Source organism: Leptosomus discolor, chromosome 1 (genome assembly GCF_034619465.1).
Source record: "Leptosomus discolor isolate bLepDis1 chromosome 1, bLepDis1.hap2, whole genome shotgun sequence".
NCBI lineage: Eukaryota > Metazoa > Chordata > Aves > Leptosomiformes > Leptosomidae > Leptosomus > Leptosomus discolor.
The window spans coordinates 129,611,042-129,682,253 of NC_141391.1; the positions used below are offsets into that span (position 1 = coordinate 129,611,042).

A 71,212-nucleotide genomic window follows, 5' to 3' on the forward strand; every position below is an offset into this window, starting at 1 on the left:
GTGGGAGGAGAGGAGAAGTGCCTGGGGGGCTGAAGGGAGCACAGTGGTTCAGAGGCAGCACCCTCGTGTTGGGGAGCGAGCATCAACACTTTCCTCAAACTCTGCTCACCTTGACTCCAGAATTGAGGAGGGGCCGACAGCTGAGAGCTGATGGCAAAGGCAACAGCCTTCCTTGGTGCTGGGCAAGCTGGAACAAGGCTGCGGTTGCCACAGAGTGTGGCTGAACTGGCTGAGAGTGTGGGAAGGGTGCAGGGGACCCGTCCTGTGCACCGGGATACCTCCTTTGCATCTTAGCAGAGTAATAAAATGAGATAAGTGTGGTTGGGTGAACACCAGAAAGGTCCTGACATTTCAGAAATCCTTTGCTGTTTTGCTTTTAATCAATCTGTACTAAGCCTCAAATGCGAAAAGAAGTGCTTAGGGCAAAGGTGAATTTCATATTAAGAGTAAATTGCTTTGATGCTTGTCAATTTGCTGATATTTTTACAGCAAGGAAATGGTATTATTTCCCAGGCTCCTGGCAGGGACCTAAAGGTCACATCTCTCTTCCTTTCTCTCCAGCTGTTGTTCATACAATAAAAGCCACAAGCATAAAGACGTTGCTGCTTCTTTTTGGTACCCCCAGGTAAAGAAGTCTCAACAATCTAAGTTGTTTCATGTTCTTGGAGCTTTATTGTAAAGGTGGAACAAATATGGATCGTGAAAAGCTCATTGCCACATTGCATGAATATTATTATTTCACACATGTATTTATCTCCCTTCCCTTCCTACTCAGTAAGAGCCCACGTTCCTTCACAAACCAGCCCCGTTACTTCCGAGTGAGAACTTCTACCACACATTCACAATGAAGGTTCTCCAAATAAATGGCAAATACTTTTCATAAAACACATCTACACTACAGCAGTAGACTGCTGTAACGGAGAGAGGCATGTCCTCACTAGGCATTAGATCAAGCACAGCAAGATTTGTGCAGGACCAGAACAGAGCTCTAGTGGCACTTACATAACAGTCTCACGCCAAATTTATTTCTTTTTTTTTTTTTTTTCCAACTACTAGCAGGTATGTTACGCAGTATAATTAAGAATATTCCACAGTTGAGGTATGCCAGCATTTAGGGGTCCTGCATGAACTTACATAACTTAAGCAGCACGCACTACGTGGGTATGGCTTCCCAGACACAGGCCTAACACCGTTCAACAGAGGTGCACACCCACTGAGCACAGACTGTAACTCAGCTGTGCTCTCACGATGGAACTGGATCAGAGCTACGCTGCTGCGTGGAGAACGCCATAAACCCCAGAACTACCTCGCCCCCGTGAACCCACAGCAGCCTCTTGCCAAGCCTGCGGGGCCAGGGCGCTGCCTTGGTCTAACCGAGAGCCCAGGGGTAAGCCCTCTTTCCGCCTCTCCTTCCGAACGACGACGACCAGAGCTGCTGCGCCTCACGAGGCACATCCCCCGGCTCCGCCTAGCGCCCATCTCCCCAGAGCTGCGCCCGCTCGCTGGAAGCAGCCCAGCCGCCCGAGCCACCTCCGCGATGCCTCCCTGACACCCCCCCGCCCCCCCAAACCCCCTCTGTCCGCTCAGAACACCACCCCCCCCACACACGCACCCCTCAGACCCCCCGCAGCGCTGCCACACGCCCCTCTCTCCCCGCCAGCGGGCCACGGCAACCCTACGACCGCCTGCCTCCTTCCCGCCGCCACTGCTGCCGCGTGCACCGCCCCCCCCCCCCCCCCCCCCCCATTCAAATCAGGAAGGCGCGCATGCGCTAACGCCCGTAGCGGCAATACGCCGGCCTTTGCGTTTCCGCTTCCCTAGCGTGCGCCCGGGAAGGAGGGAGGCTGCGCGTGCGTCCCTGGGCGGAGCCGCTTCCCAGCTGCTCTTCTCGGCGCCTGCGCGCATGAGCGCCGCCTCGCGCCTCCCGCCCTTTCCTCCTCCTCCTCCTCCTCCTTCTCCTCCGCGAGGGCCCGGCCGTCGCTCCGCGCCCCGCCCCGCCCCGCCCCGCCCCGGGCCGGGGATGCGCTGCTCGGCGGCCGCTCGTGGGAGCCGTGGGGAACGGGATGGAGGTGGAGGAGGCGTTCCCGCTGGTGGGGCAGATGGGGCCCTACCAGGTGTATCTGTGCGTCCTGCTGGCCGTGCTCCTCCAGGTGAGACGCCGTCTCCCCTCCCGCCCCTTTCCCGAGGGTGGGGTGCAGCGCCCCGGCTCGCGTGGGAGCGCCCGTGGCGGGAGGTAGTGCCGGGAGGGGGGATGCCCCCTACCGTCACGGTGTGGGTGCTGTGGGCAGTTGCCGTCTCCAGTGGTTGGGTGGGCGTGCCGGTGTTGAGTGCCGCCTGGTGTGAAGGTTGGTGTTGGAGGCCGTCTGCTGGTGGCGGTAACCGGTCTTCTGCTTTGGGTTTAGGCTGCAGCGGTTTGCTGTGCTCCTGGGGCAAAGGTGACCTCTGTGCAAAGGCAGAGTGGGCTCCTGCGGAGTGAATTTGGGGCAAATGGCTGATGCTGTCTGCGCCGTGTTGCCTGTGGAGTTATGCCTTGTGTCGCTCGCTGAGCAAATGGAGGGTGTGCAGTTTGTTGGGTGAAGGGCTGGTTGAAGTTTCTGAGATTTCCATGAGCTAGCCCGGAAGACAGCAACTTCTGTCAGAGACTGCTGAGAATCCTACACAGCCTAGAGTTAATGGCCTAGGCTAGCGATTTCTAAGTTGTGCGTGCCTTGTTTGTGGTGGAAATGTTTGAAAAGCTGCAAGTGGTCACTGATACCTCTGTGTGCGGAAGATCTCATCTAATCAGCTGATAGGCTATGACTGCCTGTTGTACTTTGATTTGCCTTGGCTTAACCCTTAGAGTATAGGGGCAATGTCTCTGCATTAGGTGTTTGGACGAGGCTCTACATTTTGGGTAGTCAGGCTTCTATTCTCTGAAATACAAAAGTGTAACTCTGTTATGCTTCATGATAAAAATGGAGTCCAAAGTAACAGTGGAGTGCTATAATATCGTTCAGAGACTGCATGACCAAGTGATGTGCTCCGCAACCAGTTGTCTCTACCTCCAGCTTTGCTTCATCTTTGTGCCTATTCCTGTGGGGAGGGGAGATGAGGATAACATGTGCACCTTCACAGTCAGGCCTAGGCATAAAGTGTAGTTTGAATCTGACAGAAGTTTGGTTTACTCTGTGTTAACTCTTCAAAAACTTAATTGTATTGAATTCAGCTAGGCTATCAAATGCTGGGTTGATGCCACTGTGGAAACTTACCAGCTGCAGGAGGGAAGAGGAGAACTTAAGTGTCCTTCTGCCTCTGCTGACCAGTATTTTGTAGTCATGAACTTCCAGTCATGAGCTGTGAGACTGAAGATGTCTTCTCCTGGCAGCTAGGGGAACGACAGAAGTATTAAGAAGCTTTGAGATGACCAAAGAAAGTTCAGATGCCCTGTCCTGTTGGTTGGGAACTCTGTACTTGGTTGCAAAGCTATGATGATGAACAGCAAAAGCTTTGTTGTCTCTGTTTCCTTGTACTGTTTCTCTCTTTTTTTTTTTTTTTTCTTTTTTTCTTTTTTTTTTTCTTTAATGTAGCTGATGAATCCTTTAAAATTAGACATTGCTTAGAGCTTTTTCTGCTGGTGGACTGGCTAGAAAATTTGTATTCTCACTGAAGATTAAGGATTAAGGAAGCAGTAGGTTGGTGGTGTTTTTTTTTTTTTTTTTTTTCTTCCAGTGCTGGTCATGTTCTGGAATGAACTGCAACCATGACAAGTGCTCTATATTTCCAGAGTTTTAAGTAGTATGGGTCAGCTGTTCTGTAATGCTTTCATTTGTTTGTTTTCATTCTAATGGATTAACTTGCATTTCTCCTGGGAGAAGCAAACAGAAACATCTTTACAAGTCCCAGAACTAGTTCAGACTAACCCAAGGGGGAAAAAAAAAAAGGTAGCAGGTTTGCAGGTCTGTCTTTTCTTCTCATGTTATCTTTAATTCTTGAGCTTTACCAATGGGGTCATCCCCTGACTGATAGGTTTTCTTTGCTTCAGATCATGCAGGCACAAGAGTTTGTAAGGGATTCAGATGCAAAGTTTGTTGTCTTTCAGTCTGTGAATAGATTTGGATTTATACAACTGGTTTCTGCTTGGGTGGCTGATTGCTTTCCGTGTTCCATTATTGATGCCAAGTTACATAATGTGTCATTGGGCTGTGCAAGAGCAAGACTGAAGGCAGGTTCCATGACTAGTCTTGGTCTTTTGTCTGGTTTATCATCCATCTTTGAAGGATGGACCCAAAGGTAAGTAATGTGTCTGGTATGCGTGACACAGGTTTACATAATCACGGGCTCCTTTAGTGGATTAGATGCAGCATCTGGCTGCAGAATGAGAACAACTGTTAGTCTATGTCACTGGCTCTGCCATGGACTGATTATTCTGTTTTGCTTGTTTCCCTGCCCCTTCCCACATGCTCACTCCGTTGGATTGTATTTTCATATTGGCCTGTTATAAAAAATATTGCTACATTCTTAAAGGTAAGAGTACCACGTGGGTGAAAGCCATTTTTGTCTTTGCTGTATCAAGTCCCTTTGTCTCTGATGCTAATATACTAAGCTTAAGCTCTCTGCTTTCCCTGCCCTGTAAGATTCCCAGCAGGTGTTCTTGCTCTCCTTGTAGGCTTTTGTGCTTTTTCGTCTCTGCATGTTTCTAATCTCTTGAGTTTCATACTTCACAGGTATTTTCCCTTCATCTTAGTCTTTTTCTTCTCATATAAATTTTTACAGTAAACTAGTTCTACCATGTAGCCTTCTGATATGTCAGTGCATCTGGTCTCTGAAGTCTAATTACAGAGATAGTTTAGCTTACAGCACTTCTTTGAGGCAAGTTGTACCAAACACTTATGTCTGTATAGGTGAGACTTTCCACATGACAGCCAATTTTCATGTGGGCTTGAGTGAACTGGTACTTGACCTGTGGAATGAGCTTATTGACACTCTGGCAAAAAACCTCCAGGTTGCTTCAAGCTGGAAAAATGTTTTTCTATGTCATCAGTGTAAAACTAGATTAAGTGTAAGTTTTGTGGGCTGCTGCTTTAATCTTCTTCACACGTTTGTATTATTCCTCTGCTACATGCTGCTGTTAGTCATTAACTTGTTGAGCTGTTACTGTATTAAGGTATGCCTGCCTCATTCACTACCAGCTTAATAGGACTTTGGAAGATTTTTAGGAATGTTATGTAGCAGTGGTTGCTAACTGTATAATGGAGTGACAACAGCTAAAGTAGAGAAACGTTTTTTTTCCAAGATCTATGGAATTACCCAAAGACTGAACTTGTCTGAGGAATGTGGGCATAGGCTAATGATGTGAATTTGAGGCTGGATTAGTCTTGCATTTCCAGTGTATCTTTTAAGAGAGTAAGGGAGGAATAAAGGGAGCTGATAACTCTTAAAATATTTAGGACTTTACTTTGAACTAAAAGTAGTTGTTTGACACCTGTTGATTACTAGAAAGGTGCTCACTACCTTTTGGAGAAATTATATTGAAGCATTATTAAAGAATGCTGTCTCTTGGTGTTTGTTTAGTGTGTGTAGCATCGTTAGACAAAATCTCACATCTTGCTTAGATGCTTGAGACAGTATAAGTGTAGTAAAAAAAAAAAAAAAGTTTCTTGGTCTCTTGTGACTCAGCATAGGGTGTTGAAATAGTTTGCCTTTGCCGGTGAACCTGAGCTACAGGGTTGCCCAAGTCCAAACTGAACCTGCAGAAGTCTGAAAATGGAAGGGTCTTCCTACTAGATCTCCATTAAAAGGCTTTTTAAAACATGTTTGAAAGGCAGGTCTTGTTTGCAGAGCTGAAAAAGCCTTTGCTTAAAGTTGGGTAACGTGCATTGCACAGCAGTATGGATAGTCACCCAGGTTGGTGTTTCCCTCCATCTTAGGGGCTTATTACTTAACTGAAGGGAAGATGGAAAAACAGTTAAGATAGCAACATCAAATTCCTTGAATAATAGTTTGGTTTAAGGCAAAGGCATTCTTGATGCAGTGCAGCAGTAATGGGTAGGGCTGCTAACTTCTCTTTGCTGTGGGCAGCAGGATCCTCTATGACTTCTATCATTAGAATATCCCCGTGCAGAAAGCTGCTTTTTAATCAGCCCACCTGCACAAATGTTTTGAGGGAAAGCAGATGCTGGGACATGGGACTTCAATAAGGCGGACTCATCCCAAATCTTTAGAAACAGTTCAAAAGAAGTAGTGTCTGTCTTCAGATGGGATACAGATGTGATCCCGTACATAGCCTTGTTTAACTCTGTTTCTTGACGTTTCTTGTCCACCCTCATATACGTTCTACCTCTTCAATAGTGTGAGAGACCACTCTAGTTGTAATGATAGTAATGAAACCCTTTGTCAGTGAATCTTCTTTTAAGACTAATGTTTGCTTAAGTCGGTTAAGCTGTTCTTTGAACTAGCCAGAATTGGTCATATATTGGACAGCTTATTTACAGTCCTTGATGAGGTGTACTGTTGGGACTTTATCTGAATAGAAGATGTAAAACAAATCTGAAATGTAACACACAATTTAAAATGAAAGAAAGAGATGGGTATTACACAAATTGCATTACAATTGCTACTATAGGGTGCTGAAGGTGTTCCAGGGGATTCATGACAAGTATGCTGTTTACCCAAAGTTACTTGCACTGTAACTTAGACATAGCTCAACTACAAGTATCTGTAAGATATGTGAGCAAGGTGGCAGATATAAAAAATTTGCAGAATTGTTGTGTAATGTTCCTTCACTTTTATTACTTCACTGTTTGCCTTTTTTTTTTTTATGTCTATGGGAGAAGTAACACTTTTAAGTCCTTCTGATTCTCAGGAAAGCAGTTGCAGAACGTGTCAAACATGCAGCCGCTTAGGTGGAGAGGTGGTTTCAAATGTGGCATGAATACAAACATGAAAAGCTGGGGCCCACATTTTCCTTAGTGGTGGGGGTCCTTAACTCTCATATGTAACACAGAAGTCTAAATTCTAATAACTGCTTCATTGCCAATTAGTTTTAAACAGCTAACTTGCTATTATTTTTTCTAAAAATAATCCAGAGGGGAGTCATGAATACCTTATCAGTTGCCTACATCTCAAGCTTCCCTCAAAATTATTTTGTGTCTTAATCCAAACCAGTGCATTATCTATAAAGCTAAGCTTTAAATTTATGCTTGCATGTAGTGGAAAAGTATGGTCAGAGCAAGCTTGAGATACAGAAGAAACGTGAGCTGTGGCTTTGAGACCTTCCCTTCTTTAGCTGCATCTGAACTGCAAAGCACATGTAATTAAGCTTGTATTTTGGTTGTTCTAAGGGGATATTCACAATTTCTGGGTCTTCATGCCTTTCTAGTGATCACTACATTCACTCTGACACTGAAACCACATATTCTGTGTGTGACTCTGTATATAATCCATATAAACGCATCTAGTCAGCTTTTGCAATTTAACTTACAAGGCTGACTTCAGTTTCTGTGTGGTTTGGTCCTAGAAGATGCCTGATCAATGTGCTGATGTAAAGACCTTAACAGAATTATTGCTGATGGGCATAGCGAGTAGCACAGAGAAGGAGACATTCTGAAGGCCTCGCAACAGAGGGAAGGAAGCGGGTTGTTCTGCCTATTTAAAAACCAAACAACTCTTTTAAAAAAGTGAAGGCTATATGCTTTGTAAAGAGGGAGGTTGTAGAGCTGACTCACTCTGGGGCTCTTTAGCTGTGGCTGAATGCCTTGCTTTTGCAATGTCTTTTTAAGAACTGAGAATGAAAGGTGCCTGGGGAGGCACTGTGTCAATGGTGATGGGCATCTTTGTGTGGAGTGTAGCTAAAACATAGTGGGAGATGTTTTCGGATTATTGACCGTAAAGATGTTGTTACACAGAACATCTTGTGCAATGGGATGGTATTTGGATTCAGTGGGATCTGAAGCAATCCCATCTTCTGCTGTTAGTCAAGGTGGCTTTCAGCCTGGCAAACTGTTGAAACAATCCACCTAGCCAGTCTGTCCTCTGAGCACCCTCAGAAAGTGAGCCTGGGAGTTAACAGGCGTAATTCTGCTGGATGGCAATGACTATAGATTAAAAGTATTTGTATTATGTTGCATTATCTCTCTTTCCTTCTTCCCTGCCCATGTGTACACACAGTCTCTGACTTCCCATGTTTTGTAGGCAATAAATTGCCTGTATTTTTCCACTAGCAAGCTGCATTATTAAGGCTCTCCACACTGCTACTTCCTCCATTTTAGAGACTCTCACTTCCTTTTCTCTCAGGTGATAGAACTGGTAGGTGCGTAATTGAACTCAAGAATTGTTTCCGACTTGCGCGTGATTGTTGCTCTTTCTTTCCAACCCAAATAAAGTTTTGTGCTCTCAAATGTTTGTTGTTTTGTGTTGTGGTTTGTTGGTTTGTTTGTTTTGTTGTTTTGTTTTTTTTTTTAAATGGAGTAGTTAGTGTAACTATTTATATTTATAGCTAATGTAGTGCTTCATGTGCATTGTTTGCATTAAGGAAAATCTCTGCTTTTTACAAGTACCAGCCCTGTGGGACTGGAGTACCTATGGAGCAATAACATCTGTTTTCTAGGTCTTGTCTGTTTACAAGATGATCTCTGACTAAATTTGGGACTTAACCTGGTTAAACATTTTATTTGTGTTTTTCTGGTCATTTTCTTTATCCTGGTGGGCTTGAGGGGAAAGGGTTTTAAGAAATTGCCTTGGAAGCTTTTGAGACCCTCAGGTAAGGAAAGCTGAAGAGAGTGGTATGTATAGCGTATTCCAGCTTTCTGTTTGTGGTATGCCATTCCGTTATTGGTGTCTTAAAAATATATAGAGAAAGACCAGAACTCTTTAATCTCTTTCAATTTGCAGATCCCCTACAGGCTTCCCACTGAAGATATTAAAACCTTGTACAGCAAACTTAAGGCTGCTGGCAGCTTTGTGTTTCTTAATTATTTTTCCCAGAACTTTAAGAAGTAATTCAGGGACTTCTGAGCCCTGTAGGCTGTAAGTTGAAAATCACTGGTTTAGCAAGTTCCACCACAAAATTGGAAAAAACTGTTCTTTCGGGTCTGGAGCATTATGCTGCTCTGAAATAACAGTAAACCCAAGGCTCTTTTAATATAAAAAAAAAGGCACCAAAAAAAACCCAACCCAAAAACAAAACACAAAAAAACCCCACCCCACCAAAAAATCCCAAACCTGAACAACAAAACATGAGTACATCCAATTGCTTATCCTTGGGCAGGTCCTTAAAATGAATGAAAGCAGCTTATACAAATGTCAGCGATGTCTTTTAGTCTGGATACTTAAATAGCAGAAACTTCTGAAGTAATCAGTGTATGCTTTTATTGTATCTGTTTACAGAGTTAAATGCTTTATTCATTTGGTAGTGAGGGAGTCCAGGCACAGCTGAGAATGTGCTCTTCTGGTAGTCTTAGCAGAACTCCCTCTGTGAGACCAAGACGCTCACCCAGTGTTCTTTGGCAGTGTCCCTAACCAGTGTGTGAAGGTGGGGACTTTGATCTCTTACGATGCTGGCTGTGACTCAGTATGTCGATAGCCAAAGCAGGCTGGAAGATATGGAGGGAAAGTGGGACAAAATCAGATGCAGTCAAGAAAAATCATGCTTGTGGAAGCAGGACTAAACTCGGCTTGGTACTTGTCAGCCCACAATTCCTGCTTTCTTTTACCAGCAGTTGCTGAATTTTTCTTCATGTTATTCTCTAATGCCATCGAGATGGTTCAGCCCTGGACTGGTTTGTAGCATATTCATAAACTGGAATAGGAACTTCTGGCACTTCTATGCATTCTTCTCCTATAAGTTCTTTACATGAGAAGAGTAGAGTGACACTTCTGATGTGATGAAGCTATAGCTGGTGTTCAGCTGAGGAGTCTTGGCACATGACTGCACGTTAACGTAATTTAACTTTCTGGAATATTCCTGTTCAAGCAGAGGTAGTATTTATAGTGCTTTTTTCTAATTTTGGTTCTTCGTTCTTGTGTATTGCCCTGGTTCTCTAACTTAGCAGTGCGTGAGCATTCTTGGCAGAGAGAAACTGGAAGTTTACCTATGGGTATTTTAATAAGGCACCTAAGCTTTCTTTCTGCCTTTTGTTTTTAAAGGCAGAACAATAATTCTTCCAGCTTCCTTATTCATGTTCAGAGGCCTGTCAACCTATGATGTGAAGGTGACTTTATTTCCCTTGTTCAGGGTGATCCAGTCATAGTGGCGGCAGGTCCTGTCCCAGCCCTTTGAGATGCAGTATACAAATCCATGCTAGATAAGTCTGTTTGCCTTTCTTAAGTGTTGTTGCACGTAGTCCAGCATACTACAGAAATGCAAATACTTTAGGCCATACTGCCTGAAGCAGTTCTAGACTCATGTTTTCAGTCTACCAGCATGCAGTTGGCTGCTGTGCTGTTTAAACATAGAGGAAAACTCCCCTTAGTTTCTGTCACTTGGTGACAGAAATTAAACTTGATGCTTTGTAGGGCAAGGCTGTGACGTTTTTTTCAGGGTGATGTAGTTTGTAGCATGCCAGAAGCATTATAGCACCTGCTTCTCCCTTCTAGGTCTCTGGCAAATTCCAGGTCTCCTTAGTATCGTGCATTGCCTGTACCTCCTATGTTATTTTGAAGGAAAAAAAAAATGTTATTTATGGTAATTTTTAATGTTTCTGTGGTAGGTAACATGCTAGATGTTAATTAATTCAAGAGACTGGTGTAGCACAGTAAAGGAATCCTATTGAGCTCTTTTCAATCCTGGAAGTTTTCATCTGTCCTGGAGCAAACAATATAGATAATTGTCTTTCAAGATTTTGCTTCAGTACAGACAGCGGACTTCTTAATGGCAAACTGATTATCGGTATTTATAGCGCTGTGGAGAAATCCAGCTTTCAGGAAGTAATAGCAGCCTGTCTCTTGCTGTTAAATTTTCTTTGTTTATTCTGGTGTTTGGGAGAATGGGGTGGTGGAAGAGGTAGAAGAATCTAATGCTATTGGCACAATTAATGAAGTATGCATGTTCAGAGTTAAATTCACTCGTGATCTTGTGCGAAGAATATTGTTCTGTTCTTGAAGAACCCTTTCTGGAACTTTTTGTTGTTTTACTTTGTTTTAACTTTCCTTTGTCAGTGTCTGCAATCCGCCCTCTGTTTTGCTCTCCAGTTATAAACAGACCCTGACATACCCACTGCCTTTGGGTTCATTAGCAGTAATGAACTAGCAATAATTGTGTGGCCAGCAGGTCGAGGGAGATTGTGTCCCTCTACTCTGCCTTGTGAGACCCCACCTGGAGTGCTGCTTCCAGCACCGGAGCCCCCAACACAAGAAAGACATGGAGCTGTTGGAGCGAGTCAGGATGAGGGCTACCAAGATGGTCAGAGGGTTGGAACACTTTTCCTACAAGGACAGGCTGAGAGAGTTGGGCTTGTTCAGCCTGGAGAAGACAAGGCTCTGGGGAGACCTTATAGTGGCCTTCCAGTAGCTAAAGGGGGCCTACAGGAAAGGTGGGGAGGGACTTTTTACAAGGCCCTGCAGTGATAGGATGAGGGGTGGTGGTTGGAAGGTGGGAGAGGGCAGGTTTAGACTAGATACAAGGAAGAAGCTCTTCACCCTGAAGGTGGTGAGACACTGGAACAGATTGCCTAAAGAAGCTGTTGATGCACCATCCCTGGCAGTGTTCAAGGCCCGGTTGGATGGAGCCTTGAGCAACCTGGTCTAGTGGGAGGTGTCCCTGCCATGGCAGGGGGGTTGGAACTGGATGATCTTTGAGGTCTCTTTCAACCGAAACTATTCTGTGATTCTATGATATGATTCTGTGATAACTGAGAAATCTCAAATGGTATCAATTTACCTAGAAGTGCTGCATCTCTAGGATGGCACTAGTGTCAAAAGTACAGAGCTGAGAGAACTTCACTGAATTTTGCTGGTATAGATCACTTCTGCATGTTGGCAGAAAAAGGGTAGATTTGTTTTCTCGTGATAGGCTACAAAATAATTATTAAAGCAGCTTGAGTTGAGGAGGTGAGAGCTTAAGTGTGTGTCCTGCAGTTCTATCACCAATGCTATACCCAGCTTTGTCATCACTAGGTAGGCAGGAGTACAGGTACAAGGTGTGTGCAGTGTTTCCATGGCCCTGTCAGGCAAAGGTGTGTACACAGGAGTTGGCTGCCACTTGGACTGCCTGTGCAGAAAACGTGTACAATGAAGCTACTTGCTGTTGAGGATCAAATGTTGGCCTGTGCTGATGGGAAGCAAAGCAGGCCTTGTCTGTGCGTCTGCTGTTTGGTGGCACGAGGGAACTGGCTCGTGGACACACATGCTGACTCGCCAGTCTGAGCAGAAGGGGCGTCAAACCCTTACTGCTGCCGTTGCCCACCAAAATGATACTGAGCGTGAAACAGAATTGAGATGTGTGTGTTTGGATGTTTGGAACAGAGAAGGGGGATCTAAGGGGCTATTTTCCACAAACCTATAGGAAATGAGGCTCTGAGAGTTGTGGTTTGCTGTACAGTGTTAGATTTCAGTGTAGGTGTTAAAGAATTTCTAGAATAAAGTTATGTGTGGGTATGGACAGACTTTGGACTTTTTTCTGTGGATTCTGGAAGCCTACGTTTTAAGGTTGAAAAACTCTAAATTGGGTAGGTTTTCTCCGTTTCTCTACAGAAACCCTAAGTTCTTTCAAAATGTGTTGACTGTTGTTGGCATAGGTAATAATCAATAGTGGTTACATTCTTCAAGGGGAATATTTCCTGTCGGAGTGGCTGAAAGATTACATTGTGTTCTTCTGCAGATGATGTTTCTTCGCTTTGTAACTGCAACAGGCTTTCCTTCTGTCTTAGGATGTTCTCTTACTGTGCTACCGAGAGAGGAAAGATAGTCTTTGGTAGAAGAGTGTGTTGTCAGCAGCAGGTAATAATTTTGTAGCAGGAAGACATTTTAGGGCTCTTCTACATAAAAGAGTTATTGAGGGGAAAAAGTCATGTGAATTTAAAGGTAAATAACCCTTTTGAAATAACTTGGCACAGATGAGGTCATCAGACTTTCAAAAATAAGGTGGCCTTCCAGCTTTTCAGCTACTTGTTCAGGAGGAACGAGACTAATCCTAAAATGTAACAATCTCTTCATCATAGCCTTCTACCAGAGCAAGGTCATTCATTGTTCTTCCTTAATTTCAGTCTTTTTTCAAGGTGCAGTTTTAATGTTTCTGTATTTGAAAGGTCAGAAGTTTGTGGCTTACTCATTATTTTGTTCAGCACTGAATGCTTCAGCTGATTCTTGTCCAGAATGACCAGGCTGGCTGTGAATTGCCAATGAGCTGATTAAAAAGGTTGAAAGCACTTCTTGGCAGAATTTAGGTCTTGCTTTTGGTTTTCATTTGTGCTTTGTAACGGGTTAATTATGAGATCTGAAAGAGTTTCATAAATTATTTTTGTGTGTGTTTTCATTGTACACAGAAGAAACTATTTAAGTTCTTCCTCTCCCTCCCTTGCTAGTCTTATTAGAGGTTCTACATTTTTCTTGGAAGTAATTTATTATGAAAATGAACACCAAGAAAGCTGGCCAAGACATTCCAGGCATTTCTATTAATATTAACTTCAAAATGTTAATTTTAAGTTAATTTCAAAACCTGTTAATGAAATAGCTAACTAAAATTCCTTTTACATAGCAGAGAAGGTGAAAGTTTACAGGTTACTAAGGTGTTGCCTTTTAATAAATCCCTGTGCACCACAGACTTCTAATCTAGACAGACTATAAAATTTTAACCTACAGAGAATATAAACAAACAGGAGAAACTTAAACCAAACCAACAAAACTCTAAGCATTTCATCATCAGTCACTACGAGCTGCTGCTGCTTCCCCCTGTGCTTGGTATTCATCTTGATTAATACAGATCAGTGCAGGGAATCGGGTAGGGAACAGTTTAACACCCACATAGAGCCAGTTAAAATGCTTTATGAACAGAAGGTATACATTAAATGACATCAACTTGACTTGTCTTGGGTTATAGGACAAATGAAAAATGAAGGGCTTTGTTTGCCACAGTGTGTATAATGTAGCCATTTATGAAGTTGTTATATGGTATTTCTACTTGATTTGATAGTGTTTTATATTGATCACCAGTTATGTTACTTTTAAGTGCAAGCATTTAGTATTCTTAAGGGGGGAATCTCTGGATTCATTAACACAAACTCCTGCCTCTTACTTGAATGATAAAAACTATATTTTAAATTTCTTTAAGTTTAGAGTTTGCTTTGTCATGTTTTTAGAAAATGTTTCTGGTCTTTAGAATTGTAAATTAATTTTGAGTGTGTTTTGTGGGTTTTGTTTTGTTTTTGCAATGAAGTAAGACTGTTTACCATACCTGTTACCCAGAGTACAAGGCAGATGATCACTGGGATAAACAGTCTTGTGTCAGCAGTGACTCCAGTGAACTTGAATATAGAACAATACTATTTGATACCATCAAAACATGTCTCCATCTTCATACATTTTTCTGATTCAACAGGTCAAATGAAAGTGTTTCTATCTTTGTTATATCCTTGCTTGCTGCAGTCACTAGGATGCTCAAGGCTGGAATTTTTTATTGAAAAAATCTTTAGTGTTTCTTTGTGTACCTGCAATCACTTATTTTTTGATTTAGCTTTCTGTAGCTGGGGTTTCACCTCGTGCAAAAGTGAAAACCATTATGCTTGCTTTCTCTAAACCAAATGCCTTGAGGATTTCACTTCCTGAACTACTTCAAAAATATGTTTATTATTTCACAAGACAAAAGGAAGGATGATATCACTTTGCCCTGACACAGAGTTGTCTGAGCGAGTCAGAGTACAGGGATGCACCACAGATCATGACCTGTAATTCTTGTTTTTCAGTAGTTTCAAACTGTTCTTGAGAATACTGTATGCACACATCCCTAGCAACCTGGCCTCTCAGCTTTTTAACACCTCTTTCCCCTTGTAATCTTAGTCGTTGCCTTCTTTCCCAGATGAGGTCTTTTACTTTTCGTTGTTATCTATCTAGAGGTTGTTCTTTATCTTAAATAATAATATAGTTAACAAATTGTGGGTTTTCTTCCAAATTACTTTTGTTATTCAATATTTTTATATTTAAAATGGAATGAGCATTATTTTAAAAAAATATTTACCTCCTGCCACTATGGCAGCAGTTTATCATGTAGAATGTGGAAATGGGTGGAAAGAAAATGCTTTCAGGTGATAACTCAGGGGTGTCTGTGTTAATTTAGTAGTAATTCTCATTTAGATCTGGGTGTAACTCCGACTACTCAGCTGTTGTACAGGACAGAATAGGATTACCTGGTGTTGCTTGCCTCAGAATTAAGAGGTCCTCAGACTTCTTTTTTTGTGCCTATCTATGGTCTTCCCAGTTTTGAGAATTAATTATGTAGCAGCCTTCTGAGAGAACACACTTTCTGTGGGTATGTTCTTCCCAAGAACATAGAGAGGTGCTGGGAGCAGAGCATGGACTGTTTTCACGAGGTGGCTGAAGTGGGGCTTGAGGAATGGAGTGGTGTGGCTGAGGGTTTTTTGGTTTTGTTTTTTTTTTTTAACGAAGGAAGCAGTAGGCAGGAGAAGCAACAGGATTGATTTTTTTTTTTTTTTTTTTTTTTTTTTTTCCCCCAGGAGCTACTGTACTGAGTTACTGTTCCTCAGTGAGGGCTTGAGATGAGAGGCAGTTTTATTTGGAGAGTGGGGGGGTCTTTGCATTGTTACCAGCAACTGCTTTTGTCTCTCGGAAGACTTTATCATTTGTCTTCTATTGCAGAACTCATGGCACTTCTATGTTCAAACCGGGCTTTAAGATGGACTTGTAATGTAGCCTGTTAAAGCAGTGGTCTGAATGTTCTTCTGAGTAAGCAGCAGTGACCCAGCTTTAGACCAGGCTTGGAATGTCTGCGTTTCCAGCGGTTTTCTTTATTCTGTCCCAAACAAAGAGAGTGTTAATCACTGTATTTAGACCTTGTGTGTGTATAAATGTGCAGATATATGAAAAATGCATACCTATGTTCACATGTGTGCCTCTATATCTTTTTTTAAGAGCCAAACAGGTTCACAGAAAAGTAAAAAATAGGAAAGAATTAATTTTGGTAAAACTAGGAAAGATTAGTTATGAAACAGTGAGGAGGAGATGTATTCCAAGTATCAAATTAGAGGAATGAACAACACAGGTGGAAGGAGGGGATATAATAGAGCAATATACTTGCATTAAAGAATAGCTTTATTTTATCTCCTTAGTACTACTAACAACTTTTCATGCATCCAGGAGGTGTATTTGCTATGTGTGGGAGTTGGGGGACCTCTGACTGAGGGAAGGGTCTCAGGAGGAGAGCTTCTTTTCTCTCAAACAATCGACAGATAAAAAGTGCAAGAACCACTATGTTGAAGTTGTGGTTCTTTAGTGTGTGATATTTGGTAGACGGGGGCTATACATGGCATCTTGTGGTGGTAGAAGGTGAATATAAAATCAGAATATTTTTTAATACTGATTTGGTCCAGCTGCAGAGGAAGAATTGCTTGGATGTATTGTTAGCGTCTTTGATGTTTTTTGTCATTCATGCCAGCTCTATGTGGCCACTGAAGCCATCCTCATCGCACTGGTGGGTGCAACTCCTCCCTACCACTGGGATCTCCAAGAGCTCTCAGCTAATGAGAGCCATAGCAACCAGTCAGCGAGTGAGCAGAGAGCTTTTGGGGAATGGCTTCTGACCGCCAATGGCAGCGAGGTGCATAAGCACGTACACTTCAGCAGCAGCTTCACATCAATAGTCTCTGAGGTAAGTCTGAAATGTGTTTTGCTGTCTCATGTGTGAGCAGTAGATCTTACTGGGTTGGTTGCGGGGGGCTGGTTGTACTGCTTCTTTCTTCCATACTAATGCCTGTTTTGATTAGCAAATGAAACAGGTGCTACCTCCAGTTAGAGAACAGGTGATCTACTCAGGTCTTTGCTGGCAACAAAAACTAGCTTTATTTTGCTGTGCAAATCTTGACCAAAGTTCTGCTCCCAAACTTCCCACCTTTTCTGTGTGGAAGTTGTGTATTGGATCCTGTAGCCTGGCTCTACAACAGAGTTGGAATCGTACCGTTCATTGTACTAATGTGCTCAAAATCCTTCACGGACCCTGAGCTCTTTCTGTACACCTCTTGTGATTCCTTTGCTAAGGTCAAAGTGTGTAGTGCATCCATCCATCATGCAGTTAACAAGCAGTGGAGGAACTGGAGAGGAAGTGGCTTCTGCAGTCTTTGCAGCTTGAGGTATGAGGGAATACTTGGGCAGTGGGGAGTCAGGTGGACAAAGCAGCTTCCCTCATTCTGTCCCAAACTGAACTTAGCTTTAGTGGTGTGGCCTCTGTGCTTTATAAGTGTCATCTTTCATGGTCTAGCTGCAGTCCCTACGGAAATGATTCCAGACTTTGCACTGATGTGTGCAGCACCTGCCCTTCCTGGGGCCTTCAGTATCTGTTAATGTCAAATTGCTCTGTGCAAGAGCCTTATCTGAGTGCATCTGTTACAGGACCTGAACTTAGAGCTGTGCAGTTGAGGTCAGGTGTAGTACCACTTTGATAATTCATGTCTATTGTCCAGAGGTATTGGTGCTATCTGAATTAGTCCTGTACAGCACTTAACTTTACTGGGTATAAGTGTATTAATAAAACCCACCAGCTTTGGAATACTACCAAGCAGTTGGTGTACAACAGGCATTGCTTCTTATTTTAGTAATAAAGAGGATATGAGTAGCTATGCCACTATTTAAATTAAAGTCCTAATGGATGGTGGGGGTTTTTAAGCATTATTTGAAGCTCAGTAAGGTTTTCAAACTTCCTCTGGGCTCTTTCTTATTTGCTTTTTAATTTATCCAAGAATCTATTATTCTCTTAAACTTGACAAGTCAGACATGTTTGTGGACCCTAGCAGCGTTTTAGGACATAAATTTTATAAAGGTTCTTAGAAATTTTAGTTGCATAAATAACAAATGCAGGTAAAGAACGAAGTTTACTTGAAAAACACAGAACTAAAAAAAAAAAAAAAAAATCCCAAGACAACTTGAGAATATTCTGCTTTGTACTTCTTTAACATACTTGTCAGTAAAGGTCAATGTGTATAAAATGTTGTTACCTCTCTCATTTCCTGCTGTTTAATACAGTATTTTCAAAATTTGTTAGCTGAATGTATGGTAGGTGTACATTCATATGGTATATTTGGAAGTTGAGTTGTGCTAAATACAAGGATTTTAGTGAGATCGCGCTTATTTGGGGGACATCTCATCACTAATTTAATTAGTGATGTGTAAATAAGGAAGCTTTCTTTACATTTGAGGATGTTGTTTTTAGTGCTTATCTTGTGGCATCACTTACAACGTGATGATTGCAAATTTACCCTGAAAAATATTCTGATGTAAAAAGCTTGATTTTTATGTAACATGCTTTATGTAGAAGAGAAAAAAGCCTTGAGCCCTTTAAAGGGCTGCTTAGCTGTTGAGATTAATTTGCAGAAAAAAATTTGCTTTGCAACCAAATTATCCCTTAATCCCTGAATGATTCAGAAAGCATCTAATGTCACTGAGTTTCAGTGTTGGCAGCTTTTTTAATTTTCATACCAGAAGTTAGGGCATGGTTCTTGTAGCTGTTATGAAACAAACTGACCATGTTATTTCAAGATAAAATTGATCTCATATATTATTATTATTACACAAATGTATTTTTCTGGGAATTGTTTTTAAAATCTAGAGAAGCTTCAGAAGCTGATTTGTGGTCACATGGTTAGTTTTAGAGTTGAATTTTGTCAGTTTTGCTGCTTTATGGGCACATTACCTACTGTATCAGTAGCACCTCACCATTAAAATGACAATTCAAAATGAAGCATATACTGAGAGTAAGCAAGTTATTTTCTTGGAGTTTCTGAATGATTTTGTTTTGTTAGCTTCCTAATCTTGGTGAGGTTTAATTGCATGGCTCTGTTCTCATGGTGAGCTAGTTTATAACTGAGCTTTGAAATAATATAAGCTTTGTTAGAAAGGATATCTAATGGGATTTTGGTAGAGGAAGAGGAGATTATGATGAGGAGATTAGAGTGTTATTGCAGGGATAATGACATAATCACCAGCTTACCAGCATAGGAAGAAAAGTTGAGTGTCACTAAAAGGAAACATTATCTCAAGATGCAAGAGTAGGAAAAGAACAGAACACAACATGTAGAGTTTTTAGAATATGAAAGGAAATAACTTTGAACAGTGAGAACATGGCATATTTTCATTCTGCAGTTTTGTGGGGGAAAATTTCCTGTCAGGTTCAACCTGAGACATTAAGTCTGTAAGAATCAAACATAGAAAGATCAGGTTTGTGTTTGGAATTGAGAAGAACTGGAAATGACACAAAGTATTCTGTAAAAAAAGGTATGAGTATTTGCAATATCAGAAAACCTGTCTAATGCTACCAAAGTGTTTCTCAGTGACAAGACCATTTGTAAGGAGGAGCGTATGCAGGATTGTCTTTGGACATAAACCACAATTTTTATTTTTGCATAGTGTGCCTACGCACTGGGGTGACGTATGCCAAGAGGTAGGACTAAGCTAATAGATATATGTGAGAGAAGGCGATGAAAGGGAGAGTGGGGGAAGGCTGTAAAAATTACAATATTCTGAGGGTTCTGTCCTTGATTTCAGAATCAAAGACTGCATGTGATTTGGGGGAGCTGTGCAATTGGTTAGTACCACCTGGTAAGTCTGGGAGACAGCAGTCGTCTTTTGGTGACTATCCAATGACTGACTGAATGTGATACTCTAAAAGATTTATGCGAATTTTAATCTTCCTTAAAGTATGTGTCATCCCCCTCCAACTATTAGCTGTTGGTGAACTGCTGAGCTGCTGGGATTCTGGTTAATTCACCTTTTTTTGTTTCTTTCCCCTTCCACCCAGTGGTTTTTAATTGGCAACACATCGTACAAAGTCAGTGCTGCCAGTTCTTTCTACTTCAGTGGTGTGTTTGTTGGAGCAATCTCCTTTGGCCAGCTCTCAGATCGTTTTGGGAGGAAGAAAGTCTATCTCACAGGTAACCACTGCCACCTAACAAAATGAATGAATGAAGAGGTGTTGTGTCTCTGAAGATCAGTGGCAAGAGCCTAGTTTCTGCTGAGAGCTTGATAGGCAGCAGTGAATCATGTACTGTGACTCTCAGGTTTTTTTGTCCTTCCAGTATACTTCAGGAATATAAGTAGGGACAAGAGATTAATGTTTGAGTATTCAGTCACCATCTGAATATCCTGGAGGTGTTCTGGATTTAGGAGTCTTGCCCTAAGGGCTTACATGCATGCATGTCATGCTCGTGGGATCTCCACAGATTGCAATTAATATTTCTGGTAATTTGTTAGCAATGTTCTTATATGTATAACCTGCTAGGAATTTGATGCACCTTTTACATCCTGTCTGCATGATTTAGTTTTTATGTATTTGTGATTCTCATCATGTTTTAAAGCTCATAAGCTTTTTTACTGTCCCTGGATCAAACACCATTTGGAACTTCATGTTTTGTATATGTATTTATGAAGTTGTGTGGCAATGGGTGAGCATGTAGAATTAAAAAATGGATTATGTTTTTTAAAGGAACAACCTCATTCAGAGCAGATAAAGGTGGGCCTGCTATGCAGTGCAAATTCCCCATGTACTGTCCCCTGGTAATGTTTCTCTTCTCTAGTTTGTATAGACTACTTTCCAAGAGTGAGGGGAGATATTTGGTCATATATTTAATCTGTGACTTCTGTATGGGGATAAGTATCAAGCCATCTTAACTGGAGCCAGACAGTAGTTCTGAATATATGAAAAAATGTCTGCCGTGAACTGAATTTGAAGGTTTAGTACTGCAAATTCTCTATCAGAAACCACTCCTTTTGCGTGTGTGTCCCCTTACGATATTAACTTTAGGTACTTAAATTTCTGCCCAAACTTATGTTGTAGTTGTTGATTGTGATTACATAGGACAGATGCCACTGAACGTCAAGTAAAGATACTTATAAATGCTTCTGTTTCACTTTAGGTGCTCTCCTGAAATAAAACCTTTTTTTTGCCGTGTTTTCTAGGTTTTGCTCTTGACATCTTGTTTGCCATTGCGAATGGATTCTCACCCTCATATGAATTCTTTGCCATCTCTCGCTTCTTGGTAGGGATGATGAATGGTGGGATGTCACTGGTGGCCTTTGTCCTACTGAATGAGTGTGTGGGTACTGCCTACTGGGCATTAGCAGGTAAAGTTTGGGTGCCGGTGTCTGTCAGAATTTATAGATTTCAGTCTCGAACACCACTTGAGACACACCAAAGCTAACACCATAGCAGTTGTAAATTTAAGTCTGTTTGAGCATCTGTGTGACTGCAGTCCTTGAGTCCTGCTTTGTTTAATAGGAACCTTAGGCAAGCACGGTAGATGTCTTGGAGCTGTTCAGATTTCTGCATCACTCAAGTTGACAAAGGTCCAGTTGAAACACCCCCTGTGAATGTTAGACAGCTACATACTTGTCCAAGGTTCCTGATAGCTGAGCTCTATCTGTCAGAATTTTGAACTCTGCTAAACAGAGCTTAGTGTTTGCTAAATATCATTCTTTCATTCCTGGCAGTACTTGAAAAGAAATCAAAAGTGGGTTTTTTTGTAATGGGAAGATAAGACAATTGTTGTTTATATGTTTAAAAAAAAAAGTTGTCCTTTGTTCTAAATTTTAAGGTTGATTACCACAAAAGATAGACACCCTCGACTGTCTTGGAAGCTAGTGTTGAAGCTGTCCTTCAGACGTTATGTGTGTAAATTACACCATTATGGCTCTGGGGCCTGACTTACCCAGACTGTGACAAGTGCCAAAGAACTGCTCTGTTGATAGTGTTTTAAAACAGGATGTCTTACAAATTATAAGAGTTACGATTGATTACTATATATTCCTAAGAATACCAGCTTTCCAATGTTTTGTAGTATTTATTTTTACACATAGAAAGCTGAAGCATACTTATATTTGGAATTACAAGACTTAATTGTTTTTGGGGCTTTGGCTGAGGAGGATGTAGAAGAATGCTTTTTGAACTCGTATAGATCTTTGCAATTAGATGTAATACTTCTGCCCTGCATGGGTGACGGTCAGAATAGTCTTTGGTCAAATAGCTGTGGGTTTGCCTGTATCACTGAGTGAATTTTTCTTAATGAAATGTTAGTTTCTGTCTAATGTGTTGAGAGTTAGTAATGTTCCTTAAAGGAGTGGTAATGTTTTGTTTTGTTTTTAATTGTCTGTTAGGATCTATTGGTGGCTTGTTCTTTGCTGTGGGAATTGCCCAGTATGCTTTATTAGGATACTTCATTCGTTCCTGGAGGACTCTGGCTGTTGTGGTTAACCTGGAAGGAACAGTTGTCTTTCTCCTCTCTCTGTAAGTTATTTTTCAAACTGAGTTTCATCAAGAAAGATGTCAAAATTAAGAAACAAACAAACAAAACTGATGAACAAACCAAGCAACTAAGTCGAAGTGCCTTTCTAGGTTAGCATGGTAACCCTGCATTTCTCTCAGCCTTTACCACCCCGTGTTCTCTGCTTTCTTTAAATAGCAGTGCTGCAGTATTTGAAAATACAAGTGAACATTGTATTGTATACACATTATTACTGTAGTTGGGAATAGTCTCTAGAGTGGTCTAGAAGCACATCCTGTTCTTTAACTGGTATATGTTGTCTGGTATGCCAGAAGACACTATAAACATAAATATATATGTGTATATATATATATAAAAAGACACAGAAATGTTTTTGCATTTACATGATGACATGATGTTTCTCTTATAATTGTGCTTACACAGAAGGAACAGCATAAAAATTGCTTGCACATACAGTCTTAAAGGTGACTTGCAAAAGAACAAGTGAGCAGCTTCCTTTTATTTTTCAAATGAGATTAGGGAAGAATAGGAAGATGGCTTCTATATTAAGATAGCAAGGGTTTTCGTTTCTGGACTTCGGCACTGTATGTGCTCTTCTTGTACTTCCAGACAGCAAAATCTCCGTAACTAAAAAAAGGAAAAAAAAATCCCTTTTAGCTGCTGTTTAAACTTAAGGCTTTTTTCCTTCCAATATATATTCAGTAACTAACTTTTTGACTAAAGCTCTTTGCTAAAGAGTCAACGCACTCTTTCAAAAGAAGCATTGGAACTGAGGGAAAGGTTTAGAGGCTGTTCCTGAGGTGAAAGGCAGAGATGAGACTTGTGATATTTCAAAACTTAGTGGTGTTTGAGGCCTCTGGAAAAACTTTTTTAACTTTCAGACTGATACATATGATTTTTTGAAGTGCTTTAGGGTTGGGACTGCAGAGCTGTGCTCAGAGGCCTATCTAACTGAAAGTTAAAGGATTTTTTTTTATTCCAGATTTCACACTGCCTCCCTTCCACATTGCTGAAAAATTACTCTGTGCAGAAAATACCAGATTTTTTTTTTTGGTCATGGGGAAGAAAACATGTGCCTTTCTAAGCTCTTCTCTTTTATAAAAGCACAGAATCACTTTTCTTTAAATTTAAGAGGGAAATGTCACTTCTGGTCAGAGGCAAAAATCTTAAAAAGCTTGTGGCAAAAGACTAAAGTTTAAATTAGTTCTGGGAATCTGAAAGTAGTAGAAGAGGATTTGTTTTGCAAACTGTGTTGGAATTATAGACCTATCGAGTGAACAGTGCACATGGGGACCTTTGCACCGCCTCTGCCTTTGTGTCTACAGGAGAGAAATTGGGGAAATGTTGGAAAATGAGAAATGGAAGACAACTAGTTAGTGTTAGAAAAAATGCTGTGTTACTTGTAGCAATACAGTGCCTCCTTAATTCTGAATTCACTGGTGACAGGGTCCTAATGATACTGTAACTTGTAGTTTTGTGCATGTGTGTGTGTATGTAAATGTATATACTCAGTGTAATTTCTTGGTCTCTAAATTACATGAGACTTATGTTCCCTTTCCTTTCAACATGCTTCGTCTCTATTTCAGTAAGTGAATTTTATACCTGAAGGGTTGTCTGAAAAATTCTTTGTTACACTGAAATGTATTTCAGCCTTATTTCCGTAGACAAGTCCAGCTTCGTAGAAAAGAAAAGCCCTAAAGCTGTCTGTGTATGTATGTATGTTTCAGATTCATTCCAGAGTCCCCCCGCTGGCTCTATTCACAAGGCCGGCTGAATGAAGCAGAAGATGCCCTCTACCTCATTGCAAAGAGGAACCGCAAGCAGAAGTGCACTTTTTCATTAAAACTCCCAGCAGAGAGGAGCTCCAGAGAGGCTGGCAGCTTCTTGGATCTGTTCCGATATAAGATTCTCTTGGGACGCACCTTGATCATGATGTTTACCTGGTACTTGAAATACTTTGTAGGCCCAGCTGTGCTACTGTTTCCTCTTTTAGGTCTTTGAGAGAGCATGTTGCTGAGAATTGGCTCATCCTGGAGATTGTGCTTAGTCTCAGCCTGTATTAAGAACGCTGTACCCAAGAAGGGTCCTTGTTTTATGATATTTTCTTAGTGCATTTCTAACATGAGGTGTTTTTACAGTCTAATTCTGAGGCGTCTAGTTCTGAAGTGTTTTATCTCCACATTTCTGTCATGATTTTTGAGTCTCAAAATAGTTGAGAACTACCTCTTCCTTTTCTGACCCTCAAAGGCTGCTGAGATTAGCCATGCTGTCCTCCTCTTTGGCCCAGTGCTGTGTCAGTACTTGCAGTCACATGGATTGTTCTTTTTGTGTGTAAGGAGCCCATTAGCAGGTGGGTGGCCTGGCCTACCTTGTCTAATGAGTGTGTTTATTTTCTTAAAAGAAAGCGCTGCCAGTGCTAGCAGTTGCTGTAGTAAGGAGCCAGAACCCATGATGTTACCTCTAGTCAATAAGAAAATTTAACTCTAAAAGTGTTTTGTTTCTAATAGCTCTGCTAGCCCTGAGGTCTTTTGCTGCTACTTTGAAATAAACCTTATGTATGATATGGTATGAGAGTCCTCTGGCATTACTGTTCATACAGTTGCTTTTGTAATGCACATATTTGGGGAAGATGTATAGATTAGGGAAAAAACCCCAAATGCCATTATTTTGTCAGCAGACAACACAGAGCTGTTTTCCTGTACTGTTCCAAATGCTTACTGCAGAATAGTTGATTTTTCTGTTCCTTAAATGAGAATTGCTGATTTTCTGCAGAGTGAATTAGTGACCTGTTCATTTTCTCTTTGTAAAGATGACAGTCAGTCAGGGTTACAAAAGAAAAGTAAAAAATCATAATTGGAGAATGACTAAAACTGGACCAGGGTGTAGAAATTAAAAGAAGGTGAAGGTGTCATCTGAACTGTTTTGAGAAAGGGTTTACATACATTTGGAAAAGTCTGGACAGAAGTGAAACCTGATGAAAACAAAAAGGACAAAGGCATTCCTCAAGTCAAATAATATAACATGATCATATTTTAACTGTATTCTGGTTTATGCACATTCTTCTTAAGTGTAGTCTTAAGTTTAATAAGTCAGAAATTGGGTCTGTGCAGAGACAAAATGGATTCTTTGCCTAGAAAGCATCATATACTTGTAGAGTAACATTTTAGACCAATCTTATGGATCACTAAATATAGTTTGTAGTGTATCATGCCAGACCAGTGCTTTGATTTGGCAGGCAAGGTGGCAGCTCTGATTTTACTCTCTTTCTGTCTTTTGCAGGTTTGTGTGCAGCTTGGTTTACTATGGTCTTACCCTTAATGTGGGTGACTTAGGTGGAAGTATTTATGCCAATTTAGCCCTTTCAGGGTTGATAGAAATCCCAGCATACCCAATCTGTATTTACTTGATTAACCAAAAATGGTAAGTATAAAATTCATTAACCCATTCAGGGTTTTGTTTGTTTGTAATTTTTCTCAAAGTATATTGCATCTCCAGGCTTATATCTGGTGTGTGGGGCTTGCTGCTTCAATTTGAAAGTGCCATTGATATATCTTTATTTCAAATAACGGTTTAATTTGTTCTCAGTAGCTCACATTATTAATGAGACACCTAAATTTGGCTCAGAGATGAGGCTGATCTCCTGCATCAGTCGAACGTAGCTGCGCTGACTCCATGCTAACACAAGATGGCGTTCTTCCCACCTCTGTCTCGTAATCATCGTTCTCACTGTTAAGTCAAAGCTATTGCAACTAAACTCAACTGAAGCTGTCGTGTGGTTTCGTGTAACAGTTGCTGTGTGCACTAGTATGTGAGCAGAGCTGTTGATTCAAATATTTAGCCTTTTCCTGAGCCGTGATACTTTAGACAATGTCTTTCACTTTTTGTAGAATTCACCTCCCAGTCTCTTCTCTACGTGTCCCCTGAGGAGCTTTACAAACATGCACACACGGTGGGAAGCAAATCAAAATCCTAGAAATTGTCAGCCGCTGCAGAAAGACTTCTTGGTGCTCATTTTGTTAAGAGTGCAGTAGAAGCTTGTTTAAAAACAGTGTGAGAGGAAGTGTTTGTGAGAGATGGCGCTCAGAATTTTCGACTGCAAATAAGAAGACAACATGAATTTAGAGGACTCATTGCTCTGCGAACTACAGATTTAATGCAGACTAAAGCTTTGTTATCCTTGCACATCAGGTTTGGTCGCAAGCGAACGTTGAGTGCGTTTCTGTTCCTGGGAGGATTGGCTTGTCTTATTGTCATGTTTCTTCCTAAAAAGAAAGGTAAATATTTAATTTTGTTTCTGGAGTATGTGATAAGAATTGGTAAACACGACATCCTACAGCCTAAGAATTTGATGGTTGCCAGTAGATTAGGCTCATACCACATGAGAGTCTCAATTTTTGAAGCCAGGGAATCTAACTCGCAAGAAGAATAAGCAGCAACCTTCCAGAGACCTTGAGGAAAGCTTGTTAGAAAGATTTGGATTTGAACTTTTGTCTTTGGATTTTGCCCTTTACTTCTCATCACATCAATCACTCCTTTTCAGTGTTTCTGACTTAATCCCAAAGAATGATGTTTCTTGGGGCACCTCCATTAGCCAAATGATATGTCAGTCTAAGTAGTACCCCTGCAACTTGTGTGTATCTCTCAAAGTGAAAGACCGATGTCAAAAGATCCTAAGAATTCAATCTTGGGGTAAGTTTCCATCTTTTCCTCGCTGCTCTGTAATGTTCAAGACTGGTGTGATTGTGGTATTAGTAATGTGGCCTTATAACTTACAGTTCAGAGAGCATTCTGAAAACCTTATGAAGTGAGGGATCTTTAAGAAATGTGAAATGAAATGTTTGGGGGATTTTTTTTTGAGACACACTAATGTTCATATCTTGATTTTTGGGTGTTTTTCAAAATGGTAGAAACAAAATTGCACAGTGAGCAGTTTTTCCTTTTAAAACTAGGTACATAAATTCATCTCAGTTTGTAAGATTTGTGCATGTGTAACACTTGCCATAAGGAGAGAAAATGCTTCAAACATTTGAAGCATGATTCAAAATGATTAAACATTTATGATGAGAGTGCATAAGTTGATCTAGATGGCAGTGAATCTAACAGGTAAAACTTTCTTTAAAGGGGTGCAGCTGGAGTTTCCAGGAATATTCCAGATGCTCAGAGATCTTCTGGTTAGGCTGGTACCAGTCATCAAGTAGTTTTTGCCTATCAGTCCAAGTATAACTTGTGAAAAGAAGGAGATTTTCAGAGGCTAGAACTGCAAGACCCCGGGAAACCAGCTGTGTGCTGAACTGACAAAGTCAGCCAGGAGCGGAGTGCCTTAGGAAGGGAAACGGCTGTCTGGCCAGCAGCAAGCACTGGTCTCTATGGAGCATGGTTTGTTCTGAGCAGTAGTAGCTTACGCTGTAGCCTTTCTGGTGGGCACTTAGTGCGTGTTCTGGTGTGCCTAGTATAAATGAATAAGCACTGGCCCTTCTGACGAAACTGAGCTGGATGGGATATTTGGTATTCTTTACAGCATCTTCCTGTCTTTTTTGTTTTTCTTCCAATGTAATAACGTTAGAAGCACGTTACCATACTATGGAATTGACACTGAACAGGGCTCTTGTTACTAAAAACCAACTTGCTCACTTTTGAAAAATGTATCTGTTATTTTCTTCAGCTTACTGACAGAACTAGTTTAGTATTTTATCAGTGGTAGACTCAGAAAATGTTCAGTTTTAGTTTCCCCTTTTAGTATGTTTATAGGATTTTTATCTTGCATTTCTAAAATTTGATGTTCTGGTAGAGCCTCAATGCAGGATTTCAGTGCTTTAAAAATGTCACTTACTGTTACACTGGGGAGAAGGAAAGGAAAACTCAGTTTCTCTTTTTCTGGTATTGAGCAATAGTTCTATTCTGCAGTCTCTAGGACTCTTCAGTCATTTAACACAGTCTTTTTCTATGGGATTATGTTTAATAGAATGGAAAATAGCTTTGGGCTATTGGCAAGTCTGCCATGAATTTAAAATTAATTTTTTCAGTTATTTTTTCATTGAGAGTTTTATTATTATAGAGAGTTTTCGTCTTTGTACACATCTGATTGCACTGATGAAGGTAATGAATCTGTATAAACAGAATATAAATTATGTTGAATGATTTCTGCCATTTCTGCCTAAAAGAAAGCTCCTTGGATTCTCCTGAGTTTTGAGAGTTCTCCCAAAGGTACAGATCACCTCTGACAAATACTGTCCTTTGATAGAAAAATACTTGGCTGTTATGGCAGATTCTTCAGTAGATTCCTTTTCACTCCATACTGTTGTGTGACTGAAGTGGTTATGGAGATGTACTTGAGTGCTCCAAAGCCTTACAAGGGTCACGTTTTCTCTATCAGATACTGGAGTGTTTGCAGTGGTGAATAGTCGCTCTCTGTCTTTGCTGGGGAAACTGACAATCAGTGCTGCATTCAACATCGTCTACATCTACACATCAGAACTTTATCCCACAGTGATCAGGTAACAGGAGTTAATTTGAAGGTCTTAATTTTTATGGTTCTCTCACCTGATCGCCTTTTACTACTTCTCCTACTTTTTTTCTATTAACTATACCTTTTCATTTGAGATTTTCAGTTACGTGTAATGATTATCTGTAGTTTTATATGCTAAACTTCTTCCCTTGTCCTCTTCTCACTTCCTCTTCCCTCCAATTTGCAGTATTTCTCTTCAGACTAACTGTATTCTTTATGTAACAGTAAAGTAGTCCTTTGGCTGCTTTGTATGCTGACAGCCCTCTCTCCACTAATGAAGGCAGCAATAGTATTGCTGTTATTTCTTTAATGAGTGATACCTGCAACTTTCTCAGTGCTTTGTAAACCAGACAACTCTAATAAACATTCATACTTGCTTAACCAGCAACACTGAAGAGGGACTGGTCAATAAGCTTTGTAAAAGCAACTTGATGCTTCATAGGCAGTATGTAAGCAGCAGTAAGGTTTCAGTCACTAGAGGCAGAAGTACCCCATGCTTGTGCTGACAGAGCAGACAAAAGCATCTATCATACAGGTGCAATTTTTAATAGAAATTGAACCAGGTATTATTGTTGCTGATCAACCACCAGTGAAACTGTACTGTGGTGTTTTTCATGGGTGGGCGAATCTGCTGATAAATAGGATTTGGATAAAGGAATTTAGCCAAGGTTTCAGGCAGAGACAAGAAGCGTAAATGACATCACACTTTTTTTTTTGCCTCTCTGTGTGTGTATGGATGTTAGAATCCTGAATGTGCAGGGGATTTTTGCTTCTCTTTAAGCATGAAGCGTACATTTTAATTATTGTCTTGGGATGCTTTCAGTTATACTTGACTTTTCCTTGCCATTTAACGTGGTCAGGCTCATGACTGAGGTGGTGTGATTTTATTTTTTTTTCCCTTGCTCAATGGCACTTTTCAAAAGTCATAATTTCTCCTGTGCAAATGTCACTGATTAATGATTTCTGTTTTCTTCTTAGGAATGTTGGAATGGGTGCCTGCTCCATGTTCTCGCGTGTTGGTGGAATCATTGCTCCTTTCGTCCCTTCGTTGGTTTGTCTAAACTTCTCACTGTTTTATGTATATTTTTGTTTTGTGGCTCTGATGTATCAGAGGCTTACAGAGGTGGGAATATTTTGGATAAATTATGTAAATTGCATGTCTTAACAGTATCATGGCAGGCCAAAGGCATTGCAGTATAACCTATGTGATTAGACAAAACCTCAACATTATTTAGTTCAGAAGGTATTTTAGCCCTGTAAGAATTTTGGGACTTAGTGGGCGATACAGCATGTAGCATAAAGGCAATATAGCATGTAGCATATCGCATACAGGCACCTATAGGTGATATCGGCAATATGTAATTTACCCAATTTTAAACCCGAAGCAAGCAGTATCAAAAAAACCACATTGTTAAGAGATCTGCATCAAGTTAAAGTACATGGGCTCAATAACTCATGTTTCTGAGAATAAATTTGTTTTACTATCAGTGCTCTTCATTGGATTTCCATGGCTTATCAGCGAAGTGGTTTATCTTTCAGTGAATGAAGATGATGGTGTGGAGAGCTGATATAACAGCAGGGCTTTTTAGCACAAACTTTACAGCAGTCTGTCAAGGCAAAACAAAATTCTGGAGAACTAAACATGGGGATGGTGCCATTATTTTCCTCTATGTTCACAGTCGTATGTGTATGCAGGTAGAATAGCGTGCCAGTTTTTTACGCAAACTGCTTGCTGAGGTCAAGTGACAGTTCCTTTAATGTGACAGATTTCATCTGGAATAACTCCTCTCTGCCATTTGCCATCTTGTTATGTCAGGCAGAGGGCTAGCAAAAGGGCAGATGAGCACAGCGAGCCTTTTAATCTGCAGAATGAAACATTGGGTAGGTGAGAGTGCGAGCATCTCTGGGGTACAACAGGCAAAGCCAAGACTGGTGCAGATCTCCCAGGCAGATTTAATAGGCAGCTTTTATGTAGCAGTTGAGGTATCCGTTATCTTGTATTTAGCAGAGATTTCTCACTGCAGGAGACACAAATCTTGGATCACCATGTTTGAAGGGGTCCCATGAAAGTGAAAATAGCTCTTTTTAAATAACAGATTAACATTGATTTGAGGAAAGAATTAAGTATTTTTGTGTTTTGGAATTTCTTCAACTATTTTAATGCATTTTCTGTATTTTTTGTCTGGGGATCTTATCAAAAGGGTGGGAATGAGAAAAGTTAATTGCTGAGATAAGAGATGAAATATTACTCACGTATTTGATTGCAGTCTGTTATTTTCTCAATTTAGAATTGTTCTTTATACAAAGTGGGTTTTTGAAACAAACAGCTAAGCTCTTACCTTTTTTTAAAATGAGCCTGCTTTACTGGTGGTATGAGAGTGAATGTACATATTTTGGAGCTATATTGTAGATGACTCATATTTTTGCACACACCTTTCCCCAGTGTAGTTTTCCTTGTAACAAGCCATGTGAAAACAGGGCATCAGAGGAGGAGTATAAACATTGCTTAGACTGTCAGGGGTGATGACAGGAAGGCCAAAGCTCAGTTGAAGCTAGAACTAGCAAGGAGCATAAATAGGGATTCCATCAGCCAAAGGAAATTTTGAGAAAATGTTTAGCCTGTTGTTGAATGGGATGGGCATCCTGTTGGTGGATGAGATGGAATAAGCTGAAATACTTAACACTTTTGCTTTAGTCTTCATAGGCAAAGCCTGACCCCAAGACTCTGTGCATATCAGCACAGCTGAGGAAGCAGAGGGCCAGCAAACAGTGGAGGAGCAATAGTTCAAGAACACTTAAAGCTGAAAGCTTTCCATTCCATGGGATAGGATTCCCTAGGAGGTGGTGAAAGAGCTGGCTGTGATAGTGAGGCAAGTGTCCACCATCTGTGATAAACCGTTGTTGTAGAGAAAGGTCACTGATAACTGGGGGGGGAGGGGTGTCTTGGTTTGAAAGACAGGTGTCTGCGGAGGAAGGCAGGAGCCTCCCTTGAAATGGAAAGTGCAACCCCCTTCCCTCCAAATTATTATAATTTTGAAATTAACGGGCCTTCAGGCAAAGATATGGGGAATAGGAATAACAGTTCTTTACATATATATATATATATATATATATATATATATATATATATATATATATATATATATATATAACACAAGGCAAGGAAAAAACAAACAACCCACTGGTTTACACTGACAGAGTCAGGAATACAACATGACACCCTGTTAGGGTGGCAGTAGCAGTCCGATAAGATGCTGGCTGCAGTCCTCCTGAAGCGATGGATGTAGTTCTGTGGAAGCAGCAATCACGTAAAAGAGTCTGGTCTTCCTCTGAAGGTCCAGTGGTAGGTAGGTAGCTCTTGTCCTCTGGAACTCCAGTGGAGGGAAAAGCTCCTCCGGGAATCCAGTGGAAGAAGGCTGCTAGGGTGTTCAAAATCTCAGTTTTTATTTGGCATGGACTGCTTGGCTCCTTCCCCCTCGGGCGGAGCATCTCACAATGGGATGGGGAGTCGTGAGGCAGTTCCTTGATGGGCCATTACCAGGAGATAGTCCAGGAGCGAGTTATCGATGGGTCAGGCGATAAGGCATTGTTGTGCCCATTGACAGAAGATAGTCCAGAGGGGGGAGGCAGGGAGCACCGCCCCACCTGGTCTCAACAGCTCCTGAAGATGGTAATAGAATATTTTTTTTTTCCTTTTGGCACATTTTACACTGTAACCTAGGACAGGGGGAAAGCTAATGCTGTGTGTCTTTAAGATTAGAAAGTGGATCTAGGGAGTTAGTAGAGGCTGAGCAGCTCAAACTCTGTCTCTGGGAAGATTGTAGGACGTGACCTCTTGGAGTCTGTTTCTGAGCATGTGAAGGCTAAGAAGGTAGTCAGGATCAGTGAACATGGATTTACTAAGGACAATTCATTCTCAGACAGTTTGGTTTGGTAGTCAGCCATTTTGTCACATAAGGTAATATGGGTGAGGAAAGGGAGGAGAGCAGGAAAGGCTATTGTAAGGCTTTTGACACTGTCCCACAGGATTCTTGTTTGGAAGCTGAGGAAGTGCTTCCTGGGTGAAAGGAATATTATTAGATTTGAATGGTAATGCGTGGAGCACGAGGCTCAAAGGGATAGTGACAGGCTAAGTATTTGGTGGCTGGTTACAAGTGGAAGAGACAGAGTAGATCCTCCTCGTATTTTTAGAGGATGTGAAATGATGAGGAGTGATGGACACACCAAATGGTAGATCTTGAGTCCAGTAGGACCTTTTGGGCCAACACAAATCCCTTGAGGGCCAATAAGAAGAATAAAATTCAGTTGCTGGTGTGGACTAATTACTTGGTCAGTACAGGCTGGGAACCAACTCGCTGAGTAGCATCCTTGCTGGAAGAGACCTGGGGACAACAATGAATGACAAGTTTAATGGGAGCTAGCAGTGTCCTCCATCACAAACAGGCAGGCTTCACACTGAGCTGTATCAGGCCCAATTCAGTAGGTGGCCCACAGATTAAGTTCCCTCCCAGTTCTAGAGGGATGTTGAAAAATCTGGGGAGGGTCCAGTGGAGGGTAACCAAGATGGTCAGAGGCCTAGAGCACATGGCTTCAGATGAAAGCTTGAGGGAATAGTGCACCTTTGATCTTCCCAGCAGCGTGGAACAGTTCAGCAGGGGTCAATGGCCACAAGTTTTGGCTTGTGGGTGAAGACAGGAAACTTGGAAAATACTCTGAGAGGCTTAATGCAGCCCTGGAACAGTCCACTCAGAGGTGGAATCTCCATCCTTGAAGTTTTTTCAATACTTGTTTACACAAAGCTATGATTGACCTGATGTAGTGTTGACTGTAGTTGTGCTTAGAGTAGGTGATTGGCCTAGATGACCTCAAGAGATCTCTTCCAACCAGTACGTCTGTGATTCTGTAATATCTCTTCCCTACTACAATGTGACGTTGCGTTTGTTAAAAAGTACAAATGTTATGGAAAATAATTAAGTGTAAATTCAGAGGTGTTTCTTTTAAAGTCCATCCCAAAATCTGTATGGATCGAATAGCATTTATAAGATGCAATTGACAATGTTGATTAAAAAAACCCCAGTAGGATTGATAACTTTTCTGCTAAATATGAACACAAACACTTGCCAGATTGAATGGTTGTAAAGGTTAAGTGCTTTAATGTGTAGTATGAACTAGAGGGAACCACTCTCAACTGAACTCTCTCTGTTCTTTTTTCCAGAAATCTGTACAGTGGTCTCTGCCTTACATTGTGTTTGGAGCGACTGGTCTTTTGTCTGGGCTCTTAAGTTTGTTGTTGCCAGAGACCTTAAACAGCCCTTTGCTAGAAACTATTTCGGACCTGCAGGTATGCTCGTACTGGAGGCTGGGTGATGAAGCCATGTCATTGCAAGCCCTAGATGGCTCACAGGTATATTCATTTTTTTTTTCCTAGTACTTTTTTGTTCTGTTTATTTCAGCTGTCAGCTTGAATATGCCACACTCAATAGATTAGGATAGCGATTCTTGGCCTGTGGAGGATAGGCCCCAAGGAGATAGAGAATATAGTTTAGTAACCTTACCATCACAACTGAAATGTTGTCTGGAAATGCAGGCTGAACCATAGCTGGGTTAATTCATCCCTTCAAGGCCAAAAGCTTACAATCTTTTCCTTTGGGATAAAGGACTCGGTGGTGTCTGTGCATCTCTAATCTCCAGGATGGATTGCTGCAGCATGCTTCTTGCAAAGCCGGCCACTGAAGTCTGAGAAGCCTTAGAGGTTAAAGAAAACAGAAGCCTGTTTGTGAAGGGCAGTTCTCGAAGGCAACACACTGTACTGCTGCTCTGCCCTGCCCTGGCTGTTCTGCAATGTCAACTGTTAGGTCTGTCCTAGGGAGTCTTTAAATGGGTTAAAGCTAGACTGACATCTGAGATCTGTCCCACTGTTGATTCTGGGAAACGTTGCAACTACAAAACTCCCAGGCATAAGCATAAATCAATGCGGCAGCAGGATGTTTTTCAGTGAGGTTTCCTTGAATGTTGGGTTTTTTCTATCACTTCATACTTCCTTTTGTCAAACTCCTGGACACCTTTTGAGGTGTGTACATCTTCCAGTTGTGTGGAGGTTTGTTTCTTATATGGCCGCTCCTCTGAATGGAGTGGGATTAGAAGTAGCTAGAGAGCTAGAAGTGAGTGTTTGAATTTGAGTAAGGTTTTAATGTTTAAATCCTGGTGCCAAAATTTTCAGTATCGTTGGACTAATAAAAATTGAATAAGTGGTCAAAAGACTTGAAGAGCAACTCAGAACAGAAAATGTTAGTTGTCCCTTGAGGCTGAGATGAGACAGGGTCCCTGTAACACCTTTTACTTTCATTTGATTAATTTTTGGTCAAGCAGGCTGAGATTCACACATAGTCATAAACTTATTTTCACAGAAATCAGGAGGCAGAGTAAAATTTATTTCTAGAATGAAAACAGTTGCTTCCTTTCAAAGGCTTCGATATGTTGCCTTGTTTACCCATTTTAGCTGTAATAATTCTTGACAGGACAGCCCAGTTTAGTGACAAAAACACCCTTGAAGAAAGCTTGAAAGAGGCAGCCCTGTAACAATTAATTTTATATTTTGCCTACTTTGCACGCTCATTTTATAAACATTTTTTAGCCGTACTGGATAATGTGTTATGGCACCACATTCTTCATGGCTACACAAATCCATCATACACATTTATGTCAAATTTACACCAGCTGTTATTTTGGTAATTACATCATTATTGCATCTTAACAGTGCAGATGGCTTACTAACAAAAAACAATTCTAGCAAACAGTGCGGGCGTTACAACTTAGAGGGGGGAAAGTCACATTTTTATTTTCCTTTCTAACCAAGTAAGGTCAGTATTGCCCTTGGTGACAAGTATTGTCTGTGTATCAGTATTTGCACAACTCGGGTTTAAATCTTCCTTGCTTACACTTCTGCAGGCTTCTTAAGAATCCCCCCTGAAAGGATACACACACGCACAAAAAAAAAGAGAACATTCTTCAGGAACAGTTTTCCCCAGATGGATTAAAATTATTGAATCCAAATGAAAAAAAGTTGTTGGTTCAGGCCTGAAGTAATCCTGTAACTTCAGAGAAGTTATATCTCGAATGTCTGTGACACATTAGGCGTTTATTTTAAAGCTCACAAAGAAAGTGCTGATAAAATGAAAAGTTGTTAAACATTAACCCTGTTTGACAAGGCCATGGAGAGGTCTTACAAAGCTGCTGTAAGAAAGATGTAGAATTTATTTGGCATACCCTGAATTCCCCCTGTGGAATCCATTGTCCTTTTGTACTACTTTTGAGATAACATGCGTTCTGATTGCCCAGAATGGAGGTTTTGTCCCTGTTAACATACATGAATGTGATATTCAAGTTGGACAGCATCCAGTGATAGCCTGACTTTCCTCAAATAATTTTAGAAATCAGAAAAAAGCATAACATGATTCCCTTTATAGCTTCTGACAGGTCTTAGTGCTCAAACTGTTTGAAATTCCTTTGCAGTTAACGCACATTGCTGTAGCAAAACCCCTCTGAGGACAGATCTAAAGCTACAGATTTTGCTTGCATGGTACTGTCAGTCAGGAACATGATTTCCATTTCTCTATTTTTCACCCTCTCTCTCACCCTTCTTTGCATATGACTAGGCAGGCAGAAGTCTTAGGGTGGATGCAAGCATGCTGGAAAAAAAATCCAAAATACTCAAACTAGATGGAGTTTATACTGGCAAGAATATCTTTTTAAGTGGAAGAATTTGTATCAGTTCTGTGGAAGAATGCTACACTGGCCAAAGAGAAATTAGCTGTAATAGCTGGCTTTATAATAGCTGACTTTAGTTTGGGTATATGAGATAAATTATGTTGTTAAAAGGATTCCGGCTGGAGTAGGTATGCCTCTAATAGGGAGTTTACTTTCTGAACATATGAAGTGGTAATGTTTTTTTCTCTTTTCCATAACTCCTTTAGTTAGTACTGCAGGGGGATCTTTTTAATCAAACTTGCATAGGAAAATTCCTATGCTACACATGGAGTAGTAACAACTCAGGATGGCGAAGCTTTTACCCGATCAAGTAATCTGTGTTCTGAGCCTCTGTTTCCAGTAGCTCATCACAGAGTAGGGACTTTAGACTTAGTTTAAAGCTGAGTAGATTATCACTTCAGAACCGTTCTAGCCAGTCTCTCTCCTGCATGTATTCTCTAATGTACTGATGGACCAGAGAAAGTCCATCTGCTAGAAGCACATCTCTTTAAAAGAGATTTTGAAGAACCAAGGACACAAGTCTTAATTCACGTAATGTCTTTCACAAAGTTTTAATACAGTGATCTCACCTGTCTTTTCTTACTTTTTCTCTACCAGATTCTGATAGAGGTATAATGGTTCATGCTTACGTATCTTGAGATGGATTTAGTGGCTTCTGTGCTAACCTGTGACTGCATTTCTGTTTCTAGTCTGGAGACAAAGACAGTTCTGCAGGGAGTGGAAGTGAAGATGAGGAGTTCTATGATGCTGATGAAGAGACTCATATGATCAAGTAAAGAAAAGAAGAAACATTAGCCTATTTTATGCATTTTCTTACTTGTCCAGTCAGTCCATCTGTGAGACAAGTACTGGGGACCTTGCCTGTCAGGAATGTAATTGGGCAAGTGCCTGTGTTTTTCCTGACTAGGAGAGGGGTTTGATTACTGTTCAGACTAAGTATGCCACTGATGTTCTTCAGATGAGACAGCTGTTCAAATTCTTGTGGTTCAGAACGACAGTGCATGGACAACATTTGAAGCCAGGTGAGACAGCAAGGGTGGGATCATGTAATTCTGAAGCCTAGGAAGGTACCTAGGCTTAGACAGATTTGGACAGCTCATCAGTGCACGTTTGTATTTTATTTTCAAGGTGGTTGATTTTGATTCAGTATAAGTTGATAAACTTGAAAACATCCAGGTGGTTTTTCTTCTGTAGAGCGGAAGTGGTCACAGAATGTGCTGTGTGCTACTCCAATGGGAACAAGTTCCTGAAATTGTATGTTAAAATGGTTTCTGCATATTGAATAGGGAAGAGGCGACTATGAACACAAAGTTTCTCTGTGCACAGACACCTGTATAGAGCTTCAGGGTGCAGCTGGTTAGTCATGAGCTGTGCATTAACTTAGTGATAATGGAAGGCCGGGAGGAAAGGCTAAAGACAAGAGCAACCATAAAGCCTGCAGTCATAAATGACATCACTGATTTTTTTTTTTTCCCCCTTTTCATCCACCAAGCATTTTCTTGGGCTGTCTTATGCATACATTTGCTACATATTCCTCGCATTTCCGCACCGCTGTTTATAGCTTTGTCTACTTTTACCTTGTCTTCACTTTGCCATAAATAATGAAGCTCAGCAACTTCTATGTGCAGTGAAATTATTCTGTGAAGGATATAATTTTGTGGGTGGGACATAGGTGAGGTATTTAGCACATACTGTGTGTGTGTGAGGTGTCTGTTAGAATATATAGCTCATTTTTGTAGACCCGTCTTATTTCTGGAAGAAACTTTTTAACTCTCAAGTGATAAGAGGAACTATGGGTTGCCATTATATTTTGGTGTCATTGCCAGGAAGCTGCTGCTATTTATTTTAAAATCTTGTGTGTAGATAAAGTTCTCATTTTAAAAAAAAAAAAAAAAAAGGCAAACCTCTTTGAGACAGCATTTGGTTGCTTGATGTTGTTTCTTAACCAGGCACTTCCCCAAGCAATTGGTTACTTGACCTGGTTGGGGAAGACAACTTCGCTCTCCTGTTTACACTGAACTTTCTGTAAGTGCTTCATTAGAGGGATATGGAATCTTGAAGTCTCAAACATGAATGTATGAAGTGTTCCAACTACAAAGATTCAGTTTTCTTTCAAAGATTACATTGTCATCTTCATTCTCTAGCCTGTGACTTTCTGTTTATTAAGATTGATTTCTGTAAAATGTTAGTCTTTATACTTGGAGTTCCTAGCAAAGCGCCACACAATGGCAGCAAGCATATTGTCAGGCTTAATAGCCATTTCTGTGGATGTTAGACTAAAAAAAACTGGATTAAAAAAAAAAATAATAATTGAAAAGTTGGCTGCTGAATTGTTTCTGTTTGAACTGGGAAGCTCCTTTACTCTGAAAGGAAATGAAAGTAAACAGCATTTGAAGTTTGCAGCTAGCTGCTTGAACTTTGTTCCCTGGGAACTGTGATGCTGAGCAAAGTGCAGCTACCCTGGCTGGTGCAGGGGCAGCCCAGGGACTGTAGGTTCATGCATGCAGTGCTCTCACTTGGCCTGAACTTGATCCAGGCATTGACTGTGAGCCAAGTTGGGAACTTTAGTCCCTGTAGACAACGTGTCAGTATTGTGACTTTTTCCTGTGTTCTAAGCCTTCACTAGAATTCCAACCTGCAGTCTTTGCTTTGTTTTCCCCAGACTATTGAATAGTTGTTGTAGATGTGGCAGGGTACTTTTAAACTCAGATGGATAGTCTTTCTGCCTTATTTGTCCCTCTTGAATGCAAGAAAATTGCTTCAAAAAGGTACTTGGAAAGGCTGAATCTATTTGTTCAAAGAGGTGTTGTTTGTTTGTTTGTTTGTTAGTTTTGCATTCACATTTTAAATTCTGGACAGCTGGAAAAATGGCTTCTTGTTGCTGATGGCTTCTAAATAAATAAAACCTGCTTGCGAGTGAACAGTGGTAAGACTGGCACTATTAATATGCTGCCAAGCCCCAACGGGTTTTAAATGTTTGCTGCCTCTGTCCCTCTTTGGACAGTAGGTGGAGTAAGTCACCTCAGGGGCAGACAGGAACTGCTATCCTTCCTTCCTCCATAGTTTTACTGTTGTCATCTGCTACTTGCAACCCTGGTCGTGCCACCTCAACATAACTTTCGTTAGAACAGTAGGGGGCTGTAACGGTTCAGGTGGAGGAGATTACTCTTTGCAGGACCTGAGCTGGATTTTGTGACAGTCCTCAACTTACAATTAGACTTACCTCTCCACGCGTGCACTTTACATACTTTACATAAGTATACATATGTAAAATGGCAAAAACAAGAGTGAAGAAAGCATCAGCAATATTTTTTTTTCCATAAAAGTTGCTGCTCTTTTTTTTAACCATAAATCTGTCCCATGTTTGCACCTATGGAATTTTAAAGGGCAACATCTTTTTTCTGTCAACCATAGGAACTCTCTATTGTTTCTTTCCCTGGCCAGTTAATTCAGAAGTTTCATAGGAGTGAATCCCTCCCAGAGGAGCTCAGCAATGTAGTATCAGGTCCTTACAATTATTTGCTCTTGCCCTTTGTGTTCTGAAGTCCAAATCTGTTAGGTGCATTAAGTCTCTTCTCAGAGAGGTTAGTTTTATAAGAACTGGCCTGATACAGAAACCTATAGAATCACTTTTTTCTTACCCATAGGGTGTAATGCTTTGTAACATTGAGATACTTAATGATATATGTAGCATTCACTGTGGAGAAATGCTGCACAGTGTTTCGTAGCCTGTGTGGTCAGAGTTTTCTGTATCTAGATGGAGCATTATTGGTAAGCAGAAGTTCAGTTGAACCCTGCTGTTACGGGTCTCAACCCTGTTACTTGAAAGCCCAAGTCAGAAGGTTGGAGAGAACTTGTGACTGTGAAGTAGAACTTGTAACTGTGAAGTTATAGGTAAGCAGTCTACATAGGCCAAATTAATAAATCTCAGTGTTTGGGCAGTAAGTTTGCCCTGTGGAGCTGCTGGAGAGCAGAGGCTTATGCAGCACTGGATATATCACAGTTTGACATATTGTAATGCCAGGAGTCTGAGACCCAATATCCTTGCTATAGTTAAGTGTGACAATCTTGTCCCTCGTTTTTTGCCAGAGTAGCTTTGTATACTATAAGCAGCCTGCACTGTTAACTGGTTTTTGTGTTGCGCAAGCACTGGGATACCTACCCCCAAGATGGGAATTCCTTCCCTGCATTCCTTTGGGTTTGTAGTGCTTTTTTTTTTTTTTTTTTTTTTTTTAGCTAGCTCATTTAGTGGAATTGTGGTGGAGATGAGAGGGGCTTTCCCATGGTGCTGAATAATCAGATCTTAATACTGCTGTGGGTGAGGTATGTTTGGGATTCTGCTATCTGACTGAGTACCTCACAAGTGATGCTTGAATACAGCTAGGAGTGAAGGAGAACGACAGGTCATGTGAGACAGCATGGAGGAGAATTAGCTGGAGGTAGCCAAAGAATAGAGGGTTTGACAGAAACATGTTAGGGCAAGGATAAGTGAAAACGCAGGATAGTAGCCATGGGCAGCCTCTTGCTGCTTGTGGTGACTTGAAGCTTCTCCTTTCAGAGCTAGCATTGGTTCCAGGATGTCCTATTGGGGACATCAGTTTCATCATTTCCTTTTTAATGTCAGCTTTGTTCAGCACTACTACTTTAGTGATGAAACATTTCTTTTGAGCAGTATAAAATGTGGCATGCTTCAGTTTTCTTTTGGACTCAGCTTTTCTATGAAATGGCATGTCACTAAATTCATTAAAATTTGTAAAGCCATCTTTTGGAGAATGCTGTATAACTGGTCATTGCTTAATTTGCCAGCTTCCCTTGAGAAAGATAGGAAAATTAGAATTATTTGATGCATTTTTATCACACAACTTCTTGTGAAGTGATACTTCAGCCTTCTAAAAGAATTTTACTGCCTGGATGTTTTTGATAGACTGAAGAGAATAGAAGAGGGAAGAGATTTAACAAGTTTATTTTTTTTAAACTGCTTCCCTTGAAAACAAAGCTAGCGCTCTCCACTTAGGGATTGGGAAAGTGCTGTTCAGAGACTCCCTGACATGCCAGAAACAGATGCTCTGTGTTAAAGGAGGGCCACAGGTGACTCAGTGTTGAGGTCCGGGTGCTGTGTGAAGAACACTTCCACACCTCTCCAGGGATACCCAATTAATATGGAGCAGGTTGTAGTTGCCACCTTTGTTCCACTCAAGGCTTTAAGGACTGCAGTCACATGCTCCTCTGCTCACAGTGTCCAATCCATGCCAGGGTTTCCAGACTGTATGGACATACTGAGGTTAGCAGAATAGCCCTTACAGAACCATGGGGAATGCACTTGAGCTGTACGTTTTCCAGCCTATTTCACATAAGCATAAAAAAGCAGTTCGCTAGAGAATTTGTTGTAGTGAGGAAAAGGGGAAAGTGAGGAACAAACTTACTTTTCCTAGAGGGTGTTAATGGAAACATTTGAGTTAAAACTCTTGTTCCCAAGTCTTCTGTGTAATCAGTGACTGCAGTTTTGATTAGTATTATTTTGTTTTAGCTGAAGGATGGTGTGCTGTGCATACCTTTTCCCACCCTGTTACAGCTTCTTTGGTCATGCTCTTTGACACAAGTGAATCTAGGCATCTGTGCATGCAAGTTGTAAGCCTTGCAGTGAATATGTCACAAAAGCCCAAGAGCAGTGCTGTCATCTGATGGTGGAAGTTAGTCTGGCCTGACACACTTAGTGCCTGTGTCAGAAATGTCTATATTCAGCTGTTTACCAAACAGGAGACTTAGGCTATAGCCGTATCTTGAGTCTCATTGCCTGTGTCTTGCTACAAGATGTATTAAGTGGGAGAGAGATACCTACATAAGAAAACCTCTGTGACAGATCTAAATGTAGAATTGGAGGGTGAACAAATTTATATGGAATTTTTCCATGCTATGTATTTTTAATGCCTTGTCCTGTCTGTTGTGGCTTTCAGATTTTCCAGGTGCTGCTGTTAAAGTCTAATAGAGCTGGGTAAAACTTTCACCCTGACAGTCTGATTTTACTGAACTCTCCCATCTTATTTTTGGTACTACTTGCTGTTTCTGTCATTCTGAAAAAAGCTCCTGTATTGCCTAATGTGGAGCAGATGTTTCTGTTCTAATTTGAAAGTGCCTGTTTTATAAAAGTTGTCTTAAATTTCCTCAGTCAACTTGATATGGGACTGTGTGTAAAGTAACATCATAGAATTGGATTATGTAAGTGCCGAAGACAGTTTTTGCTGGAAAGCAATGGTCCGAAACTAGTTCTAGCTGCATTCATTTGGAATTCTTCCATGCAACCTGCTAAAACTGGTATTTACAAGCATCTCCAGAGCTTTAGGGAACAGAGAGTTGCCTTTGCTTGTCTTTCATTGCTCAGTTCACTTAAGTAGCTTTTGTTTCTTAGAAACCAAACAAATTGAATGAAGGATTTAAGATAAAATGTAGGTTTTGTAGAACATGCAGAATTTATACTATGTAGCTGTTATAGAGAAATCTGCAGAGCATGTTTGCTTCTGAGTTGCAAATGTCAAAGCTTACTCTAAGACTGATAAAACCTGGTTAAAAACTGCACATTGGAATCTGTTAGTTCATTCATCATCCTTACAAATTAGCATTGCTAATAATAGCTTGCCTGGAGCTTTATAGGATTAGCAGATTTCTATAAAATGCACAGTCTGTTTCAGGAATTGATAGATAATGTCTAGAGCTTAAATGCCTATTCCAACCAAAATTCACTGCAAGTCAGCCCTGTCACGGCTTCTTGCTTGCTAGTAAATAGGCAGGTGGCTAAAAGTTCATGCAGCAAGAGCTGGCTGCCCCCAGAAAAATGTTTTAAAAGAAATAACCTACTTACTTCATTCTGCACACACACTGGAGAGAGACCATGGGTTGTCAGGGTCCTCTCATGTACAGCAAGCTTATAGAATGGAGTATGTTTAAATAAGTACCTGCCTACCCTCATTTCCAGAAGGTTTGTAGAGAAAACAACTCTTTAGCATGTGTGTTACTACTTCCCACCTAAGGTGCTCGTATTATACCTACTTTATCAGGAGGCAAGCAAAAGGTGTGGCCCTAAGAAAACCTTTGCCAATATTGAAAGTTGTGTTTACTTCAAGATGTCCCACGGGAGGTACCTGGTACATCTGTGTTCAAACAACATGTTTTTAAATGATGGAAACTTAATTAGGAGACAGGCATTTCTGATGTTAGTTTGTAGGGGAAAAAAAATCATCGTTGCAGGCACTGGTGAAAATTGTTGCAGAGCAGACAACTGCTGGGTGATTTGTGATAAAAGAATTTATTGTGGTTGGTGTGATTTCAAGTATGCCTCTAAAAAGACTGGTTTTGAGTATTTGATCCTTGTCACTCCCCAAAGTCTAACCCAAACTTTATTTTGTTCTTGTTAAAATTTAAGTCATATAGAAATTGAAAGTATATTTTTCATATGGATACTTCTATTGTGTTGCCTTTCCTTCCTGAATCTAGTAATACTTTGATTTTTTTTCTTAAGCTACCTCTTTATGTTGAGCTTTTTTGTCAATTTTGTGTTTAATTGATTTTTAGGAAACTACAGAATATTCCCTTTTTTTATTTATGTATGAATCCATGGCTTAAAGACCACAAGTCCTCCCTTCTGTTTAAAGTTTTTCTTAAAGGCCTTTTAAATTTAGTTTAAAAACTTGAGCTTTTGAAGGAGCAGAATAATTACACACTTAAAACAGGGGTTCTCCTGTGTGTACTGTTTGGTTTTTAGAAGGACCAGAAAGCCCTTAACTTTATGCTAACCTCAGTTGAGGACATGATTTTTCAGGGGCAAGAAAAAGTTTTGAGTTGGGGAGTTTTAATCTATGTAATTGCCAATTAAAGAGCTTTAGTTACTGATTTTGGTATTGAAAAAAAAAAAAATAAAATGTTTAGGGAAAACACTGCTGCTTTCTTCCAGACACCACTTTTCCCCCTCTCCTCCCATGCCATCACCCACCCCATGGTGGTCTCCAGTTCCTTGGGTGCATGTTACGCTCAGTCCCTTCAGCGAGGCAACAGGCAGCCGGGGAGACTGGGATCAGTCTGTTGTGCTTGCTGCTCTTTCACTGCTCCCTGTTTCTTACTCTGCTGCTGTTGTGTGGGTTTCTTCGCTGGCCGCAGTCCCTTTAGAGTTGTAGCTCCTTCCGAGTCTACTCTCAGCCTCTGCTCAGGCTATGATTTTCCATTGGCATTTCTCCTGCTCAGCTGTCTCTCCTTTCCACTCCTCTTGTGCTGGCATGGTCTTAGCCTTTTTTCCTCCTACTGCTGTAGCACTGTAATCTCTTTTTCTTGGCACTTGCTGCCCATTCTTAAATATGCTTTTGCAGAAAGTGTCAGCAACTCCTGTGACAGCGTTGGAGTGCAGGGGATCAGCGCCCTCTGTGCCCAAGAGGCAACGGACACTCACTGAAACTCAGGAGGATCCATCTGAACATAGGGAAGCAGATTCTTACTGTGAGGGTGACCAAGCACTGGCGCAGGTTGCCCAGAGAGGTCGTGGAGTCTCTCCATGTGTGGAGATATTCAAAAGCCACCTGGACATAGTCCTAGGTAGCCTGCTTTAGTAGGTGGCCCTGCCTGAGCAGGGGGGTTGGACCAGATAACCTCCAGAGGTCCCTTCCAACCTCAGCCATTCGGTGGTTTTCTGTGCTGCCTGTTGCTGAGCTGGCTGGGACCAGCTCAGGGCAGTCCCTGGCCTCTTCCCACACAAGACACGCTGTAGCACCCTCACTGCCAAAACCCTGACAGTTGTGCTCAGTACATTGCAGTACAGGGTTTTCTTGCAGATCAAGTCCTTCCAATTTGGGCTGACAGTTTTTGAGAGTGGTAGTTTGTACTGTATTCCCTTTCTGTGTTACTGTTGTCTTGGGTCAAGTAAATGAAACTCCTAAGGATATAATCAGACATTTATAGCTAAGTTCTGTGTCTGGTTATATTTGCATCCCTGCTGATTTCAGAAGACAGGACTTAGATCTCCACTTGACCAGAGGAGCAGCCAAAGGGGTAAACTACTTTCTGCTCAACGCTTCATCATCATGAAAACAAATCTTTGTATAGTCTCTATATCCTGTAGACTTTGTATTGTTTCCTCATGCCAGTTTAATTTGAACCAACAATTAAAAGTCCTTGCCAGCTGAGAGTTGAGTAAGTGGGAAGGTGGGAATAGGGGGGAATAAATTCACTGCTTCAAACAAAAAATCAAGTTGTAGATAGTTGGTGCGTGTATTTTTAACTGTTTAATTTGAATTACTTGAATACTGAGTGTTATGAGCCTTCCCATGTTAAAATGAGGACTGGTGTATTTCAGAAGTACTTTCTCGTCTTTATCTGTATTAGTGTGCCGTGGTTAATTCAGAGTTGTACTACTGAAAAATCTGTTTTTAGAAAAATCTGTTTTTAGAATGCTTGGTCTGAGAAGTCACAACTAAAAACAGCATAAGCTTTTTCCACAATAGACCTTTTAGGGTGGTATATTCATATGTTCTGTGAACAGCTGTTGGATCCATCTTTTTAAGATGTTCTTTGCCATAGGTGTTGAGGGGTCGTTAAAAAATGTTGAAATATTCAGAATAATTGCACTTACCTATTCTGTTTTCTTAATGTATTTCCTTTGCATACTGCCTTACCTGTATGTACTGTACTTCTCTGGAGGTATGAAAGGTAAATATGAGGTTCTTAACTTATAAAATGTAAATGAGTTTTAAAAAGAATTCTGTACTACTCCGTATTTTCCAGTGGTATCTGTCTTCTAAGAGAGGGTGATCGTGGTAAGCCCGAGTGAATTTAGTCAAAAGTTGATATTGATGGTCTTTACATTATCACTTAATTTCTGAATGATTTTGATAATTTGAAATATATTTTTTCATTTAAGATTTTTGTAGAGGCTAACCTGTGTTAGTAAACCAACTTTTAAGTGATTTGTAACAGCTCTGATACTGCCTCTGACTCATACAGTTCATATAATGTCTTTGTAACTTATTTTGTGCCTTTTCTTCCCCTGACACAAAAATCTCTCAATAAAAACAAGCTCTTTTGCAACACTGCAAACCTATTTTGTTGTACTCATCTTTTTTACTTGCCTGACCCTTTTGTTTTGTTTTCTGGAGGGGGCTGAAGCTCTCATAATAGAATAGATATTTATAACGGACTCTACAGAAGAAAATTGACAAGGTGGAAAGCAGGTCATTTTGGAATGGCAGTGCTACAAAGCGCCTGGAAAACTGGGACTGTCAGTACTAATCAATATATTCCACCATATCTATCACAAATCATTTCTAACAAAAACCAGCACCAGTGGAATGTGAGAATCAATTTACTACTGGCTTCAGTTGTGCTGATTGATGTTGAAAGACTGGAAACACTTTGGGGGGGTTTAGCACGGCAAAACGTCTGTGGTGGTGTTACTAACATTTGTACTGGGGGAGTTCCCACGAACGCTGGTTGGCACTTAACACTCCTTCTTTAAAGTGCTATGCAAATGCATAAAAACACAGTCCCTGTCCTCGGGGCTTCTGCCTGGCATCTTGGCAGGGAATGACAGAATTTGAACATTTGTCTTCATTACCTGGAGATGAGGTGATAAATAGCTTGACTGCATTTCCTGTCCTGCTGCCAGTGACAAAGAAAATATAGTCTGAATCTGAAAAAAAGTAGCTGTGGGAAATAGGGATCAGTGCTCTGTTTTGATCTGCTGAGTACCAGAGTTTTCATACCTCTGTATATGCTTCAGAAAAACCAAAAAGTAATTTAAAGATTCTCCTCGAACAGCTACTCCCTTGAACAGATGCCAAAGCACTTCATCTATCAGTATTTTAAAGTGTACATACCAAAGAAGACAGGTGGTCTACACAATAGATAGTATTACCAGACCTTGTGTTATTTTGCATTTTACTGTTCTTCAACATGGACCTAATAATAACCAACAATAACCCAGCCAGACTCCCAATTCACGCTTCCTGGGCACAGACCACTGCAAAAGTTATCCTTAGCTCTTGTACTGCTTACTGCAAAAGAAAAATGAATCTTTTCTGATTCATCTATCATATGCTTTCTAGAATCTCCTGAAGCTTTAAAACAAGGTATTTTGAAGTCATTTGAACTCCAAATGTTTTAATCAGCAGCCTTTCTGGAATGCATAATTAGAATATATGAAGCATACATCAGCATCCAAAATCACTTGTATTGTTCATCCCTTCATCTAAAGTTACCAGACAAAGGCCATCTTTAGTTCTTGTTATTTCTGATTCTTGTGAGCTTTACCCTTGTTACTCTTACTGAGATACTTAGGATTTTACTTCGGTTTTCGCTTTTGCTGCTGTTTCGCTATGGAGGTGATGATTGAAGACCCAGTTTTTCAGATGTGCCTAGTCATGTGCTCAGCATGGTTCCGCCTGTAGCCATTCAAATCTGTTGTTCCCTCCTCTCTTAACATGTTTCAACTACATGCTGCAGGGCACTCCTGGCCTGAAAGACTTTGCGGTTGTCATCTACACGAGGATGAGGAGTGCTTCTCTGAGCAGCCACTCAGTATGATCTGCCGTACCCAAGGGCTGATTTACACTGACGCACCTTTCTTTTGAAACTGTGTTAACTTGGGCTGCTCTTAAATGCAGCTTTGCTGGCCTGTGCTGTCTGGGAACTGGCTGTATCTTGCTGTGACTGGAGCCTGCTTGACTGCCAGCCCGTTGTGTCGTACTCTTTGTTGGGCCAAGGTAAAGAACAACTGGGTGAGAGACCAAGAATGAGGGAAAGGGCCACAGATTACATACGGGAAGGACTGTGGTTCATATGGCTGTGAGATTTTTATTTACTTACTGTCTTTTTTTCAGTCTGTGCAGCTTTAACCTTTGCTTTGATGCTTCTACTGTCAGTAATTTTTCACACTGACAAGAGGAAGACATCTCTGGAAGTCATCAAATGGGAGGTGTGGAAGTAAAGTGCCATCCCTTGAAAGCAGGGTCATGTTGAGAAATGTCCTCATCCCTTGCCAATAGCAGCCAGTACTGGTGTTGAGATGGCAGTAGTAAGTGTTGCCTACCAGCTGCCAAGCAGCTATCGGGCAAAGTTACTCAGTTCTTCCAAACTGCACCAGGCTCAAATTTAACTAAAGTTACCTTGCTTCTGCCGGACTTGGGCTGTTTCCAAGCAGTGTGCTTCTGAGAGACTCAACTTTGCCTTTTCCAGCATTGTTACCTTGCATCTTGTTGGTTACACAGACACAAGACAAATACTTATGATCAAATTATCTCTGTCTTGTGAATAAAAGTCTTTAATCCTGATCTATTATTTAAGAGCACCTTCAATGAGCAATCCTTGCTGCAGGGAGGAGCAGGGAACCTCAACTTGTTGATGAAACTTGGTAACAGCAGGTAATACAATGTCATACTTGGAAAACTGGTTCTTGGATGACTTATTCTTGCCATTTCTTTTTCTAGTAAAGATGTCAAAGATGTGACTGATCAGATTTGCCTCCATCTTGGGGAAGGAGGCGGTAATATGCACCAGAAAAATTGCAGCTTTTCTTTTGATCTCATTTTCCTTTCCATATTCTGCTACTGAAAGGTAGCTAAGATATGGCAATCCTGCAACGTGGTCTGCAGCTAAAAGCGGGCAATTTTGTTCATTTCTCTGCACTTTGTATAATCCGTGCGGTGGCTTGGCAAAACTACAATGGGGAATGTCATGAGGACTCATTGAAGGGAAGGCTGACTGATCCATGCAGATGGGATTACTTGGAAGTTTGCAAGTTCAGAAGGAATTAAAAATCTAGTTTGGCTTTATTTTGTTTCAGCTGTGGTTTAATCCGTGGCCCAGATCCCAAAGTTGGAGTGCTCTAATTTGGGGGGGGGGGAGGGGGGTGTATTTTATTTTTTTAGGATTGTTGTTAGCTCTCAGATGCTGTATCTTGCAGTATGAGACTCCTGATCCCTAACATGTCTTCCAGCTGCTCTGCTTACCAGCCATGCTAGGACAAGGTGATGCCTCTGCTGACATCATGATGGAGCTGTCTGCAGGGTTTGCTTAACGTAAGCAGAAAAACAAGCGCAAGCAGCATGGCGGCGCTTTGTGCAAGTAAAAACTATTGATAAAGGAAGTTGGGCAGCGTAGAGTAATTCCTCTCTTGCTCAACTGCTGCTTCTTCCAAGAGCTCGTGCAAGGCTTTGTCAGCTCCCAAAGCTGTGAGTAGCGCTTGGATTTGGTAGAAATCCTCTACCTCATTTTGGATAGTGGGTGCACCAAATAGTAGCGGCTACCTCTGCGCAAGTCCTAGCAGTTGACTGACAGTTGCTCCCTCTTCCCCAAATATGAGGTGCTATTTTCCAAACCCTGGGCTCAAGTAAAAGCAGAGGCTGTTAGAGGAACTATTCTGTCCACAGTTACACCAAGGAGCCAAATGCAGGTCAGCGCAGAGCTCCCTTGCGTGACAGGAGGGCAGCGGGGCTCCATCCTCCAGCATGCCCGTACTGCCCTTTGTGAAGATCTGCCCTGCCCGCTCGAGCCTGCAATGCTGCTTTTTTTTTTTTTTTTTTTTACGGTGCTGGCTTCCTGCTCTGCAGTCACCCTTGTTTTTCTGTAACAGTAGAAGTGGCTACTTGTACTTCACATGCTGGTTTTTTCCCTCAGATTTTAAACCTGCATCAAGGCACCTCACTGGCTGTTTTGCATATCCTGACCCATGGATACATTTGCAGTGGGTACCAAATACCCACCCTGCTGTATGTTGGTTCTTAAATAGCAGTGGGAGGCTTGCGCTTGCACAGGCGCTCTTTTGTTTGGGTCAATCTCTCCTTCCGGTTTGATACTCGCTTTGAAATGTTCGATTAATACCTTGTTAGAGGGAATGGAGAAAAATCTCAAGCCTCTGCAAGCTCTACACAATGCATATGCTACCAATGCGGTAATTAGGACAGAATCTTTGAATACCACAGCTGAAATTGGCACTGGCTCTGGGTAAGTCACTTCTCACCAAAGTTTGTTGCTTTCTTGAACCCTCCACCCCACTCCCATCTATAAAATGGAGCCAGCGTGAGTTTGCCAGATCACGGATTACGTTCAATTAGTGTTTATAATGATGACGCTGGGCAGGGTGCATCTCTGTTAAAGCTGGCGTGAAGATGTCGTAAGAGAAACTGAAAATCCCTAGGAGATTAGTTTTTAATGCTTTGATCTTTGCATGGCACGTAGGGAGGGTGACCTTTTGAGATGGTGTGGCTTTCAGAAACAGCATACACAAGGGCAGGAGAAAGCAGTGCGCACACAGTGGCCTTTTCTCAGGGATAGTGGGTTGTTTGGATTGAGGGTCCGTTATCCTCTCTAAAATTTTGAATTATAGCTGTGGCCATTTGATCTTTTTCTCTGCTAGCCTTTGGTTTGTTAGAGAGCAGTGAATGGAGTAGAAGTTCACTCGGATGAGATCTTTGTCGTCCCTGATAGTGGGAACTGGACTGAATGACCCTGTGTTCCTATGAATGCTGTTCTGATTCCTCTTCCCTTCTAACCCAAACTCAGCATGGTGGAACAGACACACACAGACATGGACACGTGTCTGCCTGCCCTGCCCTCCCTCCATGAAAGCCCAAGGAACAAATACGGCTTGCTCCTTCATGCACTAGCCTGGCCAAGCAACTTGTTTTGCATATTCCTAGTGCTTTTATTCCAGGATTGTTTCTCCTCCCCAACTCCTGCTTTTAGCGCCCTGAACGTGCATTTAACTAGTTCTAGCCCTAAATATCTACCCTGTGTCCTATCACTGCCTGGAGCAGATGCAGCACAAATGATTGACCCCTTCCCTTTGGCAATTTGGCTTTGACTGCACAAAACAGCCAATAAAGTGGAAAGGGCTGCGCAGCTGATTACGGGGTTTAGCTTGAAGCTGTATAGTTTTATGGCCTAAGACAGAGGAGGAAGTATTTGCTTGAAGAATGCAATTACATTCCTCCTCCTTTCTCCTGCTCTTGATGATGACAAGTTTTTAGAAGTTGCCGACTAGAGACAGCATACGTGTTTGCCAGACACAGCTTCGGCTGGAGGCTGTTAGCTCATTTCCCAGTGACTAAAGCTGGAGCATTGTAGCAATGCAGGTCATGATCTGATCTGTCTAGAAATTCTCTGAAATGACTTGACTGAAGCCTCTGCTGAGATTCTTTCTCAGACAAGGCTGGTTCTCACTAGTTTGTCTGCTGAATCTCTTGATCTGCTTTGTGGCACATATGTCATACTTCTAATAAAAAAATGTCTCTTCTCACTTCTGGTGCTCTCATTCTCGTCTTATAGTAATTGTTCCATCATGGTAATTGTTTCCCTCAGGGCCCGCCCCTATAGAGTCTCAATGATTCTCTCCTCCCCTCCTTCCCACTCAAAGCATGCAGTTGTCTGCCCTTTCCCTGTGCTTTTCTTGAGACACTTCTACAGGTATACTGACAAAATCTTTCTTTATCCTGATTTCTTCTTCAGCTTCTCTTTTCCAGCCTCTCCTCAATGCCATGCTAGCCTCAGAACACAACACAGTGTCCAAGTTAACATGTCCTAGGGATCACCTGTTAGTTGTAAGTTTGCTATCTGTTACCTCTGTGTGTGAGATGATGCAAGCTGAGAAGTTTGACCGGACAGCTTTTGCAGTAGATTGGCCATACTACTAACCAAGATCATAGAAAACCGCAGCTGCTTTAATGTGGTTCAAGCTCTTGCAGAATGTGGCTGTCCAGCCCTCTTCACTCTGTTTTTTATGGATTTTTTTTTTTTTTTTTTTTTTTAATCTCACTCCCCTCCCATACAAATATATCTCCCAGCACTTAGAATTAGCTCCCAAGGACCAGGCTGTTTGGGTCTGGAGACCCTTCTCAACTGCTTGCTGAAGCTGACCTGTTTGTTCTGCAATAATTACATTTTCATCAAGAGAAAGCAATAGATTGTAGCTGTCATTGGCCTGTGAGATATGAGACCTAGTTTCTAGTTCTGGCTCCAATGAACACTTGTACATTTTTTACTAGGCAGTCACTGGATGAAGCGCATAAACAGAGATGCCAGTCTGAGTCTTCTCTCTCCCAAGTGAGTTTGTGTTGGAGTGACTGTTCTCACTTAGAATTGGTGATTTATTCAATTTGCTACAAACTGCCATAGACTCAAGCAATAAGTTCTGAATCAGGTCAATTCAGAGACAACAGCAAAATGTAAAAATAATACAAGCTAACATTGTTTGGGCTCTGGAGGGCAGCCACGGAAAAAAAAATACCAGCTCCTGGAAATGTTGTGGTCCAGTCCAGTTCAGCCCCTCATATAGACAGAGCGTCATTGTAAGCATGCTTCTTGTTTTGGCTGTTGTAAATCTCGGCTGTGGTCTATCTGTCCCAGAGTTATTGTGCCTCTAGGTTTAAAGTCCTTTTCTTGACAGCTGAAAATAATCAGTCTACCAAGAGCTGAGCAAACCTATGCTGAAATCAAAAAGGAGGCAGCTTCTTCTCACCTGCCAAGACTTCCAGTGCTAAATGTTTTTCCAGTTGTACTGTGCTCTGACAAACATCATGTTTTCTTCAGATGCTGTTCTTCTAACCATGTGTTTAAATCAGTGAGAGCTTCTTGGTATTGAGCATTTCCTTTTTGGCATTCAGGCCATTTACCTAGACATAGAAATATAAGTGCTGGAACACTCTTGTTTTTTATGAATGTTGGCCACAGGTAGGTTTTCAAGATGGTGGGACAACCTTATTGAAACAATAGATCCATAGTTGTAGTTTAATGATGGATAAAACATAGTGATAGAGGAAAAATATCCTTTGCAGATGCTTGGAAATGGTCTAGTGGAATATTTTATGTTTAAATCATGATGCACCGAACTTGTACTATTTCAGTGGACTTCCAGAGGACAATACGTGGATTTAGAACTCAAAATGCCAGTTTTCCTGCCCAACATGTCAGTCAGCTTTCCTGGGAGCTTCAGAGCTGATGCAGCCAGGGCTCCCAGCTTCCTACCCCCTCTATAACCCTCTGAACTAACCGTTATGATCTTGGAAATTTCCAGACTTTCTGAACAGATCACCACACTGGGTGCCAGTGATCCTAGCAATACTAGAAGCTCTGCTATGTGATTTATATTTGCTGCCCCTGTGTTGCTCCTTAACAACAGCTGCAAAACTGACTGGATTCTGTGAACTTGCTAGTTGAGGCTGGTCAGTGGTGAGTAGCAGTATCATGATCTCAGCACTTTTCAGAATTTCCTGCATCCTCAGCTAGTGATCGTGGAGTGATCGCTTTCTTTGGAAATGCTGCACTGCAGCCTGAAGAGATTCAGGTTGTAAATAATTTTGAGTTGCAAAACTCTTCCCAGGTTGAGAGAACTAATTTCTAGCAAAAGCTATTTGCCTTTTTCTGGCATGTCCACTCTGGCCATGAATGGAAAAAAGATATCAGGCATGATAAACCACTGGACCTGATCCAGTGCTATGCTTAGTTTGGAAAGGGTATAAACCTTTAACTTGCTTGATAAGAAGTGCAGGTCCAAGGCTAATGTGAGAACGTGTGGCAGTGAGAACAAGCAGCGTAGGCATTTGGAGCATTTTTGAGCCTGCCAAGTATTGATTGGTGAGGGGTGGGAATGAGTGGAGAAGCATTTCAATTTGGCATCCATATGTGATTCTGATGCTGTCACAGTGAATTAGCAGCACTTTCTTTTCCCTATAGTCCATCCCAGGCTTTTGTCATTGAAGCATCCCCTTCGCCTGTATCTACTTGTTAAAAGACAAAGTGAAAAAAAAAACAACCCACGAATAAATTCACAGAACTTGTGCCCCAAAAAAGCATGATTATGTTATGCTAGTATCCTCCAAATGGATACTCTGAACAGTACTGAAACATCACTGCTAAAGACTGTTACAGCATAAATGTTATAGGGGATTCAAGCTACAATTATTCATTTTGTACAGTCACTTAATCCACTAATGGGGAGAAATGGGGCAACAGTTTAAGAAGGCAAGAGAACTGTCAGAGATTATTAAATCTACTGGGATGATTTGTTTTGGTACTCTCTCTTGACCCAAGTACATGCTTCAGCTAATGCAACAGACTTAATGCCTCTGGTAATTAGAGCAAGAAGTGATGGGTCATCATTAGCAACTGCAAATTAAGGGTTGTATTTCATCTGGAAGGCAGCATCTTCAGTGGGGCTTATTTGTTGCCACGGCAGATCATCTGTGAGTCACAAGTGGTACATTGGACTGACTCATTTGTGTGATTTAGTGGAGGCTTTTTAATACATGCCTACTGTTCCGTATGAGTAGTTTTTCTAAATAGTTGCCAAACAGAAAAAGCCACAATATTGGACTTCCTCATGCAGTTAATGCTATTGCTTTTATTTACATGACGTTGGTGATTTTTTTATTGTTGTACAGTTCACAGTTCAGATTATTTTTGATTGTAGCTTTGAAATATATTTGTCATATCTATGAAACTGAAGAGTGAAGAAAGGAAAGCCAGGCAAGCATGGAAGGCATCAGTAATTGGCAACTTCAGAAGATATGAGAGCCAATATAATATCATTCAAGGTGTATATTCACAGAATACTTTCATGTGGGTTTCACAGATCCACAATCGTATTCAGTTCTGGAATGAATAGATTCGGTATTTTTGCAGATACTAAGAAATCCCTAAATCCTCTTAGAAGAATACAGATAAGCAAGTGAAGACACAGGTACAAAGGAAATTAACCACAAACTGAACTCCATTACAAGGTGCTGAAGGTGGGCACTGAATAAAACAAATGGGGGTATGTGATATAGCTGAATCATTTCAGATGAGCTTATGCAGATCAGCAGGCAGGGAACTATGACTTGAGAAGACCAAGATATTGAAGCATGGCTTGAAAATGCTTGAGAACAGCTGGATAAATCAACAGATGCTCATCAAGCAGAATTTGGGGGACTGTCTGTGGTCAGCTAGCTATGTAAGTGATGCTGATAACCTCCTGAGGGACACTGATGAGGGAAGCAAGGTTGCAGCACCCTCAGCAAGAACTGTCTGAGGGTGATCCTGCCTCTCAGAAATATGCTCAGACCCTAATGAGGGTTTAAGCCTCTTTCAAAAATCAAGAGAAAAGAAAGGGATTCAGAGGTGTCAGAAAGGTAGCCATTCTCCATGCGGATGGGAATCTCCTTAGAAACAAGTACACTTGGGAAATTTAATTTAACAAATTAACAAAGATCAAAAGCTCTTTACAAGGCTCAGGTCCATGGTATCTGATGGATTGTGAGCTAACTAGAACTGAAGAGGCCTTTTCTGTTTGCATCTTCATGTCATTGCCTGGCTTCAGCGGGGTGCTTTCTGTCTGCAGGAAGCAGTTGTGAGCTTCTCCTGTCCTTTCGGTCCATGGCTGGCTCAGCTGTCAGGCAGACACTTGGGAGAGCTGGATGGGAACACCTGGCCCTGGCTGGTACCCTGTGAAGACACGTTTCTGTGGCAGGCCACAGCCTCCCCTGCTCAGGGAGTGTTAGTAGTGCATAAGCTGCTCAAAAAGCAACAATTAGCAAATGTTCCCCTTCAAGAAACAAAATATGCCTCATCCTGGAGAAAGAAGGAGAGTGTAAGTGACAAGAGGGGTGTTCTTTCCTTCCGTGCTTCTCCAAGAGTGAGGAATAAGAAATAGCCTTTCTTCACTCCCTCTTGCTGGTGTGCCTGGGGCATTAAGTTGTTGTAGACTCAGAGGAAATGTTTTCTCAAGAGATTGTGTTAATTAGCATTTGGAGCCTGGGTGTGTCTCAGGTTTTCTCCATTTGTAATCTTACTTTCCTATACAAGCCTTGTCAGGATAGTTTCTCCCTGAGAAGGACCAACCTGGACCATGGGTTTGCTTCTGTAGTTTTGGTTAATCAAAGAAAAGGAGGAAAAAAAAAAAAAAAAGCGCAATCTAGAAATCCTGAGCTTTGAATAGGGTGAGCTGCAAAAGCCGTGACTGTTGTCTGAAGATAGATGAAGGCTTCACTGCAACAACACTGCGTCAACTCAGCAGATCTCACTGGAGGTGCCTGGATTCCTCCCACTTTGAGTGTATGTCCTTTTTTATCTCTGCAGATGTTCCTCTCTGCACTCCTCATTCTCTGTATTCTTTTCCTCTGATGCAGGTTTTTCCTACAGTAATAATCCCTCCTCACACATGGCCATCTGCCTCTACTGTTCACCTGCGTTCTGGTCTATCTGGTCCTCATGTAACAAACGAGAGTCCTTGTCATGACTATTTTCTGCAGTGAGGTCAAGACTGGCTGCTGTCTCCCATGACACTGTGCTGCTTTTTCCTTTACAGAAGAGCCTATTGCCACTCTAACCTGTATTGTATTTTTCTGTTGGTGTAAGGGCCTTCATCAGTTCCAGTATTTTCGCTCAAACAGTACTCTTCTCATCCTATAAGTAGCATAATAAAATCCACAGGCACTTGGTGCAAGTTGTCCACTTCCTACGATCTCCTGCATCCAGTTACTCTGTGTTGTTCTCCTCTTTTCTTTCTTTGGATTCATCGAAGTCCAAGGAAAATATGAAGCAGCAAATTCTTACAAGTGAAGCAAGTAGTTCTCAGAGTTGAGAAAAGCCTGTGTTTAACGTTACTTTTGGTATTGGATTTCTTGTTGCTTTTTCATCTGCCATTCCACTTGCACCTCCTTAACAGTGATGATAAGGGAGAGTTATTTATTCTCTTCAGATGGCAGGAGCAGGTAGGAACTGTTGCTCAGATCCTTGGACTTCAACATGAAGCTGGGACTTGAACTCAAATGTGCTTGAACATAAACCAAAAATCCAGTCCTTATCCAAGACTTTATGCCACCTTCCCTTACTGTGAGGAGGGGGAGCTGGGGACATCCAGATTCTCTTGAGGAAGTGCTTCCCAATAGAAAAGGTATGCTGTCGTATACAAGAAAAATGACCAAAACTACTTCTTCATCTGTCTGCCAGCACCTGTGACTCTGGACAGCTGTCACAAGGAGAGACCTTATAGGTGCAAGAAAGACACTCTTCGTGCTTCCTAAAACACATCTGAAATTCTGGGTATTAAAGTAATGTGTGGTATCAGAAGTGTTAAGGAAGTTGTCTTCTGCATGGAGAGCTAGCTGCCTGAGGGGGCACACAGGATTTCATGTTTTAGGGACACACTTAACGGAATCCGACCATTTAAAAGGCTCGTTCTCCTCCCTTGCACACTCTGCTTGGACTTAATCCCATCCAACCTGCCCCTACAAGTCCTTCCTAACCCATTGTTCCACTCACCTTCTTTCAGAACCTGCCTTTTGTCTGGCTTCCCTAGCAGAGCTTGCACACGCTGCTAGCCCCTCAGCTTAAAGATAGTAAGTCCTGAAGTGAGCAAGGGTGAGGTATGGTTCCCTAAAAATTGGAGGGCTCATCTTTTTCATGACCAACTCCCATGGAAGCTGGTTTGGGAAGTAGATGTTTACATGTCTTTGTGAAGAGGTACTCAAGTCCGTCAGCAAAAAGATGAAGGCAAGTGCCTGGGAGGCACAGAGAAAGGCTTGATTTGTAGATTCTAGGGAATCACATGTCCTGCAGGTATTGTTACTTCATTAATGTACTTAGTATTTGACTGTTAATAAGGAACATCATGAAAGATAACTAGCAACAACAGTGCCTGCCTTGAGGTAGCAGCCACTGCCTACCCAAGTGCTGCCTTTACCAGCTGCTGTAGAGGTAATAAATCAATCAAGGGATGTCAAAGTTCAGTTTCCAGGGGAAAATAATTATTTTACTCAAAAGTGGAGTGTGCCTTCCTTAATAAGGAACACTTAGCAGCCTGGGATCTCATCTCTATACTCTGTCACTCCCTTCCATGTGCTGATGTACCCTTTTTTCTGAAAGCCACCAACCCTCTCTGGATCAATGAGGCCTGATCAATTGTCTTTCCCTCTGAATTATCTATATGGGGTTGTTAGCTGAGCTGCTGGCAGAAAACGAGAGACAGCTTTCTGTCTGTTTACTGTAAAGAAAGCAAAGCAAACTACAGGAGGGGACAGGCTGCAGGATATTTACTGTCAATACAGCTGGAGAGAGAGAGGAGATATAAGGAGAGGGGAGCAGAGGGGAGCAAAGGCTGCAGACTGCAACCCAAAGGAATGGTCTGAATGTAAAAATTACCCATGCAGTTTCAGATGGAAAGTGGGTGGATTGAAGTCAACAAGGGATAGCTGAGAGTGCTTAAGAAATGGTTTAGTGAAGGGCTAGTGAGGCAGGGAAGTACTTGTGGCACACAGAATAATAATGCTGTGCACCAGCATACTGAATCTGCAGTGCAATCTGAAAGGCTCTTCCCGATCTGCCCTGAGACAGAGCAGTAGCTCGGGTATTTTTGTGTGTGCCTGCATGCAAGACCCACCATTTAAAAGTAATAAGATGAATAATAACAATTGAACTTAGAAAATAATACTTGGAGCTAGTTTTTCAAAGCAGCTGGGTGTCACCATTGTAACTCAGATCAGAAAAACAATTTAAAAAAATAGGCATACTTCCTTGCTTCTCTCTCCTCTTCTTCATCCACAGAGGAATTAGGTGACCTGGGCTTCACAGGGCAAGAAGGCTCTGAGCAGCTCGCTCTGAGTGTCCTACTTCCAGAGGCAGGTGAACAAGTGAAGAGTGAATTCACACTTTAGAAAGCAGCGAAGACCATCTTGCCATGAAACCATTCACAGATGAAGATGTAGAAATCTACATCCAGAGCAAGGTAAGGCTTTATCTGTCCAGATTTTCTGTCTCCCACACTAGGTGTTGATTCTGAAGGGTGCCAAACTTGACAGTTAGTTGCTCGCCTGCTGTCTTCATTTCTGAGACAAGATTGGATGAAGTTTCATGAGAACTGTATTTCTAATGAGATTTCTAGGTTTCTGTTGCAGAATGTTATCAGAGATCTCAGCTGGTAGCCTAATTTTTCAAGGTGCTTGTCCTCTTCTTCTTCAGATGTCCTGAATTTTTGCTCCCTATCTGAAATTCCAGATGTGACACTAGCTATAATTGCCAGCATTTAATCTAAGGAAAGGTCTTTGCCTCTCTCCCTGTCCAGTGGTCTTGGCTTGACAGAAACAAGACCAAAACCACACCAGGGGCTGCCTCTAAGAAAGATGCATGTAGGAACTAGGGACACACAGGTGTTGTAGAATTCACTCGTTGGTCTGTCACCTCAGCTAAGGATACTTCTCTGTATACCATGATTAAAATAGCGTGTCTCAGCGCATGCAGGCTAGAACCACATTTTCTATTTCATGAAACATTCGCGCTTTTTTTCCCATTATGAAATGAAGTAACAGAATAAAATCATCGATGAAACAGTACTGTTTAATAAAAATAATTCTAAATGAGCCATGATGTTATTTAAAGCTGACATGTTTCATGATGGTACTTAACTAGATCCTATTTTATATACTGCTTTCCCCAACAAAATGCAAGACACCAAAGTGAAAAGTAATTTAAAAATGGAAAAATGTAAGGCCTCCTTTTCTGTAAAGGATGAAATACTCTAGTACCATGAAGGGGCTGGTAAGAAATGTTTGTTTTCTCTATGGAAATGTTTTGGTGACAAGTAGGTGTATTTCTGTGAGAACTTTCATTTTCAGCCATGCAGTGTTGTGCACTCAGCATAGGTAATTCTGGATGGATAAGTAATAACAAATATGTTCATGAACATCTTTAGCTGAATCTCCTTCTCAATTTGGTAAATGTATAGGGATCTTTGAGAAATATTTAAATGCCCTTTACTAACCTGGTTCCTTCATGTTCCTCCTGTTGAATCTCCTTGTTTGGATTTTGACTATCCCCTTATGCTCCATTCGTTTTTAGTCATATGTGAAGGTTCAGGTTCATCTTGTATTTTTCTGAGTTGTCCATCCTTTGCCTCAGTCCTTTCAAGACTCAGACCTTCCATTGAAATAATTTTCAATAAATAATCATGCTACTACTGCTTGGATGGAGGAACTATCCATCAAGTCACACAAACACCTAGTCTCCAATGGGACCAGATTTGGAAAGCTACTTTTTCACCATCCAGGAGTAGACTGTCATCTGTACTTCAGATATGAAGGCAGTATGGATACTTTCAACATATAATGTAGGCATCTAAATGCTGCCACATACACCTGCAACCTGACTAATGCACAGAGTATCTGTAATTCCTGAATTCTTGTCAGCTCTTGGAATCAAATATATCCTGGCTCTGAGAATGGCTAGTATATGCAAGGGAATAACTGGGTATTCTGCATCAAATGGAAAAAGAATGAGACTGTAACTGGTTGATAGCAAATTTATCCATGTAATTGAACTCTTTCCCTTCCATCCAATGGTATTGACATGGAAATATCAATTAATGCTCAGCAGTCTTGAGTATTGGCCCTTCGATGTTCACCAACTGGTGTTTACCAGCTGTCTCATGGTAAGTTGGTTGTAACACACAGGGAATTATAAGTTTTATTCACAGTGCAGCACAGGCACAAGTGTTTAAAGATGTTTGAAGTTGATTGTCTGTTTCCTACTGGAGACAAAGACTGCAGTTACCTGTAATATGAAGCGTCTTTCTTGGAACTGACAGGTGGAACGGCGACGTTACCTGGTTTCCAAAGCAGTGGAGGAGGTGCAGAAAATCATCCAGCAACTGACCGCAGAAATCAGCTGTAAGGCCACACGATTCCAGGCTATCTCCAACTCTGGCATTCACAATGAGAATATTAAGGTATGAACAACAGCTCTAATGTACTCTCTGGCAGATCTTAGGCAATCACTAAATGATTTCTCAATTGTGTAAGTGTTGGTATGGATAGGTACCACACCCGAAACCCGCAGACGATGCATTGACACTTTGCTGCGGAAGTTCTAGTTACTGACTGGGTCATAGGGACTTACTCATGGACGTCTTACAACTAGAGGCGCGTCAGGAAGGCTGGGTAAATCAGGCAGAGCCTCTTTTTACAGCTGCTGCTTTTACAAAGAGGATCTATTGCCAAAGCTGTCAATCTGCAAGCAGAAGCCAAAGAGGGATGGAAAGAAAAACTTGTACAGCAGTAACATAAGAAGAAAAAAATGCTCATGCCTTCATGAGCTATGACTCATATCTTTCACAGGTGGAAAACCTGTCAACTCACTAAAAAAAGAGGAAAAAAAAAATCAGAAATCCTTCTTCTGCTATGAACATTAGAAAGCTTCTTCAGAAAAGTATGTTTTTTCTTGGTCATGGATTGGAACTTCTGTTTTTCTGGGAAGAAATACACTTACTAGTGGGAGAAATTAAATGCCTCCCCATTTTAGACCATCAAATACCAAAATAATAATGTCCTGTCCCAGCTGTGACAGGAGAAGACTGGTTGTTTCCTGTGACTACTTAACACAAGAATAACTAGCGCAAGGATATAAGAAACAATCATAGCAATGGCAACTTTGGATGAAAATGATATTTTTCATCTGAACTAGTTTACATACTCTAGCTATGTCAATCCTTATACTAAAATGCAGCCAGTTACAGATCAAAACTCAACAAGAATGTAAAAGCGTGAGCAACTTTTGCAGCTGTCTAGGGTTGAAAGGGAAGAGCTCTGTGTAACAAGCTGCCGGAAGGGTATGGATGTGGAGGCAGAATATAATCATCCAGTCTGAAATGTGATTATTGTCTGGGAAGAAACACATTCAGATTTATATCTTTTCTGGAATTTTGTGTATCCTGGGGCATTGTGGTCTTGCCAACAGGAATGACCACAGTGATGTAAAACAGTGCCACAACCTGGTCCACGTGTTCCTTAGTGCCTCAGTCTGCCATCCACCTCTCATACTGAAACAAACCTGCTTGGCTAATGAGGGCTGACATGGCCAGCGTCAGGGTAAAATTGCTCTTCCGGAAAACAAAGCAGAACGAAACCAAGGCAATGTATTCTGAGCAGTAATTTGGTTTACAACAGGCCGATCTGAACAACTTCTGCTGAAAAGGAATCCCAAAAATGTATGTTCTTAAAAAATGGCAGATTCATTATTCATACTTAACTGATCCCAGTGCTATAAACCTGTGGAAGTCACACTAGGAGGGCCTGGCTAACTTTGTCCTGTAGGTATGGGTTAATGAGAAAATTTTTGGCTTGGGCTGTTCTGCTTCCAAAAAATAGAATCTTTAACATCATTGCTGATATAACTCAACCTAGAGAAGACTTATGTCAAGGGAAAGCCAATCTATTAACTATTCTGTGTTTAATTTTGCAACATCTTTTTTCTGTCAATTAAATTTACAGTGACTCTTCGGAACTTTCAGCTTCAAGTTAAAATGAATTAACTTAACATGGTGAGGGGTCTAGATTTGTTAAGAAGCTACAAACTTCCTTCTAAATATGCAGGGCTGGGTGGGGAATATGTAAGAAAAGTCTTTAGATAGTCAATGATTTTCTGTAATCCAGGGGACAGAAAGTCAAAATCTTTAATAAAAAACTTGAAATAAAATTCAGATGGACGAGATGGAATATTTTATTTTTAAAACTTTTAAGTGTTTGTTTTAGTTGTGGCCCACCGTTTTTGCAGCTGCCAACTGTGCAGGGCTGGTGCAAAAGCTGCTTCAGTAAGGTAGAATGAGCAGGTCAGCGTCCAGAGTAATTACTAGAACAGCTCTGCCCAACGGCGTTGCCAAGTGTTTAACTCGGTAGTCATGGCGAGGTGGGGGGGCAGGGTGGGGGGGAGATTTTCCTTTAACAAATAGGCTTGAAGGAAGCTTGCAGCTTTGCTCTGTGAACGAATGACCTGGCACATGCTTTCTCTCTGTTCTGTGTACTTCTTGTTTTCCTTTCTGCTTCTCTCAGGATCAGCCAGCTTTACTGGCCAAGTGGTCAGCTATGCTTCGGGGGAAGCGCCCATTCCACCCATCCATCCAGGTACAAAGCCTTCCTGCCACCTGTGCCTGCCGGTCCATGTGTCCACTTCCTCCTCGCCCACCCTCTTCTCCAGAGAACTTCACCCACCTAACTGATCCTCCCATGACTATTCAATCCTCTCCACAAGAGACTTCCTTTTTTTGCTCAAAGCAAAATATTTTATTTCTAACTTAATGCTTCTGCCTCCCTTAGATATCCTGGCCCGGATCACAAGAATGAGACTGTATTTAATTTGCCCAGCATACTGCAGGCAGGTTTTTAATACAGCAGAATTTGCCATAAGTTACACACCCCAGAATTTGAGGCTCTTGTTCACGCCTGTGACTTGCTGGGGCCTATGGTCTGCGTATGGCACGTTAGACCACCATGTGACAGAGCGTAGGTGTGGGACTGGGATTTGTTTAGGCCAAGAGGAGAGCAGCTGCCCAGCTTTACAGTGCCATCCCCAGCCTTGTGATTTCTGGTGTTTCCTGGTAAGCACCAGGTGGAGGAGCCTTGTGACTTGTATTTGAAGGCACTCACATAACACCTGCAGCTCTTCCCTTTGCAGTCTGTTGGGTGCCAGTGCATACAAGTCGGCATTTTGGTGTGGGAAGGAATGATTGTTCATCTGCAAGTGTGGCCAAGGCAGTGAGATGAGCAGTAACTGCATGACAGCCACAGTATTTTTTCTTACGGAGCCTAGCTTCGTTCCTGAGCTGCTCACAGGATTTCTCAGCCCCACCAAACCTGACTTTTGCAGGTCGGCTTGATCTGCAATGTCATTCTTCCAGCATCCTCCTGCCTTTAGGTGGTTTATAATTGACAAAAGAAGGGCTTTCTGGTGTTTGCTTTGCCATTTCTGTGCTGCTTGCTGGCCATCTTTTGTATTTCAAATCTCTTGCCAGCGAGCAGAGAAGACCAGCTGCTCTCTATGGGAGAGGGAGCCGGGAGGTGAGCATGACAACATGGCAGTGCCTGCTCCATGGTCTCTGAGCAAGACAGACCTAGGGGGAGGGCAACTGGGGTTCAGCCGAGAGTCTGGATTGTCAGGCAAATCTGTGCTGATAAGGCAGGTCTGAGCTCAAGCCAGGAGCACTCATCAGGGTCAGGATCAGGCCCGATGACAGTAGCCAGGGTCAGATGCAGTCTATTGATTGCCAGGCAAGTCCATAGTGGCCAGGCAGGTCTGAGGTCAGGCTGGGAAGGCAGCCTGCACACAGGACAAGAAGATCCAAGCATGAGTTTAACTGTCACTATAAGAGGACCAAAACTCTTACGACATAGCCCGGGACTGAAATGTGGGTCCTGAGCCCACGGCAGAAGGTGTGGGTAGAAGCCACTGAAAGGCTGCTTAGGGCCATCAAAGCCTGTTAGTGCCCTCAGGACCCTGGCACTTCTGCAGTAATATTTTAAATCAGCTGAGCTACCAGGAAGGCCATCAGAATGTTTTGGATTGTTACCGGAGAGTGACAAGGGTGTTTCATTCACCTCCAGGTAACTACCTTGCAGAAACAGCTGTCACTTCACATCCTGCTTGTGCAGCAGCTTCACCTTATTAATGCCAATGTAAGTTAGGCTTGGCAGCAAGTGGAGTTGAAAAGCTTCTGAGTCAACACGATAAAAGTCTGAAGGATTTAGAATATCCTCTCTGAATACCTGGAGCCACTATTGCTGAATACTTCCAAACTAGTGTTTGGACATGTCTGGCAATGCCCTAGGCCAGTAGGAGGTTTTGTGGTATCTCTGTCACCTTATTAACTCTTTGCAAATACTGGTTCAGCATGGGTTTTATTGGAAAATGGTCATTCACAAAGTGCGGGCATTTATTGTCTTGCAAACAAGCCTGCTTGTGGGTTTGTTATCCATCAGCTACTGTTTCCAACCTCACGCTGTTTCTGGCTTCTGCTCAGCAGGAGATACAGTTTCATACAGTATGGCTGTCCAAGACCTGGATTTATTTCTGGGAGTGCCACTGCCTTTGTAGGCCCAGACATGTCACTTGCCTCACATCTCTGTTTCTTAAAGGACAGTCATGCAGAGTGAAACACTTCTGAAATGAATGGGCCATAGCCTTATTTTACTAATGTCGATAGTGGACTTTGAAAGAGATCAGAAAAGCGCACTTTTTGCCCTACTGTTTTGTACTACTGTTGAGCTCTAGGCTGACCTCTAATAACTATTCTGAGGTAATAACTTGCATTATTTTGTTTCCTTTTGCTGGATCTCAAAACATGCTCTCTGATGCTTTCCTGCTCCTTGGAAGTGCTAGTTATTATATCTCATGCAATTGCAGACTAGAAATAACAAGGAATGGGGGAAAACATGGCAGATGTGGTGGGAAATGAGTCAGTGCGCTCTTGTCTTCTATGGGCCATGGCTGTCACATCAGACTCCTAGAACAATTTTCTTTTAGTCTGTGTACCTCCAAAGTAATCCTCATACAGTCATGGTAGACGTCCTGGCTGTATTCAATCACACCCGTCATAACATGGCTTTTCCCTCTCTCCAAAGCCCACAGTTTTGCCTGTCACTTCCTTAACCCTCTTTTCCTTACTTCAGGCTCATGGATCTGCACTTGTCTCCTCGCTCAATCTCTCTGCACTCTCCTAGGTCTTAGCACCCAGCCAATTCCTCATCACAGTCCCTCTGCGTGGCCTGACTGGGTACAGGGAATGCCAGGTACGGCACTGGCGTTATTACACTGTGCATGGAGCCAAGCTCCTCTCCTCCGTGCGGGACCCTGAGGAACTGCATCAATGGCTAGAGGTGGAGCAGTTCTCAAAAAGCCTGCAGCAGTGGCATGAAACGGATGTGAACGTCGAAGGTGATCTGGTTCCAGCCAAAGTCCTTATCATCTTCCGGGAGCTGGTGGAGAAGTCGATTATCTCCTGTAACCTCTCCAGTGAGTTTAGTGGGGACAGGTACAAGGGGAAATGGCTGTCTTCTGCAGCTGATAGAGGGAAACCATCGCACACACAAAGTGTTTGTTTGGTTCACATGTTCAGAAGCTGAAAAGCAACAAACCCCTTCAAAATCAAGGAGAGGTTTAGCCCATTGCAGTGATGCATGTACACCTGCATTGAAGATAGAATTAAGTAGTTTTTGAGCTCTTCATACCCAAGAAGTTTCTCCTTTCTTAGAAATTTGGGTAAGGTCTCCAGCAACGTCACCCTCACTGTTCAACCAAGATGCAACCCGGGTTTTCAGAACATTTAGGAATTTGTTTGGGAAAAATGTTTTTCTACTACAGCACCTGCAATACATCTAGACTATCAAGGAAGATAGTATAGGAAAACTGGATACAGCGAAGGTGCATAAATCTGAGGAGAAAGTGCTTGAAGATGTGCATAGGGCAGATGATAACACTTTGGGGAAGCCTTAGCTGCCCATAGCTTTACAGCATGGAGTGGGGGGAACTAAGGAGAGGAACTTCTACTTAAGCAAATACAGGACAAGTGCTCTTTTCCCCAGTGTCCAGGCTACTCCAGTCCTGTTCAGCAGAACTGGACTCAGGAAGGTAGCTTTCAGCAGTGGTGCTGATCTCTCTGTGAGCAATCCAAAGTGCCTGTTTATTGCCTGTGCCTGTTTATACTGGAAGTGCTGATCACTGACATAACACAATCAGTGGTGCATGTAACATGCCTTCATAGCTGCGACATTTGTAGCAAGATGCTGCTTGAACAGTGATCCTCATGCTTAATTCTTAGCATCCTAAAGGCATGTTATAGACTTCAGCTAAGGAACACTTGGCTTGGTCCAAGCTAAATAGTCTATGTCCGTCTTTTCATATTAACATACTGTGACATGATCAAATCCGAACTGTGGTACCTCTTATCATAGCATGTTTCCAGGATGACTTTACTCATCAGCAGCCTAATATGGGTCTTCTGTATTCCAGAGAAATAGGAGCCATTTCCACTCATCTGATTGCATTCTGAATTTTGGTCACAGGAGAAAACATGTTAAAGTCAAGCTCAGCTAGATCATTGCATTCTTCCAGGAAATATTTATTATCATAGAAATGGAAAGGTTGATGGGAATGAAATTTCACCATTGAGGCTCACAGAAAGGACTAGATGGAATGGGCCTGCATCGGAGAGTTTGCTTATGTGAAAGTCATTGTGTTGAAGTGGAAACCTGTCATTATGTCTAGCAGCAGTACATCAAGTTGTTGAGCCAGGAGGGGTACTTCCAAGGGACCCAGGACATGATGTTTGGGCTGATGATCCTGATGCCTTTTTTTTTTTTTGTAAGGCCAGCTGTGAGGAGACTGACACAGAGGAGATGAGCAAAGATAAAGTCAGGAGGAGCAATGACCATTTTTGTTCATTTCTGTGAAGAATGAACTTCCTTAATTCCACAGTACAACTAAAGTTACGGAAAAATTTCCCTGATTTCATTGCTTCCCAATTTTTTTAATTCTTTAAGCACCAGCAAAACCAGAGTTTTTGAGGTGTCTCACTTTTCATTGGTGGATAAGTAGGTAGCACAATTGTGATGCTTTTGGAAATGCTGTGAATGTATTTACATGCTGACACAGCAGTTGCTTTAATGCTTTTCAGCTGCTAGGGATCCCTGCTGAGGGCTTGGGAGCAGTACAATTTCTGTTTTGGTGCCAGGCTTGGCTCAGCAGGGAAATAACATGCAGATTTTACTGAGGGTTATAAAGTTCTGGTTGGAATGGACTCCGCAATTTGCAAGGTAATTCACCCCTGTGCTTCCTGGAGGAAATGCTGAATCACCGTTGGGAGTAGGCAGGTATTTTCTCTGTGACGGTAGAAGATGTTCATCACTGTCCCTTCAAGTCTGTTGTGTGGGCTCCTTGGGGAATTGCTCCTTAGCCCATGCCAGTCAAAATGAGGGGGGTTAACACACTACTATTTAACCTGCTTATGGTAATCTGCTTTGTCTTTTACTTCAGTGCATTAGAGCATGATCGCAGAATTGGCTCAGCTGGCAAAGTTGAAGGGATAGTGATCCTACCAGAATGATAGGGAAAGCTGGGGCCAGGAACTTCTTCCATGATCAAAGCTGGACCAACAGGAAACATCCCACTAAGTCCATTAGTTGCAGACTTCATTCCTTTCTGCTGTCTGTTGCGCCTGGAGATAAGCCACTCTTCGTTCACTGAGGAAAATTCTTTCCTCCACTTCACCACGGAACTAACTCTTTTTGCAGTTAGTTCTGTTATTCTGTGCTCTGCATGACAGACCATAAATTCTGGCATTGTCTTCTGTGCAAGTACATCTCCAGAAACAAAACATACAGATACCCCAAAACATTCTGAATGACTGGCAAGGGCAAGTCATTTGGTCTGATCACGGTTTCTCTGAAGGAATAAGGAGATCTTTAGATACAAAGTGTTCGTCTGGTCCCCTCTAATCTGCAGTGATCTCCTTGTTGTACTGTACTGTTAGAAATGTTCGATTGCACCAGTTAGACAATCTGTATTTTTAAGAATCTGGTCCTAGGATTTAAGAGGACCCACAGAGGAAAACAAAAGCAAGGTACTTGAGTTAAAATTGAGAACATGGTTGTTCCTTCATCTTCGTCCTGTTCTCATTCCCCAGGGTAGATTAAGATGGTAAGTTGTTTCTTGTATTCTGCTTATGGCACTGAAGAGAAAGTGTTAAGGCAGAACAACAGAACTGCAAGGCCCTAGACAGCCTTTTGCTTGGCTTGTGGAAAAGGACCTTTTCCTCTTTATTATCTTCTTTTGCTGTTCCTTCACAGGTAAAGTGACGGTGCTGGAGAGCTTCAGCTCAGTGGTCCGGGTGGCTGTGGAGACATCAGAATCCCAGGTCGAGGTGGAGCTGGTCCCTGCCGTGGAGATTCCAACTTGCTGGCCCGAGAAAGCTCGGTGGCCTCGTTGCCTTAAGCGTTGGCCTTCCCAGGAAAAAGTGCAGTGCATCAAGGTGAATAGTGTAAAAAGCACTATTAACTCTGTGCTGGAATTTACCTCACAAGTGTCTGACAGTGGTTTCCCAAATGAAGGACTGCATGGTGATGGCAGGCAACAGCATGGTTGGAAGGTGTATTCTCTAGAGAAACAACATTTCAGAGTATTCTGTCAGATTTTATTGGGATATTTTTTCCCCCTTATGGTGGTGAATTCTATGGAAGAAAACCTGAGTTAACTGTTTGTTGTATGAGTTTCTCACACACAGTTCTGCCTGTGTAGCTCAGTGCTGATGTGCATCATTCTTGCCGTTCTACTCTGCCTCATTTAAGCCTTCCGCAAATGGGCTGTTATCCTGCAGTTTTCTCTCCGGCCTAATCCCATCTTTCCCTGCAACATTCATGGCTGGATTCTGGCACTCCAGCTCAGCCCTAGTTGCCATGTTCCCACATGGTCCCATTCTGCCTTCCAGTCCTTCTGCCCTCTCATGCATGACCTGCTGCTCCATGGCCAAGTGCCTGCAGAGCTGCACCTCCACTTTAGCAGCACTGCTGGTACTGTACATGGTGGCTCTAGAGTTGGGTCTCATGGGAATAACTGATGTCAGCACACAAGAAACAAAACAAATTGCATGTTTGTTCAACTAAGAATTAGGATGGGAGCATGACTCACGTTTGCTGCCCTTGCTAACCCTGTTTAGAATACAGTTTGAGAGATGTCACACATCCTTTTTGTAACATCTCTCTGCGTTGCTCAGAGAAGTTTGCCTCTGATCTGGTGTCACACTTCCCTTTTTTGTCCACAGTCACTTGGTTTCGACCTTTTGGCCCGCTCCAATTACCACTGGCAGCTGTGCTTCTCCCGTGCTGAGCATATACTCATGGAAGGACTTGATGAAGATGGTGGTTGTCGCATGAAGTGCTTCAGGGTCATGAGGCAGATGAAGGAAGATGTCTGGTGTGCTGGAAATAAGCCTGTCATCACAGCTTATCACCTTCAGGTAGGCATCACCATGATACCAAGATACTGTCTCAGTATCTATTGCAGTGGCATCCATCCAGTAATGTCAAAATATCATGGTGTAAATCACTGTAGTGTCTATGTAACTTCCAAGGTAACTGCCAAAACTGCAGTACCCTTTCATTGTTTTGCAGTGCCAAGAAGTACAGTAAATATACGTTCCAAACTTCAACAAGAAACTAAAGCCTGCAGGAACATCATGATTGCAGCAACATAAATAATGTTAGAGTTGGGGCCCCTATTCTGTTTTGACTTCACATAGGTAGTGTAATATTGTCTTCAATTCCACAGTTACTTCCTGCTTCTTGACTGTCCCAGCCATCCATATCCATCTATCTGTCTGGAGGAAAACTGTGCATTTGTCTTTGTGGATGTGCACCAAACAAAATTCTCTTAGGTAGGCATTATTTAATGAATGAGGTACAAACTACAGTCCTGGTGTTTTTTCACCTGATGTGGGAAAGGAAGAAAGAGGTAAAGAGGTGGTAAGATGTAAAGAGGTTCAAGATGGCTTGAAATGACATTTGTGAAAAAGAGACAGAAGGGTCTGCTATGAATGTGCTCCACATCTAACAGCTGCAGACACTGATGGACCACAGGCAGCACCATTTATCAGACAATAGAGCAATCCTGTTTTCTGGGCCTCCATCCTCCTGGACCTGCCAGGCAGAGGCTTTTCTTCTCCCACCTTGAAGTCTCAAGCCACCAGGCTTCCAAAGTATTTACTGATCTT

General features: G+C 41.8%; 2 protein-coding genes across 4 annotated transcripts in view; both read left to right on the forward strand.

Moving 5' to 3' along the window:
• The first annotated feature begins 2,063 nt into the window (after positions 1 to 2,063).
• Positions 2,064 to 37,457, forward strand: SLC22A15 (solute carrier family 22 member 15). 2 transcript variants are annotated; one of them, XM_086464445.1, is made up of 13 exons: positions 2,064 to 2,150; positions 16,580 to 16,792; positions 19,931 to 20,063; positions 21,088 to 21,252; positions 22,282 to 22,411; positions 24,137 to 24,352; positions 25,689 to 25,829; positions 26,598 to 26,725; positions 27,317 to 27,358; positions 28,783 to 28,903; positions 29,893 to 29,965; positions 34,130 to 34,318; positions 37,371 to 37,457. In XM_086464445.1, exons 1-13 carry the CDS (start codon positions 2,064 to 2,066, stop codon positions 37,455 to 37,457), a joined length of 1,725 nt encoding a protein of 574 aa, XP_086320571.1. The 2 variants fall into 2 exon arrangements, with proteins under 2 accessions (XP_086320571.1, XP_086320576.1); XM_086464450.1 differs by lacking the exon at positions 27,317 to 27,358 and having other exon boundaries at positions 26,598 to 26,683.
• Positions 37,458 to 59,365: 21,908 nt separating this feature from the next.
• Positions 59,366 to 71,212, forward strand: part of MAB21L3 (mab-21 like 3) — a 14,109-nt gene continuing 2,262 nt past the window's right edge. The window contains exons 1-6 of one of the 2 annotated variants that reach the window (XM_086464460.1): positions 59,366 to 59,413; positions 61,268 to 61,408; positions 63,507 to 63,578; positions 66,171 to 66,462; positions 69,294 to 69,475; positions 70,265 to 70,459. In XM_086464460.1, the coding sequence (XP_086320586.1) occupies positions 59,366 to 59,413; positions 61,268 to 61,408; positions 63,507 to 63,578; positions 66,171 to 66,462; positions 69,294 to 69,475; positions 70,265 to 70,459 (930 nt within the window). The remainder of the gene's footprint in view (positions 59,414 to 61,267; positions 61,409 to 63,506; positions 63,579 to 66,170; positions 66,463 to 69,293; positions 69,476 to 70,264; positions 70,460 to 71,212) is intronic. The other variant, XM_009949113.2, reaches the window with a different exon arrangement.

Bases quoted from the DNA above. Each gene is read 5' to 3' on its own strand.
- SLC22A15 (XM_086464445.1), top strand. From the start codon at position 2,064: ATGGAGGTGGAGGAGGCGTTCCCGCTGGTGGGGCAGATGGGGCCCTAC. The intron at 28,904-29,892 runs GTAACAGGAGTT...TTTTCTTCTTAG, and splicing joins CTTTATCCCACAGTGATCAG to GAATGTTGGAATGGGTGCCT. The intron at 29,966-34,129 runs GTTTGTCTAAAC...TCTTTTTTCCAG, and splicing joins CTCCTTTCGTCCCTTCGTTG to AAATCTGTACAGTGGTCTCT.